The following is a 51372-nucleotide window of genomic DNA, read 5'->3' on the forward strand; positions in this document are numbered from 1 at the left end:
CTCCAGCAGGGAGTACCAAGATGACCGGTCTGGGTGAAGGTCCCCGAGGGGACCAAGGAGAGAGGGAACGGGGTGGGGTCGGGGGGTCAGAGTCTGGATGCGGCACCCGAGGAAACAACGTTCTAGGAGGCAGACAAGCCCCAAACTCCCACTTGGGGACCCTGAGGGACACCTTCCAAGGACCGGGCAGATGGCACCCAGAAATGGGGTCGATGAATCAGGAGAGCAGGGAAGAAGCACACCATGCCTGGATAGAGAGAGGTCAGGGGATCCAGAATGCGCAGACAGCGCCTGGATGAGGGTTACTAGGGGCAGGAGAGCGAGGATTCAGGGCACAAAGCCCAAGACAGACAGGATGGCAGCGTTGCGAGGGGAGGCAATGGAAGTGGCGGGAGCGGGACGACTCATGCGGCGCCAGAGCATCGGGCGTGGTGCCCAAGGCACAGGAGAAGTTGGGGAAGACGAAGCGGGCCGGAGGAGAGCGGAGTGCGGGAGCTAGGCTAGGTGAGCGAGGCGGACCGGCGTGCAACTAGGGGAAGTCCGAAGGAGCCGGAACGCCGAGCAGGGGACCCAATCCAGAGACAGGGCTTCGGGGCGAGGCTCTGGAGAGGCGATGGGGCAATGCCTCTGGGGCTTCCCGGCACGGCTGTGACTCCAGTTTAAAGCACCAGACCAAAAACACCGCCCAACGCAGGTCCCGGTGCACCCCCAGCTCCCTTGTTTGTCTCCTAGTCCGGCCGGAACCGGCTTCTGCTCGCAGCGGGGCGGGCGGGTGGCTGCTGATTGGATAAAGCCTGTTTCCAGCCCCCACTCAGCCAATCAGCGTGTGGCAGTGTTTTCATCTTGGGGTCGGAATAAAAGGGCTGGAATAAAAGGGGGGCAGAAAAGGCGCCGGCCGGGCCCGACACACAGCAGTAAGAACCGGGTGAGCTGGATCCGGGGGACCTGGGCCCCGGGCTTGGGTGCTGGGGGGCAGAAGGCGCACGAATAAGGGCGTAGGTTGAAGATGTAAAGAAGAGAGAAAAGGAGAAAGGAGAGAGACTGAATGGATGAGGAGCCTCCAGGAAAGAGCTGACGAATCGAGGAGGGAGCTGGGGGATGGAGGGACGGGGGTCCACTTCCATGGAAACGAGCTAATTGCCGAGGAAACGGCCCCCGATGGGGGTCGCGCGAGAGACTCGCGCCGCCGGTTTGAACCGGCTTCTCCTCTCCCATGCGGGGCTCGCGTGGCCGCAGCGCCTAGCGACCTAGACAGCGGCCAATGGCGCGGCAGTTCCTGTGCCGTCAGGCCAATGAGCGGGCCGTGGGCGGGCCGTTCTGGAACTCCGTGCGCTGATCTTGTGGTTCAGGGAGCCCGGTCTGGGAGAGGGTCTCCAGTGCCGGCGGGCGGGCGCCAGTGAGGGCCCTAGGGAGTGGCAGCCCTCAGGTATGCACCTGCCCAGGTATCCGGACCTCAGGCTGCCTCCCTTGCCAACCCCCAGGCTGTGTCAATCCTTCTGGGAGCCAGGACTAAGTCCACGTCCCTGAGCAGGCGTTAGTCCCTTCTTGTTTCCATGCCTCAGTTTCCCTACGAGTGAGCCGAGGGAGAAGTCTCCCTGTCTGGCCGGGGCGGCTCTCCTGGAGCTGCGGGCAGGCGGACGAGCCAGGGGCGGAGAGGGTGGCCCAGGGCACGGGCAGGGCTGGGGCTTCCTTGCTGCGCGCACTTGCCTCCCGGGCCGCAGAGGGGTGACAAGCTCCACGCGCTGCGGCAGCGGCCCGGGTTGGCCGACCCGGCTGCATAGTGCCGGGCGCTGACGCCGAGGTCTGTGCGCAGGCGGCTGCAGAGCCGGAGCCCGAGCCGGAGCCGGGCCGCCGCGCCTCGCCTCGCCTCGCCTCGCCATGGCGCCCACCCTGGCCACTGCCCATCGGCGCCGCTGGTGGATGGCCTGCACGGCCGTGCTGGAAAACCTCCTCTTCTCGGCAGTCCTCCTGGGCTGGGGCTCGCTGCTCATCATGCTCAAGTCGGAGGGTTTTTACTCCTACCTGTGTACTGAGCCAGGTGAGCCGGGTATTCGGACTCGGGGTGGTTCCTGGAGTGGGGGCTTTGGGAGAGGGGGGGATGGCGGTGTAGACCCAGCCAGCAAGACCGCCTCACTGCGCAGCACCTCCTAGTTAGCAAAAGGCCCATTTGATCCTCACCCAGCTCACACACACCCACAGTGTGTGCTGGGTACACATCACTGTCCCTGTTTTGTGACTGAAAAAACTGAGTCTCAGATCTTCTGACTTGTCTGAGGCCGCACAGCTGTAGACTGTAATAGATCCAGAATCCCTAAGTCCAGGGTGTTCTTTCCACCACCTGGGAACATGACTGGACTCCTTTCCTCCCAGTGCCTGGCACATCACTTGCTTTGCAGTAAACATGTTGCTCTCTGACTGTAAGAAAGAGGAACTCCTGACTCAGTAGCTGGGGTGCAGCAGGAGAGAGGAAGTGGCTTGGCCTCCAGCCGGTGGAAGGTTCATCTAGAATCTAGATGTTTTTCTGTCAGGCTATCATGGAGTCTCTAAAGGGCTTTTCCGATACAATTTCTTGTCTATTTTTGCTGCTTTATGATTTTCCAAAGGGCATTTCCTCCCACAGGCTGTGAGAACATCTCAGTGGCCTTCTACCCCCATGGGGGTGGGGGGAGGAGAGAGGTAAGGAAGATATTTATGGAAAGGACACTAGGTCTGTCCTCTCCCTTTGCTACACACTGGTGTTGCTGAATGAAGGCCGAGGATGCTTGTCTACAAGAAATCTAACCCCCACCCCTGTGTTCACACCTGATGACCTTGTGAAAGGATTCTGATTGCTGAAGGTCAGTGGGGTTCAGCCAATCAGTGGGACCCAAGTGCCTCTCACCCACTACCCTGCTACCCACCTTCCTAGGCAACCTTGATAGGAAATGTTTTCCTCTGCTCTCTGTCCCCAGCAGTGACTACCTAAGGGTTGAACTCAGTAATGTCTCTCCCCAGTACTTTTGTCAGCAGCCCCTGCCCAAATTCCTTTGGATGGAAATAGCCCAAATCTGACTCCCTGAATCACACCACTGGCATGCCTCTTTTTAAAATTTTTTAAAAATTAATTAATTTATTTTTGGCTGCATTGGGTCTTCGTTGCTGCGTGCCGCTTTCTCTAGTTGCGGCGCGCGGGGGCTACTCTTCCTTGTGGTGCGGGCTTCTCATTGCGGTGGCTTCTCTTGTTGTGGAGCACGGGCTCTAGGCACGTGGGCTTCAGTAGTTGTGGCATGCGGGCTCAGTAGTTGTGGCTCGTGGGCTCTAGAGCGCAGGCTCAGTAGTTGTGGCACAAGGGCTTAGTTGCTCCGCGGCATGTGGGATCATCCCGGACCAGGGCTCGAACCCGTGTCCCCTGCATTGGCAGGTGGATTCTTAACCAGTGCGCTGCCAGGGAAGCCCAGCATGCCTTTTTTTTTTCCTCTAGAGTTCTAACTTTGAGGGAAGAGAAAGCTTTGGACCAGCTCATGCTGCCTGTCAGCCCGTGTAGAACCCTCCCTGGTCTCCTCTGATCTTCCTAGGAGATTCCTGAGCATTCCAAGTCACTAGGGAAGCTTCAGCTGGGAGAGGTTAAGGACAGGAGAAAGGGAGGGGATGCTGAGCCTGCCTGAGGGCAGAGAGTATATCACTTATAACCTTTAGCCTTTAGCCACTCAGAAATATTTCCTAATAACCTTAGGGTTCTTGGCAGACCTTTTCCCACATCAGCAAGAAATCTCGGGAGATGGGAGAGTCACTCAGACCTTGTTCCTTAAACAAGCTTTCTGCTTTGCCCGAGAGATGTTAGGAGATTAATGACGCTGGAAGGGAACAGATTGGAGTGTTAGGCGCCTCCTCTCCCTCCCTCTCTCCTCTCCTTGTAGTGCATGACCCTTCCTGCTTGCCTCTGATGGATTCTTTCAGGCTGCACAGAGGGGTGAAAAAACACAAGGAAGCATCATCCCCAGATGAAGCTTGTAGCGTCTCATCCAGACTGGAGGACTATTGTAGTCAATTTTTTTTTTTTGACCTACTGTGGTATCAGAAGGTCCGATTCTAGCGTTTTCCCCCCCCACATCGTCCACTGATTTAATTTATTTTATGGTCTTGGCAGCGCTGGGGCTGGTCACTTCATTCCTGCCTCAGCCTTGGCTTCTTCCTTCTTTGAAGTGGGAGGAGTCCCGGAGATTGTGCCGACGTAGTGCTGAGTTGGTGTTTAAGCCCTCGAGAGGCTTGCCTGGTCCCTCCTGTAAACCAAAGTGAAGGTGAAGGGTCAGGATTGTGGGTTGAACATCAACTTCTTATCCCGTGCCTTTGGTCCTGCCTCTGATTTTGGTTTTTCTGACTATCTGGCAAACCCGCTGACCCAGCATCCGTGGCGGGCAGGCCTGCTGATTCCACACAGCTTATCTCTCTGGCCTCCTTGCTCCTTGTTTCTTGGAGTTGGAGTAACCTGTTGCCTTTGGGGGCCAGGAGTCCCTGTGTCTTGCCTGGCTGGGTGTGCCTGGAGGATTTAGGATCAAGATTTCTGCTTAGGCCTAATATTTTCATGTTTGGGGGACGGCTGAAGTGCAGAGAAGCGGTTAGGCCGTTTATTACCTTTATTGACTTCAGCTTGTGAAAAGCTGACCAGCCTACAGCTGACTGAAACGCAAATTTGTCAGCTTTTTGTGGCTTTTAGGACTGATGCTTTGGTTTGTTCTCGAAAGAAAATTTGCCTGAACCTGTTGAAAGGTTCTCAGAACGCTTTCTCGGGACTCCAGCCAGAATCCGGCCACAGACACGGTGTCCGGTTCCAGCATGTCGAGGTGGGAGACAGAAAGAAAGAGCTGGGTTTTCCATTTCCCCTCAGCTCTTTATCCCTGTCTCCCGGACAGTCAGGATGGATGACTGGGGCTGGGGACCTGGGCCTGGCACTTGGCTTTGCCTCCCCACTCCCCACTGGAATGGACAGGAGACCGACTGGGTTCCCAGCCCCGGCTTTTCCAGAACTGTGTCCTTTTGGCCGCCGGATGGCCGCTGTCACCACCCACACCCAAACTCTTTCTTCATTTCCTCTGTCAACCGGTGGCCCACTTCGACAGGGTCAGCCCAGGGGCCTGGTGCTATCTGGTGTATCTGACCTATACATTCAGTAAACATTTTCTGAGGGGCTCTGCTGGGCACAGAGCAATCCGGGCCCTCAGGGAGTCTGTAGTCTGCCAGCATCTAAGAGTCATCACACATAGGCCTACATGCTTCCAAGTGGTGGTCCGACCCCAGCAGAGAGCAGGGTGCCGGGGATCTGGTTCAACTTGGGTGGGTGGGGGGGCTCTGTGATATTTAGGCAGAAGCGTGGAGGGCCACAGGGGTGACTCAGGAGAGGAGCGGGCAGTGAGCCTCCGGGGTAAGCTGTGTTTTGAAAGAGAGGAGAGAAATGACAGGCGGGCAGGAGATTACTGGAGATCTGGGGAGGGGCCAGGGCCTGCAGGCCCCTGGGGAGACTGGATTTTATTCTCAAGGCAGGAAGAAGCCCCTGAGGCAGAAGAGATGGTCAGATTCACCTGTTAGCCTCTCATGAATTGTTGAGAGCTTGCCACACGCCAGGTGCTGGGTGGGGTGGGGGTCCTGAAGGTGGGAGACGTGGCCTCTGCCCGAGGAAGCCACGGTCCAGCCCAGCCATGGACCCCAAGGCAGACCCCAGTTCTGTGCTTTTGACCACCGCAGTTACTCTGCTTGTGGTGGCCGGGGGGTGGCACCCCTCACTGAAACAAAGCAAGAAGCTGGCCCCCAGGACCCTGAGAGAGCAGGGCCAGGCCCGGTCCCCACCAGGCCGGACCGAGGCTGCAGATGTGGACAGGAGATGGTCCGTGCCACTTGACAGCCCTCCCTTTTTATGGTCTCCTCCCACCCTCAAAGGCCACTGGTGGTAGCTTTTGAAAACCCATCGTTTCACATTGTGTGTGTGTGTGTGTGTGTGTGTGTGTGTGTGTGTGTGTGGCCACGCCGCGTGGCATATGCGGGATCTTAGTTCCCTGACCGGGGATCGAACCCATGCCGCCTGCAGTGGAAGCTTGGGGAGTATTAACCACTGGACCACCAGGGAAGTCCTTTCACTTTTTTGCTGCAAATAGGACTGTTTACACTCTCTCCCCCCAGTTTATTTTGGATTTTTTTTTTTTAACTCGGTACTTGGGGATCCAGGTTGGGCCCTCCAGCCTCGGGACGTGTCACAAAGGAGCTGGTGCCCTTGGCCCTCCCCACCCACCCTGCCTGCCTCCTTTCCATGACCTAATTTCCCTCCTCCACATCTGCTGGCCCTCCCTGGCTTCTTGGTGTCCCATTAAGGTCCTGTCCAGCTTGGTTGGCTTTCAGGGACCTCGTGGGAGCATCTTGGGGGCAGTCCCATTCTCACCAGGTGACATTAGGGGCCACCTGGCATTGCCCCGACACTGATAGCCTTGTGCGTCTTTCTTCCCTCAGCATCTTCTTTCTGCAATGCCTCTAACCCAGGTGGTACAGCGTCAGCACAGCCTGAAGGTTAAAAGCAGGAGCTTTGAGGTCCGACCACCTGGATTCAAGTCCATCTTCCCCATATACTGTCTATGAGACCTCGGGGAAGCAACTTATCTGCTCTGACACTCCTGGTATCTGGATGTGGAACATGGGGTGAGGGTGGGATGGCGCTCGGTGAGACAGGAACCACTAGCGCAGAGCACAGTGGCCAGCGCACGCCGGCACTCTGCCATCACAACGCGGGGGCTGGGCCCTGGCCTACCCGGCATGGTCCTCTGACTGTGTCCTGCCTCGGTTTGCTGTGTCTGAGGCTGACCTCTTACCTACATACCCCCTGCCAGACTGAGATGCTGCTTCCTGTTGCCGGATAGACTAAGGATTTGAGAGAGACAGGAGATCCTGGGGCAGAGACCACAGCAGGGCGTCCAGAGGCCTGCACTCTGGGGGTTGGGGGCGCAGCTCGGGTTTGCAGAGGCCTGCAACCCGGTGCCCCTTGCTCCCTTGAGCATCGTACGGTCAGCTCTTCTGGTTTGTTTCCCTGGGGTCAGGGGAGCCCCCTCCTTGATCCAGGGAGGTTAGGGGAGCCTCAGGGGGACCACAGCACCCTCTTTTCTCCCTTGCTTTCTCTGTAAGGATTTCGTGTGTGAGTTCTGTGAGTGGGGCCGAACAGGGCAGGCATTGTTCTCTCTTCCCTGCCCCGGGTCTCCCCCTAAGCAGCCTTACGCCTGTTCTCTGCACACTCCGGACACGCCAGTTCCTTGCCTGTCTTCTTGGTTCACCTTCCCTGGCTGGGCTGGGCCGGAACGGGCCACTCTGGCCGCATCTGTAATAAGCCGGCACAGGTGAGGCACAGAGCAGCCTGGACCGGGGTGAGGGCTGAGGTCTAGGCTGGGAGCAGAGGGGCACCCCAGGGGCTTGGCGCTTCCTGTGTGCTTATCTGTTTGGGTCTGTCTGGCCCACAGTGGCCCAGGTGGGAGCAGAGCGGAAGCAGCCTGGGTGTGACTGTGTTTGGGCATTACTGGATCTGCGATAATTCGTGTGGGCTGTTTACTGCCAACAAAGCTTCGGGCTCACAGAAGGTTTAGTGCCCTCTGGGGCGAGGGGCACTCTCGCGCTGCTCCCTGGGCCGATGAGAGGCCCCCCAGGCGCCTCCACCCCCAGCTCATTTGTTGCTGGACATCACTGCCGGGAGCTAGGAGGGCAGAGGGCCAGGTGGCCCCGTTGGCAGGGATTTAAGAGAAGGTTGGTGGCCAAAAGTGTAAGGTCCCTGCTTCTGTTATAGCGGCTCTAGGATGAAAGATGGGAGAGACAGATTCCCTTCCTTCCACTCTAACTTCTCTCCCCCTGAGCCCCCCTGTCTAGTTACAGGGTGACCAGATCTCTAAACAATTCAAGATGTTTTCGTCCCCATCTTCACTTAGAGCAAATCAGGGAGTCTGCCTTGCATATGTATGTTGCCTTGGGATCTCATCTTCTCTCTCTCTCGGGGAGTACAGTCATGGATTTAGGTCCAGCTGTGGTTCCTCTCTGGGGAAGCTGGGAGCAGAACACCCTTTCCTCAGACCCCGTGCTGCCTCGCTTCCTCTGCTCCCCATCCGATCATGGCTCCCTGCTTGTAGCAGCAGATCCCACAGCGCTCCCAGCCCGGAGTGATTTCGCGTCCTCTAGCGCTCTCACAAGCCAGCGATCCCAGGCCTGGGGGTGCCCCCTTCCCCCCCATCCACTCTGTCGCACCTCTTTGGTTTGCTTGTACCTGCACACCGACCTGGAGGTGGCCGTTGCTTTGCGGACACCCTGTCCTCCCGCTTTACATTCCAGTTCCTGTTGCTGCTGGCAGAGCTGACACCCGAAACCAGTGCCAACAGCAGCTCTGCTTTTCCAGAAGCGGCCTCGCTGTGGACAAGCAGCTCAGGCCTGCTGGCTAAGGCAGTGTGTGTGACGGTTCTGAGCTGGATCCTAATGGACTCAGATGACCCTGTGTGTCATGTGTTTTGGCTGCCAGCACGGTGGGGCATCTTTTGGAAAGCTGAGAGAAAGTGGTGGGGGGCGCTGAGGGTCTGGCTTGTTAGGTTTTGTGTCTTTGGCTTCAGGAGGTTAACATTGGGGCTATAATCTCCTTCGATCCCCTCTGTCTTCAAGGTGGTTCCATGTGTCCTGTTTCATTTCTTCTCTCTTGATCCTTTTGGCCAATGTGATCTGATGCCACTGTTTTCATTCATTCAGTAAACAACTACTGTGTACCAGGACCAAGGGGAGGTGCTGGAGACACAGGTGACTAGAACACAGTCCCCGTCCTTCAGGCCCCCCAGCCCAGGGGGAGACTAGATATGAATTCATGCTGTGGATGAATGGTCAGTTACAGAACTCTGCTCCCAGTTAGTGTGTCCAGCTGTGCTGCCAGCCATTACCCCCATTCCGAGCCAACGAGACGAGTAGTAATAGTAGTAATAACAACTTTTAGCTATTGTTTATTGAGCATTTTCTATGCCTGTGTGAGCTCTAGAATGTTATCTGGATTTCTCTTTTATCTTCCTCAAAACTCTAGAAAGGTAGATGATTTTTTATATTATGCCCATTTTACAGATAAAGAAACTGAGGTAGAGATGAAATCACTTCTCCAAGGTTATACAAATAGGAAGTGGAGGAACCAAAATTGGAACCCAGAGGCCAGGTCCCTGCACCCCACCCTCAACGTGCCCCCTGCAGGGCCTGTTGGTCAGAGGCTGGCATATAGCATGATTCACCCAAGGTGCATCTTTTCCCGTAACCTTGGGTCACACCCGAGAGAGACCCGGGCAGGCCTTGCACACGTCAGATTTATAACCCTGGTGCCAGGGGGGCCGCATTCAGGAGGCACGCAGTTATCTGAAGAGAGGTATTTCCTTGAGCCTCCCAGCGCGACCTCACCTCTCATCAGAGGCTGCTCCTCCCTCTGCGGGATTAGTCAGCATCTCTTAACTAGCAGTTCCCAAGATGAGAGGGTTCCTCCGCCACATGGCGGCCTATCCTCTACCCTCCCACCCTCCGCTGCTGCAGCACTTTTTCCTCCGTCTTTTCGTTATCTTGGTGCCAGGTGGACTTTGGAGGGTATCGTTAAGGACTGGGATTACAGCACAGGCGTGGCCACAGGGGACAGTGACATCATGACCCCAGCAAGAAGAAGAAAGGTGCACTTCGACAAGTGAAAGCAAATTACTCGGGACTTTTCTTTTTTTTAACGAAACAAAACAAAAACCCTTCCCAAGGGCTTCCATGACACAGTGTATGTGGTGGTTGATGCTGTGAGAACATCGGGGAGGATTGAGCACAGGGGCTGTGTGTTTGAGAAATCTGCCGTACTGGGCAGTAAAGGAGGCCTACTCACCCCTCCCCTCGGTTGACCAAGGGCAGTGCAGTGAGACCAGCAGCTTGTCCTTCCCAGGTGGTCTAGGGTCGGCCTCCTGTATACTGGCTGCAGACTGTTTCCATGGACGGAGCTGCAGAGAAGGTTCTAGCCAGACTGGGGTCCCACTCACAGCCCGGGCTGGGTCCCGAGGCCTACTCTTCTAGGTGTCGGTTACTCTAGAATGGGAATCCCAACCTGGGGCTCGTGGGTGCTGCCGGGGATGCCTGAAGGCCCTGAAACTGTGGGCAAGACTTTGCGCATTTTCTAAAGAGCAGGAGTGGAGCTTCCTTTATTGGATTCTCGAAAGCATCTGTGACCCCCACATAGAAGTGAAGAATCTCTGCATTATCGCTCCAGGGAGCTTGGGCCAGATAGACATGCCAGCCTGCTGGGGGGTAGCCAGATTCAGCCCTGGCATTCCCAGTGGGCTGACTCCGGGTGGGCACCCGCCCCTCTGATCTTTGGAGATCGCTGCCACGACCCTGTGGTCAGGTTTCCCTCCCTCTACACACAGAGAATGTCACCAATGGCACAGTGGGGGGCACAGCAGAGCCGGAGCACGAGGAGGTGAGCCGAATGAATGGCTGGCTCAGCTGCAAGGCCCAGGATGAGATGCTAAACTTGGCCTTCACCGTGGGCTCCTTCCTGCTCAGTGCCATCACCCTGCCTCTGGGCATCGTCATGGACAAGTACGGCCCAAGGAAGCTCAGGCTGCTGGGCAGGTCAGTTCTAGGGGTGGGGGTGGGCAGGTGGGATCCCTGGGCTGAGATTCCCCACTGTGGGTAATCCTGGTACCTGCTCTCAGGTGCACTGTGGAGCTCCCTAAATGCCTGCGCAGGACGGGCTTCCTACCCCACGTGCAACCAAATCAATAGCTACTGTGACCCTTGCATTGTGCCGATCTGCATGAATGTCACAGGACTCAGGCCTGCCTGGGCGGGCCTGGAATCGCTTGTCATTAAGAACACTGGTTTTTGGGGCTTCCCTAGTGGCGCGGTGGTTGAGAGTCCGCCTGCCGATGCAGGGGACGCGGGTTCGTGCCCCGGTCCGGGAAGATCCCACATGCCGCGGAGCGGCTGGGCCCGTGAGCCATGGCCGCTGAGCCTGCGCGGTCCAGAGCCTGTGCTCCGCAACGGGAGAGGCCACAGCAGTGAGAGGCCCGTGTACTGCAAAACAGACAAACAAAAAAAGAATGATACATGTGTATATCATTGACAACTCTATGTGCTTATATTAGAGGTATGTATTCAAACTCTTTCATCTCATGGAGGTGTAAGGTCAGAAAGACTGGAAACCAGTGTTCTTTTTTTTTTTTTTTGCGGTATGCGGGCCTCTCACTGCTGTGGCCTCTCCCATTGCGGAGCGCAGGCTCAGCGGCCATGGCTCGCGGGCCCAGCCGCTCCGCGGCATGTGGGATCTTCCCGGACCGGGGCACAAACCCACGTCCCCCGCATGGGCAGGCGGACTCTCAACCACTGCGCCACCAGGGAAGCCCCCATGTATATCATTCTTAATGTTCTATGTGCTTTATTTTTTTCTTCCAATTCAGTTGAGGTAGTAATTGATGTACAGCCTTATATAAGACTGAGGTGCAGCATAATGATCAGACTCACATACCTCATGAAATGATGACCACAGTAAGTTCAGGGAACATCCATCATCTCATATGGTGTTTTATGTGCCTTATGATACATATACAAAAAATACAAATTAAAGTGGCTGAGATTTAAAATTATAAAATTTCTAAAATTATAAAATTGTAAAATAGTATTTCCCTACCTCTGGTACCTTAGTGGGTCATCTTATGTACCTCCTGGGATGTGTTCCTGGGCTGTAAAGCTCCAGATTGCCAGTCTCAGGGTCAGTCCACCAAGCAGCTGGCCCTCTCTGGCCAAGGTACTCCCCAAGCCAGTCCCATTGGAAATGAGCATCGTGCAGGGCAGTGGTGTGCAATGAGCGAGGCCTGTAGCCCTGAAGGAAATGCGTGGGGGACTAGTTTCATTCATTCTTTGGAGCTTAAGCAGACTTGGTCCCAGGTTAGAGCCAGGCAGAGGGGATTTGGAAGCTGCCATTCATCGCCCCTTGCCCGGTGGGGTTCTGTCCATCCCCTTTTGCTGAGCGGGCATGGGAGCCTGGGGAGTGGATTGTGTCCTCTCTCGCTTCACAGCCTTGGCCCTCTCCAGTCTGGGGAATGGAGGGGGCAGTGCAGCGGGGTGTTTACCAGACCTGGCTTTGGGGCTTGAATTCCAGCTTAGCCACCTGCTAGCTAGGAGACTTTGGAGAATTTAGTTTTTGTGTTTGTTTTTTTCCAAGTATTTGAATACCTGTTTTTTAAAAAATTTATTTTATTGAAGTATAGTTCATTTACAATGTTGTGCTAATTTCTACTGTACTGTACAGCAAACCGATTCAGTTATACATATATATACATTCTTTTTCATATTCTTTTCCATTATGGTTTATCACAGGATATTGAATATAGTTCCCTGTGCTGTATAGTAGGACCTCGTTGTCTTGTTTTTGTTTTTCGAGTTTTATTTTTCTCATCAGTAAAATGGAGCCAGTTATACGCTGTAGAATTGTTAAATTAAATGAAAGAATGTACGTAAATTTTCTGAAAGCATCTGGCACATAACCAATACCTCCAAATAAGCAATATTAACAATAACAGTAATAACAGTGTACTGTTTCTGTTTCTTTTTAGTGCCTGCTTTGCTGTCTCCTGCTTGTTGATTGCATATGGAGCAAGTAACCCAAACTGTGAGTAAGCTTTTCCTCTACCCTTTTGTCAGGGACCGGGGAGAGAGTGCCCAGAGGTGCCTGTAGGCCCACCTGCTCTAGAAAGCTGGGCCAGGCCTGCTGCTCACTGCTCACATTAGAGGGACACCTGTTAGGCCTTTACCCAGTGACTTATCTCTGATGGGTGGCTGGGTAACCAAATAATGGCCCCAGACAGAGGTCTGAGAGAAGCTCCCAGGGGGTGAGAAACACCCGTCTCATTGCCAAGCCAGGCCAGTCCCCCATGGCCTCATTGATGCCAACTGGAGAACTAGGCCAGCTGCAGGGGTGTGTGTGGAGGTCATGAGCTGAGCCCCTTGGGGCAGCCCAGGCCAGCACTTTAAAAATAACTTAGAAGCTGCCTGGTCCCTAACCCTGTTCAGGTGGAACTGATGCTACAGGGACTTTTAGAACAAACACCAAAATAAGATTTGAGTTTCACCCAAATCTTATCCAGGCTCCTCTCCTGATTCTTGGGTACCTGTACTTTGGGTTTCAGTGAAGCAGCTTCTCTAGGCCTCTCCCTTGCTGCTAAGGTTAGTGGAGAAAGGAGGACGGGGGTGCAGCTTTTGCAAGAGCCCAAGCTCCGTAAAATAGGCGAGAGGAGGATGAGGCAGAGGCTGGGCCAGCTCCCCAGGTGTCCGGCACTAACGCCTGATGGCTTGTCAGGCGCTCAGCTGCGTTTGTTCGGGGCCAGCTCCTTACCCAGCACTGGTCCCTGAAGCTCAGCCGTGGTTCCCCGCTTAGGAGCTTTTCTGCTTCATTCCAGCTCTCTCCGTGCTCATCTTCATCGCCCTGGCTCTGAATGGCTTTGGTGGGATGTGCATGACATTCACCTCATTAACAGTAAGTACCAATTTTTTTAGGAAGATCTCTAGTTCGGTCATCTTCTTGTGAATCTGAGGCAGCTTTTATTGTCTTTGATTTCCTTGCTTTCCGTTTGCCTGCCTCTGCCTGGGTATCCCAAGCAGTAGAGGGTCATCGGTGGTGAGGCTGTGGCAGCAAAGCCAGCTTCGGCCTCCCAAGCTGGGGAGGTCCTGCAGGCAGAAAGGAAGGCAGCAGAGCGGGACTCGCGGAGTGGCCGGTCCCCTGCCTCCGGACCATGACTGAGGTGCTGAGGGAGCCATGTGCCTAGAGAAGGCGGGACCCGGGAGAAAAAACCTGCCACCTGCTTTCTTTTCTCATATTTTCTGTGGCAAGAGATTTCTTGCTAACAGTGCAACCTTAAAACACACCTCTCTTGGAATCACCCTGCCCCTAACTGTTGCTTTGTTCAGAACTGAATGAAAAACTCTGGGGAACACATAGGCTGCCTCTCTGCTGGGTTTTCTAAATGCTGGGGCACAGAGAGCCCTTCTGGGCACAGGGAGCCCTTCTGGGGAGGGTTTCTATGGTAGCACCAGAACGCCACAGAATGTGCTTCTTTTGGAAATGGGAGAGGCTGCAGGAAGGTCTGGGTTAAAAGAAAGTCAAAGAAGGAGGAAGAAGGGAGCTGTGTGCAGGCTCACCTGGTCAGGCAGGTGTGCCTTTCAGAGCTGGCCATTGGGAAAGAAGTGAGAATGCTAGGCTTTCAGAGAGATTTCTCTGTCCAACAGGAAGGTGTGGACCATCTCAGTTTCCCGTTGAGAAAGTATTTATGAAACAATACCTCCCATCACTATTTATTTGCAGTGCATTCACTTCTGCTTTCTCTTTCCACTAATGAGTCAGGAGTCATGCTTTTGAAGGGCCCTCGTTTAGCTTTGAGGGAGCTCTGGGGACTTGCTGGTCTTCTTGTAAGGAGCTTGAAGAGTTACCGACATCTCTTTGACCCCTTCCTACAGGCTGTGAGCCAGAGGCCAGGCCTGGCCCAGTGCCTCTTCTGTTCACCCTTCCTGCGTTTTGCTGTGTTAACTTTGACCCGGTGGGAAGGATGAAGTGCCTGGGTCTGGGTCCATGGAAATGGAACACTCGGTGGGGTCTGTGTTAGGTGAGAGAGGCTCGGCCCAGGACCACATATGTGCTGTGCTCGGGGAGTGGGGGACACACACGTATCTGGGAACTCTGGTTGCCTTGCCCCTTTTGGTGTGAAGGAGATTGACTTTGTACTCTTTTGTACATTTTTATTTATTTATTTTTTTAAAGCTACTATTTCTTTTTTTAATTTTTTTGAGGGAACATTTATTTATTTTTTGGCTGCGTTGGGTCTTCGTTGCTGCGCGCGGGCTTTCTCTAGTTGAGGCGAGCGGGGGCTACTCTTTGTTGTGGTGTGTGGGCTTCTCATCAAGGTGGCTTCTCTTGTTGTGGAGCATGGGCTCTAGGCGCACAGGCTGCAGTAGTTGCAGCACGTGGGCTCAGTAGTTGTGGTGCACGGGCTTAGTTGCTCTGCGGCATGTGGGATCTTCCTGGACCAGGGGTCAAACCCATGTCCCCTGCGTTGGCAGCCGGATTCTTAACTACTGCGCCACCAGGGAAGTCCTTATTTTTATTTTTTTAACCAGGTAGATTTATAAAAAATGGATATATCTCCTTCCTTCTCAAATTCCCAGGGGAAAACAAATGTTGAAACCGTAAGACATATGTTAGAACTGTCAAACGTACACAGATTCCACTAAGTTGTATAAATTGTGAAGCAGGAGCCGTGGTTCTGTTTGTTTTTTGATAGTGTGAACACGACCACCTCTTTCATCAAAATGAAAAATAAAAATCTGGCATCACCCCCGTTATTTGAGCCACACGATGCCTATGTGATGGCAGCTCTGAATTTCGGGGTAGAAGAAAGAGATGGTCCTTGAGGAGTTTACGCTCTGAAATACAGAAAGCTGCTTTATTGTAATAAAGCCTAAGACAAATAGATAAGAACCACCACACCACGAGTCCCCTTTAAGAAAGTCTTTAACGGGAATAAAGATGCAGACCTACTAGAGAATGGACTTGAGGATACGGGGAGGGGGAAGGGTAAGCTGGGACAAAGCAAGAGAGAGGCATGGACATATACACTGCCAAATGTAAAATAGATAGCTAGTGGGAAGCAGCCACATAGCACAGGGAGATCAGCTCGGTGCTTTGTGTCCCCCTAGAGGGGTGGGATAGGGAGGGTGGGAAGGAGGGAGACGCAGAGGGAGGAGATACGGGGATGTATGTATATGTGTAACTGATTCACTTTGTTACAAAGCAGAAACTAACACACCATTGTAAAGCAATTATACTCCAATAAAGATGTTAAAAAAAAAAAAGAAGACAGTCTTTAAAATGAGTTCATAGTTATTGTCCAAGAAACCTTTAGGGGAGGCTAGTAGGCTCATAAGGATTCTTTTTCTTTTCTTTTCTTTTTTGCGATTATAAAACAAAAAGTAAGACGTCACTATTTTGGAAATATAAAACGTGGACTGTAAAATCCTATAAGCCTAACTTCATCAGTTTAGAATGTAACTCTCCATTATGAAAAAAAATAAGAAAATCTGGATATACTAATGTTGCTCTTTTTAAAAGAAATACTGTTACAACTTGCCTTTTTCACTTAACAGTGTATCTTTTACGTCTTTTCCTGCCAGTCCTTAGAAATCTACCTTATTATTTTAAACTATGGAGATTGGCCTCATTATTAAACAGTTCCATGTTATTCTATAATACAGATGTGCCATGCTTTATGTAACCAGCTTCCTGCTAATGGACTTTTGGGTTGGTTTCCAATTTTTCTGATTTATGATGCTGCCGAAGTAAACATCCCTGTACATGTATTTCTGTAAAATAAATTCCTAGAAGTGGGATTGCTGGGCCCCAGGATCAGCATGTGTTAAATTTTAATATAGATTGTCAGATGGTCTTCCCAAAAGTTTATACACAGATGCTAGCCTTCCAGAATGTCTGAGAGGTTTTCCTCCACACCCCTTCCGATACCCTGTCATTAATCTTGCAAACATTTGCCGGTCTAATCTGGTGAAAACTGATATACTATGATTTAAAATTTTTTTCCTTGTTAGTGAGATGGAGCATCTTTTCACCTCTTTTTTGTGATCATTTGTATTTCTTCTGTGACTGCTTCTTTGTGTCATTTGTCTTTTTTTACAGGGTTGTTTCTCTCTTTTGTGTGTGTTTTTGAGCACTCTCTCACATACAAAAAAATTAGTTCTGTTTCTGAGTGAGCAAGGGGTCTTACCCTAGGTTTTTGTTTGTTTGTTTGTTTGTTTGTTTGTTTGTTTGCGGTACGCGGGCCTCTCACTGTTGTGGCCTCTCCCGTTGTGGAGCACAGGCTCCGGACGCGCAGGCTCAGCGGCCATGGCTCACGGGCCCAGCCGCTCCGCGGCATGTGGGATCCTCCCGGACCGGGGCATGAACCCGCGTCCCCTGCATCGGCAGGCGGACTCTCAACCACTGCGCCACCAGGGAAGCCCTACCCTAGGATTTTTTAGGCCTCTAGGCGGTCCATGAATAAGCTTCAGGAGGGCTGGGCACTCCCTTGAGATTCTCAGCAAGCAAGCACATTGTGTGTGTGTGTGTCTGCATGGGCACACACATGCCCTGCAGGTGCATTTTTCTAGAGGAGGGTCTGTTGCTTTCATCAGCCTCTAGTAGGTCTGTGTGAAGCCAAACGCACTGCAGCAGGAGTGTTCCTGCTAGCTCTTGGCTCTCCCAGAGGGAGGTAAAGACTGCACAGGCCAGATAGTGACCAGGCAAGAAAGCCATCTAATCATCACCTGCAGCATTTGGTTAGCAGGCGTCTGTTTAAGGGAGGTTGGTGGCTTGTCCTCTAAGGTCCCCATTCTTGGATCTAGAGCAGAGGTCAGCAAGCTGCAGCCCCCAGGACACACCCAGACCACTGCAGGTTTCTGTAAACAAAGTTTTACTGGCACAGAGCCGCTCCCACTTGTTTCTTTTGTGCTGTGGCAGCAGAGTGAAGTCTTTTACAGAGACCACATGGCCTGCAAAAGCTAAAATAGTTAATCTCTGTCCCTTTACAGAAGAAGTCCAACAACCTTTGGTCTAGAGGCACCAAGAAGCTGCTCAGTCACAATTCCCTGTTGGAAAGCAGGGGTGACACCCACCCCCAGCCCCTGCTCACTCCCCTTCTAGTTTCATGGCCCAACTCCCTAAGCACCATTTTTTGTTTGGTTTTTTTTTGCAGTACGCGAGCCTCTCACTGTTGTGGCCTCTCCCGTTGAGGAGCACAGGCTCCAGACGCGCAGGCTCAGCGGCCATGGCTCACGGGCCCAGCCACTCCGCGGCATGTGGGATCTTCCCGGTCCGGGGCACGAACCCATGTCCCCTGCATCGGCAGGCGGACTCTCAACCACTGTGCCACCAGGGAAGCCCCAGCACCTTTTTTTTAAGGTTTTTTTTTTTTTGGATTTATTTGTTTTTGGCTGCGTTGGGTCTTTGTTGCTGTGCGCGGGCTTTCTCTAATTGTGGTGAGTGGGAGCTACTCTTCTTTGCGGTGTGCAGGCTTCTCATTGTGGTGGCTTCTCTTGTTGCAGAGCACAGGCTCTAGGCACCCGGGCTTCAGTAGTTGTGGCTCGCGGGCTCTGGAGCGCAGGCTCAGTAGTTGTGGCGCATGGACTTAGTTGCTCCGCGGCATGTGGGATCTTCCTGGATCAGGGCTCGAACCTGTGTCCCCTTCATTGGCAAGCAGATTCTTAATCACTGCGCCACCAGGGAAGCCCCCTAAGCACTTTTTATGTCATCTGTTTCCTCCTCCCCATGCTGCCCCTGGCCTGAGGGACCTCCTTGGGCGTTCCTCTGTCCTGTGAGGCCTCAGATAAGGAGCCTCTCCGGAACAGACCCCGAAAGGGGAATGAGAAGCAGGTCAGTGAGGGCAGGGCTGGAGCTCTTGGGCAATGTTCCTGGGCTGGCCGAGGCTTCTGCTGAGCAGAGCTGAATCTCGTTCTGACACAGCCCAGGCCTTTGAGAAAGCAGAACTGTCAGGATCGGCTCCCGGAGACGCCGAGCTAGCAGCACAACGGTACTTTCTGTTTGGGTCTCCCACCCATGTTCTAATTGGGGGAACAAAGGAGTCTTCAGGGTCGCCTTTAGGAGCTTCCTAAATCAAACCTCCTGCAGCAGCTCTGGGTCCATGGGTAATCACTCCGTAATAACCTGGGAATCTGGGGGGAATGTTGCCAGGGAAATCTTAATTGGGGGACTTTCTGAGTCCCAAGGGGTTTTGTGTTGCATGGGCTGTGGTATAAATAAAGATGACCAGAGACAGTGAGCCGCTACCCCCATTGGTGGAGAGGGGGCCCCAAGATGGCAGAATGCCTTTCCCCACAGGCCTGTAGACCTCCCTACAGAGCCGGAGAGGTGTGCACTCATAGGTGATCCCATCCCCTAGGGCAGAGACTGGATCCCATGCCAGGTGGGCTGCTTAATGGCTAGAACTGGCTTTCCCAGGTCCCTGCCGCAGAGGGCCCCGGGCAATGCGACACCCTCAGAGGAGGAGGGTGCGGATCATTGGTGGTGCAGGGCACACCCCGAGGTGCCGAGCCTCAGCCTCCCCCCTGGACATCTGGACAGCACACTCTGGTCTGTTTGCTCAAGGCCTCGCATTTGCTCAGGTCTTTAACTCGCTTCATTGGCTCGAGGAAAACACCAGCCGGTGGCGGAGGCAGCGTCTCTGGGCCGCCATCCGACGATCCGGGGCCAGGGTTGCTTAGAGATGGGAACAGATGCCGCCAGTGTTGTGAGCATGTCATTTCCACTTCATTCCTCTGACCCCTGTCAGTGTGGTTGAGATGGGGAGTTCTGAGCTGAAACCCTCCCAGAAAAGTGATGACAAAATGTTGCCAGGCTCCTTAATGAAAAATTTCTCTGTGGGCTTTCCCTATTTGATTTATTGAAGTCTTACTTTGAACCTGAGGAAGAAGTGATCCCACGGGAGTTGGGGTCTGGGTGTGAAGAGAAACAAATATCCCTCTTCAAACACCTGAGAGAAGGGGAGGGAGAGGATTCTGGGTACAGCAGTGAAGCAAATGCCCCCTGGGAGTGTGTGTGGGAGTTTAGCATTCCTGCTCAGGCCAGGAGAGGGTCCCCAAGGCATCCTACGTGCCCCAGGTGCCAGGTGAGCAGGACCCTCCCAGTGCCCAGAGCCAGCTCTGCCTCTGGGTTTCTGTTCTGAGCCTTGAGAACCCAAAGCAGTCAGCTGATCACCATTGGCTTGGGAAAAATTCACCCGTCAGAGTGCACCACATTCCGAAGTTGCCCCAGCACGTGACTCGTTCAGGGGTGGACAGAACGTGTAGTGGGGACATCGGGGATGGACCTGGCTGGGAAAGCGGATGAGGTGACTGGGGTGTGGAGCCCCTCCGCCTCACCCCTTCGGCAGTGGAGCGGAAAGGTGACCACAGGACCTTCTCCGGGCAGTGTGTGCTTGGAGCTGTTGGCTGGGAAGGGTTAGAAAAGAGGCTGGCTTTGCCGAGTCCGCTTGTCCAGACTGGCACCTGGATCCTGGCCTGTTCAGGTTGCACAGAGCTCTGCGTGTGTACCGCCGCCACCTGCAGACAAGGCTCACCTCTGGAAGGGGCCTGAGGACCAGAATGCCAGCCCCTCGCCCACCCGGCGCGGCACGCGGCTGCTCCCTGAGGACCCAGCTGGCGGGCTGGGGAGATCACTGATTTGGAAAGTCGGTGCCAGGTGGCTACACAGTGGCTCTTCTGTCCCGCCCGCCAGCAAGCCCCAGGCCTGAGTTGGGGGGCCCTGGGAACAGAGGCATCTTAAAGAGGGTCCTCCAAGGAGGACGGCCCACCCTCACCGTGCTGGAGCCTAGGCTTCTGGTGATTCTCATCCAGTAGCAGCCTCTGTGGCCAGCACTCCAGGGGAGGGGCCATCTGCAGCTGCTGTTTTCCCCTCTGGGAAGGTCACACAGCCTGTTTACAGTGCAGCCCAGGGGCTGAGAGAATGAGTCACCACCGGCTCACGCAGGGATGGCCTCCCCATGTGAGCCAGGCCAGCACGGAGGGCCGGTTCTGCCCGGCTGAGCCCCCTCCAGCCCTAGTCCTCCCCGAGGCAGCAGGGGTGGTGGTGGGAAGCACACAGAGCCCAGGAGGGGGCCTGCGCCCCCCACCTGCAAGTGCAGTTGTGAGCCCAGGGTCAGGAAGCCGCCCCTGCTGAGTGTTTTCCCCGCATCTGTCATTGCAGTTCAGCTACAGCTTCCTACTTGGCAGAAGACATGGTTCTTGCCCCTCCGCCCGAACCTCAAGCCGGTACTAGGGCACTCTGCTCAGTACTCAGCCACCACTCACTCTATCACCAGGGCTTCTGAGTGGCCATTATGTGCAGCTGAGGTCAGGCAGAAGCAGAAGGAGAGAGGAGGGAGGGAGGGAGGGAGGGTCATGTGGAGACCAGTGGGGGAGGAGACTCAGACAAGAAGATGAAACAAGAGAGAGTCTACAGCCAAATGCAAGTCCACTTGACAGTGTGGCCCTGGACTGTGGGGAGGTCGGCCAAGGAAGGTCAAGGGGAGAGAAGGAGGCAGGTAGGTCTAAAAGGAGCATCGGAAAGGATCTAAGAAATCTCTAGTGGGGAGAGCAAACAGAATGCTTAATAAGGGACGCAGAGAGGTGAGAGAGGCAAGGGTAATTGCCTTGGCTCCCCAAATCAAGTGTGTACCCTTCAAGGGCCATGTGAGTTTTCCAAGACACAGAGTAACCCAGTGGCTATGCACGTAAGCTTGACCTGCTTTGAATTCCAAATTTGACCCTTACCAGCTTGGGGGAGTCCCTTGACTTTTCTAATCCTAAAGTTTTGTACCATTAAGTGAGGGTAATAAGTGACACCTGGGACTTCCCTGGTGGCGCAGTGGTTAAGAATCTGCCTGCCAATGCCGGGGACACGGGTTCGAGCCCTGGTCTGGGAAGATCCCACATGCTGCGGAGCAGCTAAGCCCACGTGCCACAACTACTGAGCCCGCGTGCCACAACTACTTAAGCCCATGCACCTAGAGCCCGTGCTCTGCAACAAAGAGAAGCCATCGCAATGAGAAGCCCACGCACTGCAACGAAGAGTAGCCCCTGCTCGCTGCAACCAGAGAAAGCCTGCGCGCAGCAACAAAGACCCAACACAGCCAAAAATAAATAAATGAATAAGTTTATTTTTTTAAAAAAGTGACACCTATCTGGTAAGGATGTTTTGAGGGCTTTTAGGATAATAATAGTTGCTATTATAATAATAATGCTATTATATGATTTAGTATATTAACATAACTATGTTACATTATTATACAACTTAATAATAAGGAAAAATCCTCTGATCGAGCTGCTCCTGGGCACAGCAAATGGGGGAAATTTCCTCTGGCAGGCATGACAGCTTTGGGAGGAAGGGAAGGAAGTAGCTTAAAGGATAAAACACAATTAGTATTAACGTATGAAAAATAATTAATGCCCCCAGGGAAACCTTCTTGTCTCCTGTGCTTGCTATTTTGTGACCACACATTTGACTACTGCCAGGATGTTTATGCTTTGGGTTTCGCTGGTCAGGGTCATCCTTGATACTGTTTTCAGAGAGATTTCATCTGACACAAATGTTAGGTAGTTCCTAAAAGCTGAAACAGACTTTGACTACCTATTTAAGCACTTATATTGGTTAAAAAAAAAAAACCCACCATGAACTAAGAAGTTAAAGGCCAAACTAGGAAAACATACCTACAGTATATGGACAAACAGTGAGGGTCTTTAATATATAAAGAGCCTATGCCAAATCAATATGAACAAATTAACATCCTCATAGGAAGAAAGGACAATAGGAATATAAATGACTGATTTTAAAAACCATAGAAAAAATGTTCAAAGTCATTAACAATCAATAAATGTAAGTTTTTTCAATTTCAATTGGTATACGTTTTCTGGAAGGCAGTTTGGCACAGAGTATCACAAAAACTTAAAAATGTGTATTCCCTTTTGCCAAATGATTCTACTTTTGGGAATTTACCTTAAGGAAATCATAGCTATATGCATGTATGTTTATCTTCAAGGATGTTCATTAAAATGTTATTTATGATAAAAATGAAAAAGGCTCTGAGAACATCAGAGAAATGGTTGCATAAATTATAGACCATCCAGAAAAGGAAATACCGGACAGTTGTTACAAATTATGTTGAAGATGAATACTAAATTACAAAATATTTATAATATATCAAGTAAAAAAAGAAAAAGTTTATAAAATAATATGTAGCATATGATCCCAGTTTGGTTACAAAGCTATAGGTATTTATGGGAAAAAGATTGAAAGGAAATATATCAAAATGGTAACATGGCTATATCAGGGGAATTTTTATTTCATTCTTTACGTGTACTTTGTTCCAGATGTTTTACAATGGACACGCATTGCTCTTCTAATCAGGAAAAATAATCGTAATTTAAATACAAGATGTACATGTTGGTAAGAAGACTGCATAGCGTGGTTTGCCCTGAGGCTCTGTACACCCTAGGAATGGCCCTGCTGACTAAAATAACATGTTAGAGAGGAGAATTTTCAGGGTGTTGCAAAGAATGTTCCAGGCAGGGAGAGGCAGGGAAGCAAGGAGGGCAGCTGGAGGTTACTGCCCTTTTCCAGGCATGAGGGCAAGTGTCTCATCCAGGACCAGATGTCAAGTCAGTCTCCTCTCCCAGCTTCCCGTTCTTGCCTGTCCTGGATCCCGTTCTGGGGAGAAGACTCCAGAAGATGAGGTCAGAGTTGCCCACTAGCCCCAAGCCCCTGTTGTTCTGTTCTAGCTTGGGTTAGGGTAGAAGGAAAAGGGCTACCTAGCAAGCAGTCTGCTCTTCAGAAGTATCCCCTCGCCCTGTCAAAAAGTTGGGGGCACTCTTTTTACCCAGAGGTGACAACTGCAACAAAAGGGTTTCCTGGCTTGACTGCACCGAGTGGCTTCTGTCCTCCATCTGCTCTTCTGGTTGGGTTCTAAGCCCTCTTTGACCCCTTTCACATGCCCTGTGGAGGCTGGAGTGGCATCCCAGGCTAGAACAGTTTCCTCTTTCCTTACAAGCAGAACTAATCTTTGGATTCTCCCTGGGGCAGATGTGGCCCCAGAAATGCCTGAGGCTGCCTTGCTGGAGTAGCCAGCGTGGCACAGCCCAAATATGTGAGCTCAGAACCGAGGCATGTCCTCTGAACCACAGCATACCTGGGAGGCAGGTGTGCAAAGAGTGAGGTTGTGCACCTTTAGTGCTCACTCGGATGTGCCTGGGCCCCCATGAGCACGTCACATTTCCTCTGTCTTTGCCTGGGGGAGTTTCCATATGCTCCTTCTCTCCCTCTGACCCTCTCTGAGAAGACTGAGTTGACACAGGGGCTGGAAGAAGAGATCTTTGTGTGCTGGGGCTTCTTCGGGTAGGCTGGAGAGCCACCCTGGCTTCATGCCGTAGGATGGCTTTGTTGGCCATACACTATAGATTAATTCATGTTCCTTTTAAATCCTGGGATCCCAAAACATCTCAAGTCTCTTATTCATGTTTTTTTTTTTTTCTTAACAGTGATACTGAGACATAATTCACATACCATACAATTTACCTAAAGTATACAGTTCAATGGTTTTTAGTTTATTTATAGAGTTACACAGTCATCACCAGAATCCATCATATCACCCCAAATCACATCTCTGTACCCATCAGCATTTCTCCCTATTCCTCCCAGCTTCTTCCACCCCAGCCCTAGGCGACCCCTAATCTGTTCTCTGTCTCTATGGATTTGCCTGTTCTGGACATTTCATATGAATGGAATCGTACAATTTTGTGCTCTTTCATGACTGGTTCTTTCACTTAGCATAATGTTTTCAGGGTTTATCCATGTTGTGTTGATAGCATGTATCGATACTTCATTTGTTTTTGTGGCTGAATGATATTCCATTGTGTGAATGTACCACATTTTGCTTATCCAGTCATTGATGGGCATGGAGGTTGTTTCCACTTTTTGTATATTATAAAGAATGGGGACTTCCCTGGCAGGCCAGTGGTTAAGACTCTGCGCTTCCACTGCACGGGGTGTGGGTTCAGTCCCTGGTCGGGGAACTGAGATCCTGCATGCCACAAGGTACAGCCAAAAAAACCAAAAACACTGCTAGAAACATTCATGTACACATGGGCATATATTTTCATCCCTCTTGGGTATATATATACCTAGGAGTGAAATTTCTGGGTCATATGGTAGCTCTGTGTTTAATTGAGGAACTGCCAGTGTTCTCCAAAGTGGCTGTATACCATTTTACATTCCTACCAGTAGTGTAGGAGGGTTCTCATTCCTCTGTATCAGCACCAGCGTTTGTTATTATGTGTTGTGTTTTTTTTTTTAATTATTATTATAACCACCCTAGGGGGTATGAAGCAGTATCTCATTGTAGTTTTAATTTGCATTTCCCTATGATTAATGATATTGAGTATCTTTTCATAAGGTTATTGGCCATCTGTATGTCTTCTCTGGAGAAATGTCTATTCAGAAATGTCTATTTGCCCATTTTTTAAAATAAATTTATTTTATTTTATTATTATCATTATTATTTTTTTGGCTACGTTGGGTTTTCACTGCTGCGCGCAGGCTTTCTCTAGTTGAGGTGAGCGGGGGCTACTCTTCGTTATGGTGCACCGGCTTCTCATTGCGGTGGCTTCTCTTGTTGCGGAGCACGGGCTCTAGGCATGCGGGCTTCAGTAGCTGTAGCACACAGGTTTCAGTAGTTGTGGCGCGTGGGTTTCAGTAGTTGTGACTCGCGGGCTCTAGAGTGCAGGCTCAGTAGTTGTGGTGCACGGGCTTAGTTGCTCCGCGGCATGTGGGATCTTCCTGGACCAGGGCTCCAACCCGTGTCCCCGGCATTGGCAGGCGGATTCTTAACCACTGTGCCACCAGGGAAGCCCTATTTGCCCATTTTAAAAATGGTTATATGTGGTTTTTTTTTTACTGAGTTGTAGGAGTTCTTTATACACTGCAGATACAGGTGCCCTATCAGATAGCTGATTTGTACAAATTTTCTCTCTTCTGTGCCTCTGTTCGTTTTCTTGATGGTGTCTTTGAAGCACATTTTAAATTTTGATGATGCCCCTCCTTCATTTTTAATTGTGGTCAGAACAGGCAGAAATGATGAGGGGCAGGTAAATAAACACATTCAAACGGCCTCCGTTCAGCAAAAGCAGATTAGCTTGCGGGCAGCCATCACGTGGTCTGTGTTTGATAAAACCCCAAAATGATTGCAGACAAAGGGGGAGGGGAACATATATTAGGTCCATAGAAACACCTGAGTTCAGTGAAACAGGTTGGCAGATCCAGGGAGCGATTCTCAATGCCAGGGACCTTGTGGGTGTGGCTGGGAAACCTTCAGTACGCGGTACGAGCGCCCCTGAGGTTAGCAAGAGCAGCCAGGACTGCCGTTTGAGGAGGATGCGCTTTGCCCCATGTCTGTTTGGATCCATGACCGAGTTGCCATATTATACCACGTCTGGATTTGTATGGAATCACTGGGGGTTTTAGCTTCGCAGTCGTGTTGGACGGGCCCAGAGCAAGCTGCTGTGAGATGGGAAGAGCGGCCTCACAGGGAAGAGAGCCTGAGCCTCCCTTGCCGTTGCTCTTTCCAGATGGAAAAGGGGAAAGCCCTCCTTGGACCTAGAAATTCAGACGCAGGACTTCCGGGCCAGCCCCCTCGTCCGCCCTGGGGGCTATAGAATTCTGATTGGCACCTTCCAGAGACCTACTCTTCTCAGCAAGAAAAGCAGCCTTTGCTGACATCTGGTCCTTCTGGGACACGGATATTTTTATTTATAAAATGATCTCATCCTCAAATAGATTCTTATTCCTAACAGGCTTGCTCCCTTTGAGGGTTGCCTCAGGCTCCCAGCTGTGCTTGCTGGCATCTTCCTGTAACCCTGCAAAGGCAGAAGGACCTGGCCTGTGCCGGAGAAGAGAGGAGGGATGTTTGCCAACCAGGAAGTCTACCAGCTCTGTCTTCATGTGCAGAGTCTGAGTTCTGTATTACTCTCCTCCCTTCCTTTATCAACCTCAGTCTGGGAAGAGAAAACTTTCAATTAGCTGCGATTACCCCTGGACCGATGCCCCCGTGAATCACACGGGGAGGAGAGTAGATAAGAAATGGTACCTGAGGATGTCATGATTCTTTCTTCCCCTCCTCTTTCATCCGTCCCCTGTCTGTTCTCTCAGCAGAAGTCTCCCTTGCTTCTTATCTTTCAGCTGCCCAACATGTTTGGTGACCTTCGGTCCACGTTTATTGCCTTGATGATTGGATCCTATGCCTCCTCAGCAGTCACCTTCCCAGGAGTCAAGGTGAGCGTGTGTACCAGTGTCTGAGCAGAGGCCTCCTTTAAGCCTCCTTCAGCGCTCCCAGAAGAGGGAAGTCATTGCGGGTGCTGGGGCCCCCCCTTCCGCCAAGCCCCATCTGGGGGCAGGATGCACCTGGGCAGCATGGGGGTAAGAAAAGAAACCTGGGGCTTCCCTAGTGGCGCAGCGGTTGAGAGTCCACCTGCCAATGCAGGGAACACGGGTTCATGCCCCGATCCGGGAAGATCCCACGTGCCGCGGAGCAGCTGGACCCGTGAGTCATGGCCGCTGAGCCTGCACGTCTGGAGCCTGTGCTCCACGACGGGAGAGGCCACAACAGTGAGAGGCCCGCGTACCACAAAAAAAAAAAAAAAAAAAAACTGCTGTGCGTGGGGCGGGGTGGGGGGGGTTGGGAGAGGGGCAGGGGGGTTGGGAAATCCAAGCATATCACTGCAAGGTGTGACTGAAGGCTGCCTTTGCGTTTCAGGCCTGGGGACAGAAAGGGGGTGAGTGTTTGTCCCCAGTCCTGAGCTAACTCTAGTCCCCCCACCCCCAGGCCTGTTGCTGTTAGGCTATATTGCTCCCCACTGCCAGAGCGCTGCTCGCAGCCAAGTTGGTTCAGCTGTTTCCCTCCCAGGCAGGATTCTGAGCCCGTGGAAGTCACACAGGGTCAGGATGGAGCAAACACCTCACTGTTCATCAGTCCCAGTTCCTGCTCCCAATCCTGTTGCTCCTGAAAGGGCTTCAGAAGGGGCTTCTCCCTTCTGTGGCACCAGCACCACATAAATCCCCTTTGCTGAGAGGTCCAAGAGGGAGAGGCCATAGGGCAAGAGGAGGAGGAGTCACAGAAGGCGTGGGCCAGGGGCTTCCCTGGGGATCCAGTGGTGAAGACTCCACGCTTCCACTGCAGGGGGCACGGGTTCGATCCCTGGTCAGGTAACTAAGATCCTGCGTGCCACACAGCGCAGCCAAAAAACAAAACAAAAAGACGTAGGCCGGCCGCCTGGACTTCGAGGCGCTTGCAGGGGCTGGGGCCAGACGTCTGGATTTTAGGGGTCCTCGAGTTCCTGGAGTGCAGAGGAGCCTACAGGTTCCCCCTCCTCCTCTTCTCCGTGTCTAACTGCTGGTCCCCTCCCTGGGTAGCTGGGCTGCTGTCTGGCACTACTCTGGGGACTCTTGTGCTGGAAATCAATGGCGATAATGACATTAACAGGCTTGCAGGCTTCTCACCTGCCAGGCCCTGTGCTGAGCCCTCTACCCGCTTGACCCCCACCTTGACACCATGAGGGTACATGCCAGTGTCACACCCATTTCACAGAGGAGCAAAGCGAGACTTCCAACTGTTCATTCCTTGAGTATTTTTCTGGCCCCTACCGTGTGTATGCTTCAGGGTACTAGAGAAACATCAGTGGACGAGGCTGGAGGTTCCTCAGGGAGCTGGCCTAGTAACAGATGAGGAAATGAATCAAGAAGTCAAAAACCTCAGCCAGGGCTGTTCACTGTGAGCCAGTGATGTGACAGTGATGGGTGGTCTGGGAGGGCCTCTCCAAGGAGATGACATTTGGTCCAAGCTGGAGGCATTTGGTCCAGGGCGAGCTAAGATTATTGGAATGCAGGTGCCTGACGACCAAACACCCAGGCTGATGGGGCCATGCCTCCCCTCGCAGCTGAGCGCAGGGAGAGCAGGACTGCTGGGTGCCCCTACCCGCTGCCCGCTCCAGCTTCCCTCTGCTAACTCTGCCCTCCACCCTGCCCTGACTCCAACCGCTACCCCGTTATGCCTCTCAGGTCATCTACGACTTCGGTGCCTCCTTCATCGTCATGCTCGTGGTCTGGGCCGGCTGCTCCGGGCTGGTTTTCCTCAACTGCTTCTTTAACTGGCCCCTGGAGCCCTTCCCAGGCCCAGAGGACATGGACTACACGTAAGTGGACGTGCGGTCTGCTCCCACCCCTACGCCGGCGAGGGGCCCTGGCAGCGCGACAGACACTCTCCTGTGGCCTCTAGGGTGAAGATCAAGTTCAGCTGGCTGGGCTTCGACCACAAGATCACTGGGAAGCAGTTCTACAAGCAGGTGACCACGGTCGGGCGCCGCCTCAGTGTGGGCAGCTCCATGCGGAACGCCAAGGAGCAGGCGGCACTGCAGGAGGGCCACAAGCTGTGCCTGTCCACTGTCGACCTGGAGGTCAAGTGCCAGCCTGATGCCGCAGGTACCGCGTGCGGCCCCCACTTCCCAAGCCTGCCTGAGCCGTCAGCAGGGGCTCCTGAACCCACACCTGCACCCCAGCAACAAGGAGGGGGAGGCCGGTCCAGATGTGGAAGCTGCAGCCCCCTCGGGGGGACCAGCTCCCGCTGCGGGCTTTGTGGGTACCATCTCCCTTAATCCCCATTTCATCCCCCAAAGAGCCGGTGGCACCATCCAGCCTGCCGTACAGACAAAGGGTCAGCGAGGCTGAGGGTCTCACCCAGCTTGTTTCGTACGGCTGGGTGACCTGACTCTGCGTCCAGCCGTCCACCTCATCCAGCATGATTTGGTCGGCAAAGCAGGGCTGTCAGCCCCATGCGCCCAGCCCCTGGGTGGCGGGTGCGCCGTGGCCACGGCGGTACCGCCCGCTTCTCCCTGAGCACCCTCTTCTCCCCGCAGCGGCCCCCTCGTTCATGCAGAGTGTGTTCAGCCCCATCCTGCTGCTCAGCCTGGTCACCATGTGCGTCACCCAGCTGCGCCTCATCTTCTACATGGGCGCCATGAACAACATCCTCCAGTTCCTGGTCAGCGGCGACCAGGACGCAGGTAGGTGGCCTCCAGGCCCCGGGGCGCAGCCCATGAGCGGTGGCCACTCCTGCCCGCCTGAGGTTCAGCCCCCTGCCCGGCTGGGCTGGACCAGCAGGGCCGTGAGATGGCAGAGTCCAAGGGCCTGATTGTGTGTCAGAGCCGTTTCATCACGGCCGGGCCCAACTGTCCTTTCATGTCCCCGTCAGAGTTTCCCGGTTTAGGAGGGAGGAGAGGACTAAAATAACTACGTGTGTTTGGGGTGTGGGGGTGTGTTTTTTGTTGCCTGAGGGGGACGGTTGACGTGTGTGTTCGTAAATGAAAGCACGGCACAGAACGCGGTACTCCACCTGAGAGCCTGTTGAAAGACTATCTGTCAAACCCAACGCCAAGAATTCTCCGGGAAACCGCAGGGGTGCCGCGTGGAGAGGCTGGGGGCCGAGCTGGGGGCTGGGCTACTGCGGCTGGAGACTGGGGCTCCTGGGCCTGCACAGGATCTGTGCCCTGAACCGGGAAGCAGAGCCAGGTGGAGCCTTCCTCGTGGGTAATCCAGTCGAGGCTTGTTACTTCTGGTAAACAGAACTGATAACCCACCTGCCACTTTTCCAAGAGAACACACAAGCTGATGAGAGGTTTTGATTCTACAAAGAAAGTCATTACTTCCTCAGGGCCTGAGCTGAGTCAGCTTTAGTTATCCCTAAGCGGGACAAACACATCTGGTAAATCCTTTTTATTGGCTGTCTCATTGGTGTGCAATGTTTGGGTTGGTTCCCCCACCCCCACCCCCCGCCCCCGGGAAGATCTGCCAGGCACTGTACATTTTTAAAGAGGATGAGAAACCTGGCCTTAGCAAAAGGGGAAGGTGACAAAGAGGCACAGATAGTGCAGGTGCTACTCCAAAATGGGTGTTCGGACGTGAAGCAATGTGGAAAAATCCTATCACGCGCCCTCGCAAAAATTTGTAGCAAATGCAAAGATAGGAAGAAAAAGCACCTGTTTAGCTTTGTCTCGTCCAATGATATTCCCCTAGATTTCTACCCCAGGAACCTTTTATTATGTAACATTCATTAAAATCTGTGTGCCACGCTTTGGGGAGAGATGACCTCGCGTGTCTCTTTGCCCTCTATTGTAAACCCTGAGGCCCAGACAGGTGGAGACTCTGACGGGTACAGAGAAGGGCCCTCACTGGCCCTTGGAAGGCAAATCTCCCTGCCGCTGAGTCATGGCCTTTTACTCTCTGAGAACTCTTGCTGCTCAAGAGGCATTTTTTCCATCTGTTTCCCGCATTCAAAAAGCCAATTTCAAGAAGTAGAGGAAGTTGGGCCAGGAAATTCGGTCTGCAGCTGACAGGGCATTGGTTTTCCCATCCTGCTCCTCTGAGCAGTTGTGCCTGACATCACACACACACACACACGCACGCACGCACGCACACACAGATGTCTGGCTATCAGGGTCAGGGGGCCAGTAGGTGGATGGGAGACCAGCGCTGGCTAGTGAGATACTTGGGCTGGGTGTGGGGTAGATTCTTTGCCCTCGGAGGGAACAAGGGCAACGAGGCCCAGGTTCTGCCAGGTCTTCTGCACCCACACTGCTTCCCCATCACGGTCCCCCGCAAACACCACAGGCCTGATTTACCAGCCCGCTTGTGACGAGGCACCAGCTGCACATGAGTGAGATCCCAGCCGGCAGGAAAACGTCTGCAGACACCCGCGCTGGGCACTCTTGAGAGTCGGGGCTTGGTGGGAAATGGCGTGTGAGCTGGGCCCAGAGCTAGTCTGCCTCCGTGCCCCATCCCCCTGTAATAACCTGTGACATTTCTGCTGCTGACCTCACTCCTCTCTGCTTTTTCACTTTTGCTTTCTTGATGCAGTGATGGCTACCGGTAAGCCAGTGGGGGTGGGGGACGGGGGATCGTCAGGGAACACATGACATCCTCTCCTAGCCGGTCTCTGTTCAACTGAGAAACACCTCTCCTTGAACTCCAGACGTCCCTCTCGGCCAGACCTGTGTTTGGGGGTGGGGCGGTCAACATTCAGCTTCTGTTTGTCTGAGAAATCCCATCATAATTTTAAGGCTCTTTGAAGATTGAAGCCCTTACGTCAGTGCCCTTGTGAGTGGTGCCTTCCTGGTATATTTCTAGAGGCAGAAAACTGACGGCCAGTCACACACAAAACCTCAGTCCCAGGCATTGGTAATTTTGTGGTTCCCAAAGTCAGAGAGACTTCCTGGAGCTTCTGGGGGAAGTCACTGTGACATACTGGATTTCGTTAGCCGTTTCTTGGAAATAGGCGAGGACTTTGGAGAAAAGAAAAGGGTGGCTTTGATTTCAGAGGTTAAGGTCTCCGGGCTCCCCTCATGACCCACAGTGACAAGGGGGCGGTTCTGGAGAAGATCCCAGAAGGGCTTGTGGGGTCACAGACTCTGCCCAGCGCCCACCCCAGGCCTCTGCCGGCAGCCCCCGTGACCCAGCCCGTCTTTATCCTCAGTGGGCCTCTACACCTCCATCTTCGGTGTGCTCCAGCTGCTCTGCCTGCTGACAGCCCCCGTCATTGGCTACATCATGGACTGGAGGCTGAAGGAGTGTGAAGATGGCCCTGAGGAGCCCGAGGAGAAAGACGCCAACCAGTGCGTAGGCGGAGCTCGTGCCCCGGGCCCAGGCCCCCAGAGGGAGAAGCCCACCGGTCAGGTGTTAGGCAGCATCAGGGTGGGTGGGTTAGGTTTTAAAGTTAGCAAGAGAGGCGAAAGAGGGCTGTGCTCAAAGCTGCTCTTGCCCGCGCTCAGCTCAGCACACATTTTGGTCTGTTGCTTCTGTAAGGAAAGTTTTTTGTATGCAAAAGTTGGGGAGGCACGGAGCTCGAAGAGAGGAGGAGAGAAACCAGAGGAAGGTCTGTGCAGACAGCTATCAAACATCCTGCTTTTAGGGCTGCTCTGCGGTCCTTAGCACACGTAGTACACCGGCAGACATCCTCAGAGTGGTCCTGTTTGCCTGCAAGGTCTGCTCCACTGGGTGTGAGTAGTAAACGGCTCTAACCTTAATACATGTCAATAGATCTGTTCATGACTGTGAGAATTAAGCAAGGGACCGGAGCCCTACTTTACAGAAGGGTTGGGCTCTAAGATCAGAGGATGAGTTAAATGCTGTCTTCTCTGACTCCACCTTAGTACAATAAGCTCCTCTTTACTGTATCAGGCCCTGTGCCAAGCCCTTAATGCACAACATCTCAGGTAAGCCTCCCAGCACCTCGATGAGTTAGACCCATTTTGCAGATGAGGGGACTGAAGCTAGGCGTCTGAGTGGCTTGCCTGAGGTCACATAGGGAGAAAGTGGTGGGTCTGGGCCTCCCTGCACATCTCTGAGCCCTTGGATGTCATACAGTTGTCCGTGGGGTATCTTTGTGGGTGTTGAGGCTGGAATCAGTAATAGTGAATTCACAGGGAAACAATTACAGAGAATGTTCTGTTATGTAGGTCAGGTCCTACAGCCAGAAGGCTGTTGGTGCCCATTCCAGTTCCATCTGCCGCATACCCGTTTCTCCTTCGCCCCTTCCTGCCGCCCAAGGAGAAATCCACTCACTCCCTTTTTTGGCTTATTATCTGGCTTAGTGTCAGCTCCCTGCAGGATTCAGGTGAAGTTGGAGCCAGTAGTGAAGGAGGCTTTGCCACATCCTGACCTGGGTGCACTCTCCTCCTCCCTCCCCATCATCGGACCTCAGTCTTCGCCGAAGCAGCGCAGGGTGTTGACGCCCGTCTCCTCGTGCCTTCTCGCGTCCGACCTCTCCACTGAGGTTGACACTCCGCGCTCAGTCCAGGGGGTGCAGTGGGGAGTGTCCCTCGTGCTGGTCTAGCCCCCACAGTCCCTAGCACATGCTTGCGGGTGGTCTCTGAGTCTTGCGCTGTCCACAAGCTGTGACTCCCGGGACCTGGCTTCCTGGGAGAGCCCATCCTCCAGGGAGCCCCCAGCTCTGGTGTGTGCTCTGCGTTTCCACAGAGGTGAGAAGAAGAAGAAGCGGGACCGGCAGATCCAGAAGATCACCAACGCCATGCGGGCCTTCGCCTTCACAAATCTGCTGCTCGTGGGCTTTGGGGTGACTTGCCTCATTCCCAACCTGCCTCTACAGGTGGGTATGGGGAGAGGGAGAAGCCAGGTGGGGTATGGGGTGATGAGACTGAAAGGTGAGTGATGTCTCATGGGGGAGAGAACAGTGCTCGCTCAGCAAAGAGAACAGTGACTTTTCATTTGTTTAATTCAACCAACCAACCTATCAACCGGCCCGCTGTGATTTACCAAAGGGCCCCCTACCTGCCAGGCTCTGTACATGCGTGATGCTGGGAGCAAGGTGTAAAGGAAACTCAGATTGCCTTTCACAGAAGACTCTTCTCTATGAAAGTACATCATTCTTCTCGGTCTTTAGGCGTCTTACATACCACGAGTACCATCATCTTACCGTTTCTGGAACCACGTGGTGTAGTTGTGTGGCTGCTCGCTTTGCATGCGCTCGAACAGCTGAAGTCTGATGTCCAAAGAACTCTGGCTAGTCTGTGGCGTTGGTGGGAACGTCTGCTCCTCCAGTACAGGGGAGCAAGACCGACGATCCCTTGGCATCTGGGTTCAAAAGTTTAATTCCTTCTCACAAGATTTCCAGTGCCTTTGGAACCTGACTTTTGGCAGAGAGTTTGAGAAAGGTAGATTTCGTTACCTGCCTGGCTCCACCCTTAGGTCCACAGAAGTGTTCTAGTTCTAATCCCCAAATGTATGAACTTGGAAGGGACAAAAGTGATGGCATTGCTTCCAGATGGGTGTGACCCAAGTCCAGATGGTATCTTGGACCAGGTCCAGGAGGAAAGCAAGAGTCCCTTCCTACAAGTGGCCGCACGTAGAAGTTCATTGAACGCCCAGGTGTGCACCACCCACAGGTGCTACCATGTGTTTGTGCCGACACCGTGTGCAGCCAGAGTAAACCATGGGAGGCCCTACCGGTTCCAGATGGGAGTATTGCTGCATCCCTGGTGCCCTCCCGGCCTCCTGGTGGTGGCCCTCTCCGCAAGACCGGCAGACCCTTGCCCTGACCACCCTTGTCCAGTCGCGGGGCAATGCTCAGTGAGGACAGTCATCTGCTTTGTGTTTTATCCAGTTCTTATTGAAAGGCAAGTTGTGAAAAGGCAGCAAGGCATTTGGAGTAGAAGGCAGAGCCCGCCGAGGGACAGGTGCACGTTCAGGCACAGCCCTCTCGCAGCACCGCAGGAGCAGCCCTCGCCGCCTCCACTGCCCACATTCCCGGAAACGGGCCTTGGCCGCTGAGCCCGATGGCAGGGCTGTGTGCAAAGAGCAAACAAAGGGTCCTGGGAGCAAAGGAGACAGCTCGTGGCTCTAAGGAATCGTTAACAAGTGCTTGCTAAGCTTGCCAAGCTTGCCAGCAGTGACCTTTCCTCAGGAAAGCAGAGCTAGAGGGGAGAGGGACAGCCATCTACCAGTAGGGCCTGGGTGGCCAGGCAGGGAGACCTGGGCACAGTCCTCAGGTCCGCGAAGGCAGGAGTGGTGATTAGTGACCTCCTGCTTAGTGCTATGTCCATACGTACACTTAAGAGCAGACTCTAGATGGGGGCGGGATGGGGGGAGCCCTGGGTTTTAGTGTTTGCCAATTTCCACAGTGCAAGTGCTCTCGTCGTGGCTGATATCAGCCAATACGGTGTCACCAGCCGTGGAGTTGGAAAGAGACACAGTAACACACCATCATACGATATTTACAGTAGATCAAAAAACCTTAAGAGCAGGAATTCCCTGGTGGTCCAGCAGTCAGGACTCCGCGCTTTCGCTGCTGAGGGCGCAAGTTCAGTCCCTGGTTGATCCTGCAAGCTGTGCGGTGCAGCCAAAACTAAAAAAATAAAAAAATTTTCGAAAAAACAAAATACCTTAAGAGCACGGCTAATGGTAAAACAGAATAAAATAATTAGGATGTGCTGGGTTTTGAGTATTCATTAACTTTGTTTTCAACGTACAGTTGACCCCTGAACAACACAAGTGGCATGGGTCCACTCGTACTCAGATGGTTTTCAATGGTAAATACTAAGTACCACGTGATCCGTGGGTGGTTGAATCCGAGGATACAGAACTGTGGGTACAGAGGGCCGACTCTAAGTTATATGTGGACTGTTGGCTGCGTGGAGGGTCGGCACCCCTAGCCCCCGTGTTGTTTAAGGGTCAACTGTAATTTGTTGAATTGTATGTTTGTTACAGTTGAACTGTTAGTAGTGACTGTGTTTAACTTAAAATCGGCTCAGAATTCTTGGCAGTGCAGGAGTTGGCCCTGGAAAGCTGGCACAAGCTGACTCCAGGGCACCAGTACTCCCACCACTCAGGACCCCAGGAGCTGTGGGGCAAGGGGACAAGGTGAGGCCCTCCATGTCTCTTGCTCAACACTCTGCTCTCCCTCCCTCAGATCCTCTCCTTCATCCTGCACACGATTGTGCGAGGATTCATCCACTCTGCCGTCGGGGGCCTCTATGCCGCTGTGTAAGTCCTGGGAGCTGTGGGTGGCCTGGTGGCCGAGGGTAAGGGAATGACCTGAGGGAGGTTCCTGGTGGGACTGAGGGCCTGAAGGGGGCCATCTTGCTCACTTGGGGTTCATCCTCTGGCCTTAGGTACCAGGGCTTCTGTTGGGTGTGTCAGGGGAAGGCCATACCTGGCAGGAGCAGGTCAGTGGGCAGACAGTTGGGTGCCCACAAGCCTTGGCATTTAACACGAAGTCAGTTCCCCCAGCCAAGGTGCCGCTCGTTGTTGCTGCGCAGCCGGGTTCTGAGGCTGCCTCTGGCTGCTCATGGGAAGGGCAGGGGGGTGGGTTCTAGCTGCCCACAGCTCAACGGTGATCTTCCAGTGGGCTTCAGCGGCGGCAGTGACGTGACTAACTGAGCCCAGGATGTGCCTGACAGATCCCACCCAGGGCCTCAGAGGGCTGGTTCTGTCCACAGCCTTCTTAGGCCTTGGCTAAAGTGAAACCTGCCTCCTCTTCCAAGAGGCCACACGTGCCTAAGGAACCATAGTCGTTCCTTCTCCTTGGGCCGGGCCTCGGCTCACACACTGGAACGCAAACGCCATCCACTGTCTCCCTCCGACCAAAGACTAGCCCGTTCCTCCAGCCGTTCCTTGCTAGGAGTCCCTTCTCACCTCTGGGGCCACGATGCCTGGCGTGGCCCCAGAATTCTGGCAGAATCTGGCTAAGGTTTTGCCAGAACTCTCTCCCTCTCTCAACAGTATCCCATGGGGGTCATTCCAGGTCTGCCCGTTCCACCCCCACCTACCCCCCGGGCCTGGAGGAAGTTGTGGCTGCCCTGGCAGAGTCTGAGGGCCTCGTCCGAGGGCTGTGATGCTATGTTTCCGTGATTACACAACGCTCCTCTGGAAGAGGGTGCAGCCAGGCCGGGCCCAGCCTCCGACCTGCCCGCTGGGCCCGGCTCACAGGCTGCAGACTCCGGCTGGCACCACACCTCCCACTTGGCTTGGCCAGACACCCCCGGGCCCCGGGGCCTCACGCTGGTCCAAAAGACAAATTCGCTTTGCAGAACTGCTCAGCAGAAAGCGGTCCAGGGATGCACACCCCATTCCCACCTCTTCTCTGCCACCGGAGGTGCAGCCTGGGGGCACCAGCACCTGGGGCCAGGCTGCGAACGAGCATGTGGGAAGCCGGAGCATGGCCCCCTGTGGTGACAGGTTCTCTACTGCCCCGGCAGGTACCCCTCCACGCAGTTTGGCAGCCTCACAGGCCTGCAGTCCCTGGTCAGTGCACTCTTCGCTCTCCTGCAGCAGCCCCTGTTTCTGGCTATGATGGGTCCCCTCCAAGGAGACCCCCTGTGGGTAAGAAGGATCGCGGGGCAGAGGGCTATGGGCATCCGCCCCACTCTGCTGGTTGGGAGCTGGGAGGCATCACTCGGGGGCTTCTAGAACCCCGGGACAGGCAGTTTGGAACTTTGGTTAGGATCAATTCAGGAACCCCTTGTGAATGGGCAGGAGGGACAAGAGGAGAAGAGTGTCCTTTCTGGACCTGATTTTGGGGTAAATCGAACCAAGTTGCTGTCCCTGCTCCTCCTGCCAAAGGCCCAGATTCTTAACCAGGTGCTTTGAGCTTGTCCCAATCCCCCCCCCCCCAGAGATTCAGATCAGTACAGTATGGTGGCCCGGCCCGTGGACAGCTGGGGAATTCTGTTGCTGGAATGTGGAACGACGGGACCTCCAACCTCTTGAAACTCCTTGTTTGTTTTTCCTCTCCTCTCCTGTGACCTTCTCCCCATTCCCAAACCTGAGAGCGAGGAAGGGGCTGGAACTGGGCTCTGCAAAGACCACAGCCCCTGCCTGCTGCCTCCCTCCCCCGCCCTTGGTGGCGACTCGACTCTCATCCCTGCCTCCCCAGGTGAACGTGGGGCTGCTTGTCCTGAGCATGCTGGGCTTCTGCCTTCCCCTCTACCTCATCTGCTACCGGCGCCAGCTGGAGAGGCAGCTGCAGCAGAAGAGGGAAGACGACAAGCTTTTCCTCAAGCTCAACGGCTCGTCCAACCGGGAGGCTTTTGTGTAGTGCCCACCACCTCGGAACTGTGGCGTCCCGCCCTTGCTTCAGTGACTCAGCGGTGTCCTCCCCACCCCAGAGGACCTCCACGCACCCCTAGGATCCTGTCCTGCACCATGTTGGAGTCCTCGCTCCCTCCCAGGGCCCTGGTCCTGCCTCGGAGCTCTGCGGCGGAAGGATGGGAGAGGGCCCGGTCAGGCGCTTCTCCTGCTGGAAGCAGAGGCGCTCTGGACTTCGCTCAGCCACCCTCGAGGGGCCCTGGAGCCTCGGGGCTCCGTGGTGCCTGCAGGAGCAGACAGGAGGACCCCGGGCAGGCAGGCCCTCTCCCCCCAGCGTGTCGAGATTCCGCCTCTTGCCAAAGCAGAGGAGTCTGCCGTCTACTGCCCACCACCTGCCCCTCGGCTGCATGTCCACCAGCCACGCCTGCTGAGGACAAAGGCTTGCACTGTCTGTACCCGCCTCGCCTGGCCCCTCACCTCCTCCCCCGGCCAGTCTGAGCTGCCTGAGGAAGGAAGGACCCGCTTCCTGTTGTTGGTGCTAACTCCTTTGTGATTCCAGCCCCCTGTGGCCTGTCCTCCTGTTCGAGGCCTGTGGAGAAGGCCCCCTGGCTTAAAGCCTGGGGAGGGGATGGAGGGCTGGATGGTCACATGTGGCTCAGGAGCTGTGGTCAGGGCCGAGCAGCAGTCCCTTCCCTCCTCCCTGAGGGCCTGAGCCGGGGGCATGTCTCCACTGCCACCCTCTGTCCAGTCTGTGACCTGAAGGGAATTAAAGGGGCACCACACACAAACACACGCATGCGCGCGTACGCAAGCGCGCACACACACGCACACACACATACACACAGCTGTTTTCGTGGGGGTGGAAGTGAAGATGTGGCAGACAGACGTGGAGGTCCAGGCCCGGGTGGGAAGGTGGATTTGTGAGAGACCTAGGGGTGTGTGTGCATGTGGGTTGTGCGCGCGTGTCCTGTGCATGAGAGATGTGTGTGGGATGGGGGTGGGACGTGGGCGCTGGGGGTCTGCCCTTATCCTCCCGGAGACACCCCGGAGCCAGCCAGGCCCGCAGCAAGCCCAGCGCCCAGGAGCCAGCCCCGCTCAGGGTTGGGAGCTTGTCCCAGGCTGCAGGGCCACAGCGCCCCCTGCTGGCAGACTTTCCAAGGGCCCTGGAGCTGTTTATGCGGGCGAGGCCCCGTTTCCTCTGCCAGGCGGGCCTGGCTTGCCAACCCACCCACCTTGACTGCCCTCAGAAATGTGTCTGAGGCTTCCTGGGAGCTCTGAGAGGGGTGGGTTGATTTTTAGGTGAATTGTTTTGGTGGTTGGTTTTTTTTTTCCCCCTTTTAAGTTTTATCAGACTCCTTTTTATAAAGCAATAAATCCATTTTCCTCCTGGTAAGGGATGCCCCTTCTAGCATATCAGTTAATGACTACATGTGCCTGTTTTGAGCTTGAGAAGAAAAGGCAAGACAAGATTTTCTGCCCCAGTCGTACCCAGCGACTCACCGTCTCTCTGGGTGTGATTGCTGTCTCGGGAGGGGCAGTGGGCCAGGAAAAGACCTTCCTCCCCCGCCCCACCCCCAAACAAATGGGGCTTGTGCAGACACCTTAGAAGTGTGGCCATCCCCTCCTCTGCTGCTTATCCCAGCCCGACAGGCTAATCCTGACCCCCTTTCATCCCTGCTCAGACTTCCTGTCACCAGTCAACCATGCTGAGGGTTCCTCCTAAGTTCAGGACACAGGGTGACCCCAGGAGAGCCGCAGGCTCAAAGAGAGCAGAGGCGGGATGTGGCGGAGGAACGGGTGGCAACAGGAAGGGGCAGGGGCAGGCCCAGGCCCGAGCCCTTTGAATGCACGTAATCTCCCTAGGCTTCACCCACTCAGATACTCAAAAGCAAGTATTTGTTTTAAACAGACATTTTTTTAAAAAAAGAGAGAGCCTGAGATCAACATTTCCCAAAGCATTCCTCAGCATGCTCGTTCTGTGAGATGTTAAGGTCATTCTCATGTTTTAAAACAGCATTATAGTCAGATTCGGGAAATGTTGAGATAAGGTCAGATGAGCGGCACTGATGGGCTGTGCCTCTCCGGGGGGGTGTGGTCTGTGACTAAGGGATGGCTTTAACCATCACAGCCGTCCTCCACATGGGGCCCAATGACCACGAGCAGCAGGAGCTCTCGGGTGCTGGTTAATAACAGCCTCTGGGCCTTGCCTCTGACCTAGAGGGAAACCGAAGTCTACACTTCGCTAAGCCCCACCTGGTGGTTCTGGCGCCCGCCCCCCCAACATTTGAGACCTACTGACAAAGGAGTGCAGTTTGGGGAAGCGCTGACTAGCAAGGGCCCTTCCAGCTGGGAGATATGTTGAGCTTGTACAGACATGGCCTGTGCTGTTCCCAGCAGGGCCCAGCCCAGCCAAAGTGGGAGCTGCGGCCTCTCTCTCCCACCCACGTGCAGGGTGTGTGCACTTTGGAGGAAGAAGCAGGCATTAAGAAACCAGAGTTCAGGGTGGGAGATAGTCTAGGGCCAATAGTGCATGGGGATTAGAGGCATGAAAATGGGAGCAGGGTACCAGCTGGGTTGGGGACCACAGGTGCCCCCCCACTCCCTTGCCTGTCATTTTGCTCTGACTGTACAGGGTTGATGGGTTACATATTTTCCCATTACCATCACTGGATCATGCTAACAAGCCAGGAGTTCATACTACCCTCCCTAATTTACAGCTGGAAAAATTGAGGCCCAGGGAGGTGGAGTAACTTGCTCAAGGTGAGAGCCAGGACTCATATGTGGTTCTTATCCTCTAAGTCAGGACATTCCATTCAGAGCAGCAGCCCCAGGGGCCACCAGGCCTTGAGATCAGGGCGAAACAGCCTAAGGGAAGCAAACACAGGCGAGGTGTCTGTTTCTTGGAGCCAAGAGCTTCCTTGGAGAGAGTGGGGTGAGCTCTACTTAGTAGAGTCATCTTGGCCCTAGAGGCCGATGGTAGCTTGGGGGAGCAAGTTTCTGGTCGCCCCAACCCTTGAGAGGAGTGCCCTGGGGTGGAGCAGGGACCACATGGCCTCGGCCCTCCAACTTCGTCGTCCTCCTCCAGGCTTCAGGTGGGAAGGAGCTGGAAGTCGTGCCCAGCCCTGCGGGCTCAATCAGAGTGAAGAGCGCGGCCAGGCTGGGCTCAGGAGCACGGCCCCGAGCCCCGCTCCTCTCTAGCCTCCCTGTTCTTGAGTCCAGGTGATCCTTTGTGATTAGCTTCCTCCGAACCCTCCTGGCCTCTGCCTGTGGCTCTCGCTACCTGGGCCTGTACTAGGGAAGGTTCCCACCCTCGTAAAGGCCATAGATGGGGCTGCAGGTTGTGAGTTCCGTTCTGTTTCTTTTTATTCCTCTTGTACCTGGTGTCAGCCTGGTGAAAACTTCTCCTCAAGCCCTCCTTGTCCTGGCCCTGGGCTGTGCAGTGTGAGGAGGGCATCCCGCTGCCCTGTGCCCCAAGCACACTGAAAATGGGGAGCCATCCAGTATTGGGGGTACATGTGCAGGACTGTCCCAGACAGCGGCACAAAAAGCCCAGTGGAGTTTTCGATGCATTTGCACATCAGCCTGCATGAATTTAAACAGATACCACCGGGGGCAGGTGAGGCTGTGGACCCCCTATGGTAAGGGCCTCCTGTCGGAGAACTCTGAGAAGTCTTCTCAGCAGAGTCAGGCTTCCGGGGCTGTTTAATACGGTGCATTCTCGTGGGCTCTGGGACAGTAAGGTGCCTTATCTGTGGGGTTAGGATTAGGAGCCCAGGACCCCCAAAGTGAAGGGATGGGTTTTCCACAGGCTGCAGCGCTCCCCTGGGGTGGGGGTGGGGTCAGGGTGAGCCGGAGGGCTCTGGAAGCCTGTCCCACCCAGGCCCTGCCTCATGCCGAGTCCTGGGGTGAGGACCTGGTGTCCGGAAGGAGGTGCAACGTCCTCCACGTGGGTGGCCCGCCGCAAAGCAGACCTCTCCCGCCACTGGCACACAACCACCGCCTGGGCCCTTGGTCTCTGCAGGCAGCATGTCCAGCCCCGAAGTTAGTCTTTCTCAGCCTCCCAGGCAGATCCAAGACCAAACCAGGGCCTCTGGCCGCTCCCAGCCCCTCAACCCTTCCCAGAGCGAGACCATCTCCCTGTGCTGAGGAGGCTGTGAGGGAAGGGCAGAGGTCAGGGGCCCCACCACACATACTATCTCGTGACCTGAAGCAAGTCTTGAGCCTCAGTTTCCTCATCTGTAAAATGGCAATAATACTCTCCCCGGGAGGCTAGGTGGACATGGACGTCAAGCAGTCGCACATTGTTGCACCTGGCACTTCATAGGCACTTAACAAGCGATAGCATTATTTTTAGGACCCTGGAGGAATGCAGAGAGCACAGGGGATGAGGACCACCCACACCCACCCTCCCCCGCCCATATAACGGGACAGCCCTGTGGCCAAGTAAAGGAAGTGAGGTCTGTTTCTGCTGACCCCTACCCCTCTCAGAACCCCCTCTCTAAGCAAAAGCCTTAAGCAGTTGTCCCCTTGTTCACTTTTACGTTTTTCACATTTTGTTAAGAGACTTGGCCAAAGCTTCTCGAGCTAACCTCTAACGGGGGGATATCCGGGCACTCTTGACAGTTTCATGCTGAGGTGGGTGACTCAGAGCACGGCTTGTAGGCAGTACCTCCATGCCACCTCCTCGTGAAACTGGCTGTGCCTCTGTGTATGTGTGTGTGCGTGTGTGCACACGTGTGTCGAAGTCTGAGGTGTGTTCCAGGCACGTCAGGTGGGAATGTGTTTGGAGGAGTGTGGGGGAGCTTGTCTGTGTGCCTGTCTACCTGGACGAAGAGGGAGAGGGTCTCACGTCGCTGAATCCCTTTTGGTGGCTGGAAGGGCCTAGGCAGGCCCCGTCCAAGGACCCAGCCCAGGCTCTCAGAGTGGTGCCTGAAGGGTTAACATGTTCCTGTGTCAACGAGGGTCAGTGCAGTGCCACTGACAGCTCAGGAGCTGAGCCTGGCTCTTCCCGGCCCTTTGCTGTTTCCAGCACCTGGATTACTTCCTGGCGCACAGTAAGCACTTAATAAATGTCTGCCGAAAATGGCTAAGAACTGCTTCCTCCTCGGCCCCTGTGTCTCTTTCTAAGTCACTCATCCGCTTGCCACTTGTCTCTTGCCTGTCACTTGTCTGAGACGTGCTCCCTGACCCCCACTCTCCGCTACGTTGCACTCATTGCGGCCCAGCTTTGCTGGTGGGCCAGCTTTCAGCAGAGCTGGGGAAGGGACAGAGGAAGGAGCCTCTTGGGTGGGAAGCCCAAGGCTGCTGAGAATTCTGGTTCTAAGGTGGGCGCTCATCCTTGCCCCTTTTCTTTTGTCCTAAGTCAGTGGTCATGGGCACACCTGCTCCTCCTACAGGTTTCCCACGAAGCTGGCCACTGTCCTGCCAGGCCAGGGCCCTGGGTAGTAGCAGCAGAAAAGAAGAGCCACTGGGCTTCCCCAGAGAAGCCCTAAGGAGATCCCCACGGCCAGGGAGGGGAGAGGACGGCATGTTTGTCTGAGGCCTGGCTCCTGAGCCTGCCGGGCAGAGGGGGCTTGAAGCCCAGGGGAGGGAGGAGGATGGCCTCAGGGGCCAGCTGGGGATGGGCGAGCAGCAGGCCCCCTGCATAGCAGGCAGGGCAGAGGTGCTGGATGGATGTGCATGAGGGCTTCTACTCCAGGATTGTGAGCTCACAAGCCGGGGCACTGCTACACCCCTTTGCTGTGTCCTTCATTTTCCCACTTTTGATGGAGACACTACGGGGAAATATTCCTCTAATATAAGTAGAGCCACAGCACAAGCTCTGTGATGACACGGGGGCAGCTAGACCTTGAGCTCTCTGCCAGACAAGAGGACTTGGTGGGCACCATGGGGACCTGGAAGCCACAGCTCCATCTAAGGACAGGCTTGACACAGCTGCAACCAATTAAGGCCCTGTGTGAGCGAGCCAGGTGTTGCCCGATCTTCTGATTTTTACAAGAGAAGCTGGGAGTCCCGAGTTTTATAGAAAATATCCCTATTTTCAGATGCTGGCTCAAAAAAACTTTTTTTTTAAATACCACAGCTGCTCCAGTAGCTTTTCACGGTGTGCAGGCCAGAGTCGGGGAGTGGAGGGTAGAGGTAAAGCCCCGCCCCACAGCTGTTTCCTCCACCTGGGCAGACGCTATGCATGTCTGAACTGCAGCCCCACTCAGGCTGGGACCATTCTCTTTTGTCTCCCCCAGCCTGGCGCGTAATGAATGCTGTTACGTAAGCAAGTGGTTACTCATTCTAGTCTAGCTTCCTGAGTGACCCCCAGTCCCTGTTTAGGGACAGTGAATCATCAGGGCCAGCACGGGGCAGAGCCAGCTAACCTCAGAGGCCCGAGTCCCTGCCCACGGGCTGGCCGAGGCACTCCTCTGGCCAGGGGGAAAAGCCAGGCAGCCAGGGTCACGCTTTGTCTGCTCTTCTGTCTGTCTGTCTGTCTCCCCACTAGAACGAATGCCCCCTGAGCGCTGGTACGTGCACTGCCTTGGTCACCATGATACCTCCAGTACCTCAAAACGTGCCTAGCATGGAACAGCTGCTCAATAAATATTTGGAGGATGAAACTTAAAAAGAGAGAGGGAGAGAAATAAACCAAAAAGAGGCTGAAACTGACAGGCAGAGGCTGGGAGAAGAGCATGCTCTCAGCAGCCAGGAAGGGACAGAACAGAAGATGGAAACAGTGAAATGCAGTCTCTCTGAGATACACAGAGATGGGTTACAGGTGTGGCTGTGACGAGGCAGTAACAAGGGCCAGCCAGCCAGGAGCAAGCGCGGGGGTGGTCCAGAGCAGTGAGTTGCACAGACAGCGAGACAAAGGGGAGAGAGAGACAGTCCAAGACAGAACAGAGAGAGCAGACGGCAGTGATGGGGAGAGACAGAGAGAGGGAAACACGGAGGGAGGTGAGACAGGAAGAGAGGTAAAGAGAGACAGAGAAACACAGAGAGATGGAGAGGGGAGAGATAACAAGAGAGATTAAAGAGAGAGAAAGCGAGAGGACAGACAGAGTTACAGAGGAACAGAAAGAGAGAGAGACAGAGGGAGCACAGAGAGAGAACAAAAATAAAGAGATAGACAGGGAGAGACAGAAAGAGATACAGAGAGACTTCTTTTTTTTTTTTTTTTTGGCCAAGTCAACATTTTATTAAAAAACAACACAAACACGTACACAATGGTAACAACAGGAAAGGAGCCAAGATCTCCTATTTGGGGACAGGCTGACCGCATGGTGCTCCCATAGGCCTCACTTTAAGAAAGAAGGTGCCTTCAAGACCAGATTTCCAAGAGAGATAAATTAGGAGGTGGCTGTGTTTTCACAAGAGGTGAGATAAAGAGAGATCGACAGAAAGAGAAACAGTCATACCAAGAGATGGAGAGGAGAGACAGAAGGGGGGCTAGCTAGAGAGATGGAGAGAAGGTGGGTACAAAGAGGGAGAGAGGGAGAGAGACAAAGAGGGAGAGAGGGAGAGAGACAAAGAAAGAGAGGCATGCGAGACAGAAAGATCGCTGTGACACTGGAGAGTCACGTCCTTCTTGCCTGTTCAGCCTGGAGCACGTAGAAGTAGCCTCGAGGGGCAGTAGTGTCCATCCCTCCTTCCTCACAGCATCCTTTCCTCCAGAATGATAATACAGAAATGTGGCATGTCCTGCATGAAATTATTTGATGCACATCGCCTCATCTACGATGCCCAGCAATCCCACATGGTAGCCACTACCATCGTCCCCATTTTACAAATGAAGGAGCCGAGGCTCAGAGCGGTTAAGGAACCTGCACAAGGTCACACAGTGGGAAGTGGTAGGGCTGGGACTCCAGAGCATCAGGCACCAGGGGGTCCGTTCCCACAGTGGGACTGTTGACTCGCAGTGGGGCACCCTCGAGAGTGCTGTGGCCCCTCATGTAAGGCCTCTTTTTCTTTCTTCCTTTCTTTCTTTCTTCCTTTCTTTCTTTTTCTTTCTTTCTTTCTTTCTTTCTTTCTTTCTTCATGGCTTCTCTGGCTGCGGAGCACGGGCTCTAGGTGCACGGGCTTCAGTAGTTGTGACTCGTGGGCTCTAGAGCACAGGCTTAGTAGTTGTGGCGCTCAGGCTTAGTTGCTCTGTGGCATGTGGGATCTTCCCGGACCAGGGCTCGAACCCGTGTCCCCTGCATTGGCAGGCAGATTCTTAACCACTGTGCCACGAGGGAAGCCCCAGGCCTAACTCTTATGCACACCTGAAGCAAAGCTTGCTAGAGTGAGAGATGTAAGAAACAGAGCAACTGAAAATAAAATGTGAAGGGAAAAAAAAATGCAGACTTGTTCAGATACTGATCGTATCTAAAATAAACTACAGAATTACATTTTTTAGACAATTAGGGAAATCTGAACTTGGTATGAGATAATATCAAGAAATTATTAATTTTGTTCAGTATGATCATGGCATTGTGGATTCATAAGAAAATATCCATATTTCTAGAATGCACACGGAAACATGGAGGGCAGAGATGACATGATGTCTGAGATCTGCTTTAAAATGTTTCAGAAAAGAGATGAAGCAAGTGTGGCAAAATCTCGCTAACAGTTGATTCTGGATGACGAAGAGTGGGGATTCCTTAAGGCCAGATCTTGAACTTGGCACTCAAGTTCCCACACTCCGTCCTTCCTGTGTGTGTGTCCACCACATGAACCACTCATGCTCTGACCAGGGGCTCTACCCTGGTCTCCCCACCCCGCAAATTCCACCCACATAGAACCCTGCCTCTGCCCCTTTGCATATGTTCCTTTCCCTCCGAAGATGCCATTTCCCTTTTCTAGCCAAATCTGTCTCAAATCCCCCTTGTCCCCAGATACTTCCTACACCTTTTCAGCCCAGGAGGCCTCTCCTTGGACCCTTTCCAGCACTGTTCTTTGTGTCACACATGGTCACCTTTATGGCCAGCTACCTCAGTCACTAGGTACCGTTTTTTCTGTGAGTGCAAGGCCTCCTCTCCATGAGCTCCTCCAAATGGAGGCTGTTTCTCAGGTATTTTAATGACTGTTTTGCTTTTTACTTCCCCCAGTGCCCTGCATGGCCCTCCAAGCTCCCTCATCTCAGCTCATTCAGGTGTCTGTCTAAACATGGCCTCTTTTTTTTTTTTTTTAATATTTATTTGGCTGCACTGGGTCTTAGTTGCGGCATGTGGGATCTAGTTCCCTGACCAGGGATCGAACCCGGGCCCCATGCAGTGGGAGTGCAGAGTGTCAGCCACCGAACCACCAGGGAAGTCCCGTGGCCTCTTCTTTTTGGCTGAAACTCATGGCTTGTACCATCTTATCTCCCCCACAAGGGACTGAACCCGGCCCCCAGGCCCCCAGCAGTGAAAGCCTCGAGTCCTAACCACTGGACTGCCAGGGAATTCCCAAAACATGGCCTCTTAGCGTCTTTCTTGACCACCCAACTAATACCACCGGCACTGGCCCCAGTCACCCTGCTCAGCCTCTTCATAACATTCATCTCTACTTGAAGTTATTTCTGCATTTGTTTATATTCTGCCTCGCCCTACCGAACAAGGGAAGGACCTTGTTTTTCTTGGTCACCCCTATATCCTGAGCGCCTAGAGAAAGGCCCAGGACAGGGCAAGGAGTTCAATCAATATTTTATGGAGTGAATGAGTAGATATAGCTTTCCCAGCTACACTGCAAGCTCCAGGCGGCAGGGTTTGATTACCTCCTGGAGAGAGCCAGCACACGGCAATTGTTAAATAATGATTTACTGTATTGGGACTTCCCTGGTGGCGCAGTGGTTAAGAATCCACCTGCCAACACAGGGGACACAGGTTCGATCCCTGATCCCTGAAGATCCCACATGCCGCAGAGCAACTAAGCCCGTGTGCCACAACTACTGAACCTGTGCTCTAGAGCCCGCGAGCCACAACTATTGAAGCCCGTGCACAACAACTACTGAAGCCTGTGCACCTAGAGCCCGTGCTCCGCAACAGGAGAAGCCACTGCAATGAGAAGCCCGTGCATTGCAACAAAGAGTAGCCCCCTCTCACCACAACTAGAGAAAGCCCAGGCACAGCAACGAAGACCCAACACAGCCAAAAATAAATAAATTAAAAAAAAAAGATTTACTGTATTGATATTACGTAGGAGAAAAATCCTATTCTGGGAGGTCAGGGGACCAGGGTCCAGGCTGCTCACTTGATCTTGGACTTTGGGTCCTAATGTCGCCTCTCTTGGTCTTTCCCCGAGGGCGTTGGGCTTGGATTTCTGGGGCAATCCATACTCCAACTCTAGGATTTGATGGCCAACATGTGCAATATTCAGGGCTGTCCTGGGGCGCCAGTTATAGCTTGACGGCAATATAGCCACCTGCTCCATCCTCCTTTCCCAATTTTCTATCTTGTGCAGCCCACTCACGATCACCTCGGTGCCCCTTGAGTCCATCACTGGAGTTCATGTGCCCAACGCACAGTGAGGCCAAACCGTGGAGTCTGGAGCAGAGAAAGGTTTATTGCAGGACCAAGCAAGGAGAACAGGTGGCTCATGTTCAAAAACCCAGAACTCCCCAATGGTTTTCAGGGAAAACTTTTTATAGGCAAAATTTGCGGTGAGGGCTGCGGGGTGTGTGACTTTCTCTTGACTGGTTGGTGGTGAGGTAACAGGGTGGTGTTCCAGGAATCTTGTGCCCCGGCTGAAGTTAGCATCCTCCAGCTGGGTGGGGGCCTTAGTTCCAGCAGAATATCAAAGAAATTGTTATGTATTCTGCTCCTCCTTTGTTTCTGTACTCCCTCCCTTCCCTGGATAGCAACTGTTTGAATATGCCCTTCAGAACTCAGGGAAGGTCATGGAGGCTGAGTGACACCTATTTCTTACAAACTGGAAATGAGGGACACAGAAAGGATTTGTACCTGGGAGGGCCCCACAGGGTCCTGCTCCGTTTCAGCCATTGTCTTCCCCTGTGCAAATCTGCCTTCCCTGTGTTTTCCTGAAGGAGTGCCGTCCACCCAGTCTCCCAGGCTAGAAACCCGGGAAGTTTTTGCTCTTCCCTTCTCGCTCTCACTCTCAGCCAATTAGTCAATAAGTCTTGCTGATTTTACCTGAGTTGCTCCTAAATCCATGTCTCTCTCTCTCTCTCTCTTTTAATATTTATCTATTTATTTTATTTTTGGCTGCGTTGGGTCTTCGTTGCTGCGCACGGGCTTTCTCTTGTTGCCAAGAGCGGGGGCTACTCTTTGTTGCAATGTGCGGGCTTCTCATTGCAGTGGTTTCTCTTGTTGTGGAGCACGGGCTCTAGGTGCATGGGCTTCAGTAGCTGTGGTGCATGAGCTTAGTTGCTCCACGGCATGTGGGATCTTCCCGGACCAGGGATTGAACCCTTGTCCCCTGCATTGGCAGGCGGATTCTTAACCACTGCGCCACGAGGGAAGTCCTCCATCTCTCTTTTTTTTCCCCCCTTATCCCACCACTGTCCTAGTCCAACTCTGCCTGGACTTCTGCAGAGGCCTCCTCACCAGTCTCCCTGCCTCTGCTCTGTTTCCCTCAGTCCCCTTTTCACTCAGCTCTTAGAGTGAGCCTTCAAACGCCAGAGCTGCATAAAAAACCGTAGATGCCAGCCCATGCCCTGAGGGTGGACTACAAACACCTTATCACCCCCAGGAGCTGCATACTCTGGCCCCAACCCTCTCCCCACTCCCATCTCCTACAGCTCCTCAGCCCCCAAGCTTTATGTCCCAGTCACCTCTCTCAGTTCCCCTAGAGCACATGCTGGCCCTCTGCGCCCCAGCCTTTGCATTAACTCTGCCTGATACCTCTTCCCCTCCCAGCCCCCTGAAGAGCTCAGCTTAGAACCTCTTCCTCCAGAATGCCTTTGCTGACTACACTTCCTGGGTGTAATGCCACCAAACCTGTGTTTCACCTCTCACAGTCCTTTTCATCCTAACTGCCTAGCTGTCCCTCCACCTAGACCCCCACTTGACCTTGAGCTCCCTCAGGGCTAGATGGTATCTGACTTGCTCACTCAACAAAAGCACAGATTTTTTTTTCATTTTTTTCTGACTTTATTGAATATTTCACAAATATTGATATAATTGTATATATTTAAAGTCTACAATGAGATGAATATATATATACATACACACACACACACTCATGGAATAAAATGGAACAATTACCAAGATCAAAATAATTAACACATCCATTACCTCACATAGGTAGCTCCTTTTTTTTCATCTTTTTGTGATGATAATTTTTTTAACATCTTTATTGGAGTATAATTGCTTTACAATGTTGCGTTAGTTTCTGCTGTATAACAAAGTGAATCAGCTATATGTATACATATATCCCCATATCCCCTCCCTCTTGTGTCTCCCTCTTCTGGTTTTCTCAGGGTATATGCCCAGTAGTGGGATTGCTGGGTCCTATGGTAGTTCTATTTTTAGTTTGTTAAGGAACCTCCATACTGTTCTCCATAGTGGCTGTATCAGTTTACATTCCCACCAACAGAAAAGCACAGAATTTGATACACAGCAGGCACTTAGCAAATACTTTTTGGATGAAAGACATTACACTAAGGACTTCCTTGGTGGCACAGTGGTTAAGAATCCGCCTGCCAACGCAGGGGACACGGGTTTGAGCCCTGGTCCAGGAAGATCCCACATACCGTGGAGCAACTAAGCCCACGAGCCACAACTACTGAGCCCTCATGCCACAACTACTGAAGCCTGCGTGCCTAGAGCCCTAGAGCTCCACAATAAGAGAAGCCACTGCAATGAGAAGCCAGCGCACCACAACGAAGAGTAGCCCCTGCTCGCCGCAATTAGGGAAAGCCCGCACGCAGCAACGAAGAGCCCATGCAGCCAAAAAATAAAATAAATAAATAAAATGAATTTTTTAAAAAAAGAAAGACATTACACTAAGATATTAAGGTGAAAATCTCTGCCCCATCACATGCTAGCTTTGGACTTGAGCAAGTCTCTCTCTCTCTTTTTTTTTTTTTTTCTTGAGCAAGTCTCTTAAGCTCTGCCTCCTCCTCACCTGTCACTGTGGACAGTAATAATACATTTCAGGTAGAGCTGTTGTAAGGAGTCAAGCCCTTGGAAGAGCACGTGCACGTAAACTTAGCCATTATTATTTTTTGACACAACCTCTTCCTAGATCTCAAA

General features: G+C 53.3%; 1 protein-coding gene across 2 annotated transcripts; it reads left to right on the plus strand.

Annotated features, from left to right (window-relative positions):
• Nucleotides 1-895: 895 nt before the first annotated feature.
• On the plus strand, nt 896-39602 carry SLC43A2 (solute carrier family 43 member 2). Of its 2 annotated transcripts, XM_082678694.1 has the most exons (14): nt 896-925; nt 1814-2038; nt 10407-10614; nt 12597-12652; nt 13440-13516; nt 26801-26893; nt 28676-28809; nt 28893-29095; nt 29530-29676; nt 32142-32280; nt 33644-33773; nt 36093-36166; nt 37381-37504; nt 38058-39602. In XM_082678694.1, exons 2-14 carry the CDS (start codon nt 1879-1881, stop codon nt 38217-38219), a joined length of 1707 nt encoding a protein of 568 aa, XP_082534820.1. In that variant the 5' UTR covers nt 896-925; nt 1814-1878; the 3' UTR covers nt 38220-39602. The 2 variants fall into 2 exon arrangements, with proteins under 2 accessions (XP_082534820.1, XP_082534821.1); XM_082678695.1 differs by lacking the exons at nt 896-925; nt 1814-2038; nt 10407-10614; nt 12597-12652; nt 13440-13516 and adding an exon at nt 21038-21116.
• The last annotated feature ends 11770 nt before the right edge of the window (nt 39603-51372 follow it).

This window comes from Grampus griseus (assembly GCF_964374135.1).
Source record: "Grampus griseus genome assembly, chromosome: 20".
NCBI lineage: Eukaryota > Metazoa > Chordata > Mammalia > Artiodactyla > Delphinidae > Grampus > Grampus griseus.

Coding starts and splice junctions, on each gene's coding strand:
- SLC43A2 (XM_082678694.1), top strand. CDS start 1,879: ATGGCGCCCACCCTGGCCACTGCCCATCGGCGCCGCTGGTGGATGGCC. Junction 28,810..28,892: donor CCAGAGGACATGGACTACAC/GTAAGTGGACGT, acceptor TGTGGCCTCTAG/GGTGAAGATCAAGTTCAGCT. Junction 36,167..37,380: donor GGGGGCCTCTATGCCGCTGT/GTAAGTCCTGGG, acceptor CTGCCCCGGCAG/GTACCCCTCCACGCAGTTTG.